General features: G+C 32.0%; 5 protein-coding genes across 5 annotated transcripts; 2 read left to right on the plus strand and 3 right to left on the minus strand.

The window, feature by feature from the left end:
• Window positions 1-2,395: 2,395 nt before the first annotated feature.
• LOC143069109 (uncharacterized) lies at window positions 2,396-18,804 on the minus strand. The gene is made up of 10 exons (XM_076243571.1): window positions 18,647-18,804; window positions 17,922-18,083; window positions 17,335-17,451; window positions 16,487-16,654; window positions 15,484-15,603; window positions 12,814-12,954; window positions 12,122-12,652; window positions 11,519-11,577; window positions 10,629-10,668; window positions 2,396-8,877 (listed from the first exon to the last, which is right to left on the minus strand). Exons 2-10 carry the CDS (start codon window positions 18,025-18,027, stop codon window positions 8,531-8,533), a joined length of 1,629 nt encoding a protein of 542 aa, XP_076099686.1. The 5' UTR covers window positions 18,028-18,083; window positions 18,647-18,804; the 3' UTR covers window positions 2,396-8,530.
• Window positions 18,805-18,964: 160 nt separating this feature from the next.
• On the plus strand, window positions 18,965-56,679 carry LOC143069108 (conserved oligomeric Golgi complex subunit 2-like). The gene is made up of 18 exons (XM_076243570.1): window positions 18,965-19,117; window positions 21,487-21,648; window positions 22,308-22,373; window positions 22,978-23,058; window positions 23,496-23,584; window positions 28,177-28,282; window positions 29,084-29,263; window positions 42,045-42,151; window positions 48,754-48,877; window positions 49,506-49,645; window positions 50,066-50,127; window positions 50,527-50,693; window positions 51,877-52,041; window positions 52,372-52,447; window positions 52,838-52,983; window positions 53,473-53,609; window positions 54,892-55,063; window positions 56,527-56,679. The coding sequence occupies exons 1-18, from the start codon at window positions 18,986-18,988 to the stop codon at window positions 56,623-56,625; spliced, it is 2,211 nt and encodes a 736-aa protein (XP_076099685.1). The 5' UTR covers window positions 18,965-18,985; the 3' UTR covers window positions 56,626-56,679.
• On the minus strand, window positions 33,150-35,710 carry LOC143066594 (complement C1q-like protein 3). Its single transcript, XM_076239467.1, has 3 exons — window positions 35,577-35,710; window positions 34,916-34,969; window positions 33,150-33,584 (listed from the first exon to the last, which is right to left on the minus strand). Exons 1-3 carry the CDS (start codon window positions 35,665-35,667, stop codon window positions 33,166-33,168), a joined length of 564 nt encoding a protein of 187 aa, XP_076095582.1. The 5' UTR covers window positions 35,668-35,710; the 3' UTR covers window positions 33,150-33,165.
• Window positions 37,209-40,843, minus strand: LOC143066595 (complement C1q-like protein 3). The gene is made up of 3 exons (XM_076239468.1): window positions 40,731-40,843; window positions 40,146-40,199; window positions 37,209-37,642 (listed from the first exon to the last, which is right to left on the minus strand). The coding sequence occupies exons 1-3, from the start codon at window positions 40,813-40,815 to the stop codon at window positions 37,224-37,226; spliced, it is 558 nt and encodes a 185-aa protein (XP_076095583.1). The 5' UTR covers window positions 40,816-40,843; the 3' UTR covers window positions 37,209-37,223.
• Window positions 56,680-65,836: 9,157 nt separating the features above from the next.
• LOC143066596 (uncharacterized) lies at window positions 65,837-69,826 on the plus strand. Its single transcript, XM_076239469.1, has 6 exons — window positions 65,837-65,933; window positions 66,508-66,665; window positions 67,158-67,274; window positions 67,723-67,799; window positions 68,077-68,350; window positions 69,310-69,826. The coding sequence occupies exons 2-6, from the start codon at window positions 66,515-66,517 to the stop codon at window positions 69,720-69,722; spliced, it is 1,032 nt and encodes a 343-aa protein (XP_076095584.1). The 5' UTR covers window positions 65,837-65,933; window positions 66,508-66,514; the 3' UTR covers window positions 69,723-69,826.
• The last annotated feature ends 2,263 nt before the right edge of the window (window positions 69,827-72,089 follow it).

The raw sequence follows: 72,089 nt of genomic DNA on the forward strand, positions 1-72,089 counted from the left end.
AGTTTAATTTTGGACCCTTTGGACTTTAGTGTAGACCAATTTGAAAACAGGACCAAAAATGAAGAATCTACATACACAGTTAGATTTGGTATATCAAAGAACCCCATTTATTCAATTTTTGATGAAATCAAACAAAGTTTAATTTTGGACCCCGATTTGGACCAACTTGAAAACAGGGCCAATAATCAAGAATCTAAGTACATTTTTAGATTCAGCATATCAAAGAACCTAACAGATTCATTTTTTGTCAAAATCAAACTAAGTTTAATTTTGGACCCTTTGGACCTTAATGTAGACCAATTTGAAAACGGGACCAAAAGTTAAGAATCTACTTACACAGTCATGACAGTTAGATTCGGCATATCAAAGAACCCCAATTATTCAATTTTGATGAAATCAAACAAAGTTTAATTTTGGACCCTTTGGGCCCCTTATTCTGTTGGGACCAAAACTCCCAAAATCAATACCAACCTTCCTTTTATGGTCATAAACCTTGTGTTTAAATTTCATAGATTTCTATTTACTTATACTAATGTTATGGTGCGAAAACCAAGAAAAATGCTTATTTGGGTCCCTTTTTGGCCCCTAATTCCTAAACTGTTGGGACCTAAACTCCCAAAATCAATACCAACCTTCCTTTTGTAGTCATTAACATTGTGTTTAAATTTCATTGATTTCTATTTACTTAAACTAAAGTTATTGTGCGAAAACCAAGAATAATGCTTATTTGGGCCCTTTTTTGGCCCCTAATTCCTAAACTGTTGAAACCAAAACTCCCAAAATCAATCCCAACCGTTCTTTTGTGGTCATAAACCTTGTGTCAAAATTTCATAAATTTCTATTAACTTAAACTAAAGTTATAGTGCGAAAACCAAGAAAATGCTTATTTGGGCCCTTATTGGCCCCTAATTCCTAAAATGTTGGGACCAAAACTCCCAAAATCAATAGCAACCTTCCTTTTGTGGTCATACACCTTGTGTTAAAATTTCATAGATTTCCACTCACTTTTACTAAAGTTAGAGTGCGAAAACTAAAAGTATTCGGACGACGACGACGACGACGACGCCAACGTGATAGCAATATACGACGAAAATTTTTTCAAATTTTGCGGTTGTATAAAAACTTTTAACATTTACAATGAATCATTAAAATGAGGTCAAGGTCAGGAGAAACCTGCAAGACTGACATGTTCCCATTACAATCATCCCATACACCAATTATAGTTGACCTACTGCTTATAGTATATAAGAAACTGACCTAATCACTTTCTTTTAACCTTGATCGCTGATCCATTAAATCAGGTCGAGGTCAGGTGAACTTTGGCTGACATACATGTAGCCATTGCAAGGAACCCATATACCAAATATAGTTGTCTTATTACTCATAAGTGAAAAATTTACTTTACAATAAACAATTTTTTGTTCAAGTAGTTGCTGAACCATGAAAATGAGGTAAAGATTATTGCACATATGAGTGGCAGAAACTCCATAAACTAATGCATCTGCATACAAGATAGGAAGCATTCAGGTCTTCTAACTTCTATAAATAAAGCTTTATACAAATAGTTTACGCCCCCATCTCAATGACATAGTAATACATATCACAGGTGTTACTAAAATCAGTAGAAAATGGCTTAAATCATCAGATCAATACAAAGCAGAGGAAAATCTAACATAAACACAGACTAGATATTAAAAAAAAAGATCTGGTATGATTGCTAATGAGACAACTCTCACCAAATGTCACGGAAATTTACAACTATAGGTCACTGTACGACCTTCAACAATGAACAAAGCACATACTGCATAGTCTGCTATAAAAGGCCCCAAAAATGACAATGTAAAACAATTCAAACAAGAAAACTAATGACCTAATTTAAGAATGGCAGGGTATTTATACATCCCTCTGATTTGTTTCTGATAAATTTTATCATAATTTTAAAAAGACTAGAGAATTTTATTTGAGCTTCATATATTGTATAAACACCAGTTGTTGTGTGAATCTTATGTATTTGCCATTTGGTAAAAGTAGTACAAATTTCTAGTAAACTTAAAAAGAGCAGTTCCATAAAAATTTGACTGAGACGTATATGAATCTTTTACTTACATGAAAAGTACTGTAAGCCAATTTATTTTCGCGAGGGATTTATTCTCGTGACTTTCTTGGGTAGAAAAATAACGTGAATATAAGTCGTTGCGAATAAATTGTCATGAATATATTAGACTAGGATCTTGCCTTATTAAACTGCAGCAAGTTAATTCAAAAAATCGCAAAATTTAAAAGCCCCGAATTGTTCTTGAAAGGGTAAAACACAAAACAAAGTATCACAATGTTGTTTCAGAAATTTATCCCGGTATTTCTATTGGAGATAGAACATTGATTTTCAACTGCATAATACCTCTCGTTTACTTTTATTCAAATCCATGATTGCATTTTTTCCACATTTTATAAAGCTAAGAACTGATCAGCATATTCAGAGATTGCTGTGACTTCTGACATAACAGGTTTTTTTAAAGAAAACTTTGCGAAAAACAATGCTATAATTCTGTTCAAATATTCTATACCTTTATTCTGTTCGGAACATAAACTGAAATTCTTTTTTTAGTATAAAATATTTTCAGAATATTTCTTTTATTTTAAACAATTAAAATAAAAAACTTCAATTTCAATAGGAGAAAATTTGAGTCGGGAGAATTATGCTCATTGTTCGTGTTAGCCAACTTTTTTCTTCCCTCTGCTGGATTCAAACCCTTGCTTCTTTGACACTGTGGCAACACTGCCTGCAGAGTGCCCAGTGCCCTGGACTACTAGACCAGTTAGGCTACATAAAAATATAGCTTTCGTGGTTGATGTAGTGCCTTTACTCGTGGCTTTAATGAGGGTTGTAAAACAGTACAGGGTGTATACCAGGGTAGTGGCAAATAGATGGTGTATATTTCAGATCAGCTATTTGTCGTAAAAGATGATAATGTGATTTCCATGTCTCCATTTCAAATTTCAAATTTTATTATACACGTCTAAACATGTGACAACTTTATACTATGTTCTTATACATATAATCAATCACCTCAAAGATGATAAATATCAATAACATCAAACAAATCTGAATATAAAAGTAAAAATAATCAATACTATGGATTTCATACATATACATGTATAATATATATTTATATATATAGTTATGCAAAAACTTTATACAATAAAGTTGTTTATACATTTGAGTTCTAGAACTTTTCTTTTAAAAAGAATTCAATGTTTTTAAGCACCAAAAGATTGTATTTCACAAGTAAACTTGTTGTGAGAGGTTTGAAGTAAATCTAATTATAAAACATGAGGTTGCCATTTATAAATGGAAAAGAAATCATCTGTTGAAAATCACTCCAATTCTAAATTAAACCTAATCAATTTATTTAATCATTTTTTTCTAACATGAAATGGATTAATCATATAAATAAAACAAAATGTTGTAAACAAATTGTGATTGAATCCATTCATTTCTGTACACAAATATAATGCCCTTCGTTCATACTTAAAATAATCAAACTCTAAAAAAGTTGTTCCAGAGTAAAATAAGAAATAAAATCATCTCTATGATAGAAGCCTATTGTTCCAACACATAGACAAGGTCTTTTTGTTGTTATGTTACTTTTTTCATATAGTATATCGTTTTCATTATGTTTTTGATTGTAAAGTCTCCTTATTCATTCCTTTCAGCATAATCCTTACCAACATCAGTTTGAAAGCAGAGAAAATGTGTAAGCAGTATGGGCCTTGCTCATTGTTGAAGGCCATACATTGACATATAGATGTAAATTTCTATGTCATTTGGTCTCTTGTGGACAGTAGTCCCATTGGCAATCATACCACATCTTCTTTTTATATATAATGGTAACCTCTAATAAGTTAAAACCTGTCTTCTCAGGTTAAATTCTTAGTGCCCCACTAAGGTGGTACCTAACACTACAGGGAGATAACTCTGTAAAATCAGGTAAACGTTTTAATCACATTGTATTGTTAAGGAAATTTAAGCTACTCAATAATCAAAATTCATGATTGTCAAACTGCTATATATCCAATGCAAATTTTCCGAGAAAGTGTATGGTTCAAAGATTTTGAAATTTTTATATTTTTGTCAAAGGATCAAAGTAAATGTTTGTCAAAATTTTATGAAAATTAAACGAGCCAAACTAATTTTAGGTACCACCTTAAGTTATACTTATGTATAAAAAAGAAGATGTGGTATGATTGCCAATGAGACAACTCTTCAACAGAGACCACATGACACAGAAATTAATATATATATTTCAAGGGTCACCTCTAGCATTAGGTCAGATTTCTATGGTTTTACCATTGACATTTATACACAGATTTCACTGTATTAGTTTTGTATGCAATTTTCTTACCCTTGCTTTTTATTGCAGAAACAAATTGTCAGGAAAGATAATAATTCAAATTAAACTTCAATTTCATATGAAATTTGAGATTTCTACAGGACTTTTTGAAACAGGAATATAACTTGAATGTGCACAAACTATTAGCTGTAACTTCATCTTTTCCATTTAATTATTATGTACAATTTCTATGAACCATCTTATTTTTATGAGAGACTTTATTTACATGACTCTCTCATGAAAAATTAAAATGTTCAAAATATGTCAAACTTGGATTTCCTATAGGGATATACAACAACAAATAGTAAATAGAAAAATAATACAGCTTAATAAAGTCATCTACCACGGGCCTGACAAATACAAATGAGATATAGTTTAAATAAATGAATTGGTTTACAGTGTATGTAATAAGTCAATTCATACAGTTTCATTCACCCAATGCAGTTTTGACAACTCTATATCTGACAGTTTGAAGACAGCAAATTAAGTCATGACAATTTACATGTATTAACTGGTTTGACTTTGTGAACTCTTATATACATATTATATCAGAAGTCAATAACTAAGAGAGTTGTAAAAGTTATGCTTAAAGTTTTAAAAATAACCAAAATCCCCAGTTAAAGCAGATTTTAGATTGTACCTATATTTGGGGTCCGTGTTTTGCTACAAAAATAAAATATTGTATCATGAGAAAATATATCAAAAAAATGGACTTCTGAATGAACTGTTGATTCATTGTTATTCCTGGGGTATCAATTTTTATGGATTTTCTGTAAAAATTGGGGCCCCCTTAGTTGCTCCCCTGGGCAACTAAGGGTTGAGGTAACAGGTGATTGTTAATAAAATACGTTTAATATTAAAAAAAAAAAAAAAAAAAAAAAAAAAAAAAATTGTGGATTTTTTAGGTAAATGTGAACCACAAAATTTAGATTTCAATAAGTACAAATTTCCTATTGGCTTGTATGAACCATGAAATAAACTTTCAAAAAATATAATGCTTCCTCAATCCACATTATTTGATACTCATGAAAATAAATAAATCCACAGTAATGATTTTGGATGTTTGGTTATATGATGAAATTTAACATATATGTGTATAACATGCCATTTATAGACAGTGCTATAAAAATAATAAAAAAAATAATTATAATTAATGAAAAACAAGCACAGACAACAAATAAAAAATATAGAAAGTATCTGCACAGCATAAAAAAAATACTACTTATAAAGGAGTAGGTTCAGTAAGACCCCTTTTTGGCCCCAAAATATAGCAGTTTTACAAAATTGTGAATATTAAGCTATATTTTGGAAAGTAAAATGCTTCTGCTACATAAATATGAGCTGTATTTGACAATACAATGCACACATATCGCGTACTAGCATCATTAAGTCATGCTAAATTACTGAAATCTTCAAAATTTAAGCATTTTGGTTAATTTTTAGACGGTTTCCGTCTGAAATGAAAGTGGCCGCATTCGTGTTCATTTATAATATTGAAATGTAAGTTGTATTTGATGATAATACAAAACATATATAAAGGTTGAGGATGAACACTGATGCGGCCACTTTCATTTTTGACAAAAACCATCTGAAAAGTGACGTTTTTTGGCATATTTGATAGATTTTTCATATTTAAGCTTCAATCAGAGCATTTTTAATGACTAAATCAGTTTAAATCTTTCACATAAACTAATCGAATCAATTGAAATAGACACTTAAGTGTTTAAAAAGTATCCAAAAACTTTCGTTGGATGAACCTGAAATTTGAGGCCAAAATCGGCCCTTACCGGACCTACTCCTTTTCCTTAAAGCAAGAATGCTTTTGAAGCACTAACAACTTTCCTACTTTGAAACAAACTAAGATGTCTTACATTGAAAAAAATTATCACAAGATAAGCTAGGATTATTAAACAAATAAATTTAAAACTTTTGAAAATCTATATGATGAGCTTGTCTTTGACAATCAATGAATGATCATATTTATAATGAAAATCAGGGGTGGATCCAGCCATTTTTAAAAGGAGGGTTCCAACCCAGGATAAAGAGGGTTACAATCATATTTCCCTATTCAAAAGCATTGATTGTCAAAAAAAAGAGGGACAACCCCAGGATCTGACACTGAAAATAATAGTAATACTGTATACGATACATATGTTATATAACAAATCTTCTTTGCATACATCATCACATCACAGACCATAGCTTCCTTTATGTATGATATTTACACATTAAAAATATATATGATGTTATGCACTAAAGATATATATGATATAAAAACAATAACAATGTATATGATATTTACACAATAAAAAGATTTATATGTATAATATTTACACAATAAAAAGATATATATATATATATAATATTTACACAATAAAAAGATACTTATGTATAATATTTACACAATAAAAAGATATATATGATATTTACACATAACAGAAAATAAGATTTTAAACATCTAATATTCATGGCTTGCCAAGTAAATAATGCTATATAGTCCCAGTGAAAAGGAATATTGGATTAAAGAGGTAAAGACTGGTTCCCTTAAGAATAAAACATGCATTTTTACTTTTTCCCCTTTGGAAAATCAAATTTCAATAAACAATGGTAAACTTCCAAGTACCAGTTTTCTTTTATTGCACGCCTTTATAGGAAATATTGAAAACACATGTGTAAAATTCAAAAATTTGCCCTAACTGTCCTTGATAAACAAAAAATTATTTCAATTTCCCTTCAAAAAAATAACCCTAACTATCATAAAAAAAATGAATTCAATTTCAATGAAATTTACATTAAAATGATTAAATAAAATTAATTTCAATTACATTTCATTCATTTACAATTGATATTGAAATATATATTCATATAAGATATTTAGTGTAAATGTTACATGTAACTTAATATCTTATATGAATATAGATTTAAATATCAATAAAATTCTCTTTAATAATAAATTAAATTGAATTGTTTTTAATTTTTTTTAACTTTATATCTTTGATAATAAAATTATTCAATTCAATAAAATTAACATCAAATATCTTAAAAAAATTGATACACATATAAAAATATATTATGTCATGATTGTAATGTATAAAATAAAAATCCTGGGACTAGTATGATAAAGATGATTTGCAAAAGACTGTTTGCTCCCACACAACCTTATCAGAAGGTCAGGAGCATTTTTTTGCAATGAAATAGCCCTATATGTTATAAATGTGCCCTATTAGTAAATACTAAACAAAAATTATGTGTAATTTCTTACAATCACCAATATTCACCTATCCTAATTTTACTACAAACACTTTTGTCAATGAAAAAAAATACCTTTCTTTCTTGGCATGAATGTGCCTTATCTAAACAAAAAAATAAAGTGTTTTATATGTTAACACAGGAGCCCAAAACATGCAGGAGTTTACAATAAATTGAATGAATTTCAAATAGCTATCTTAATACTTTTATAGAATAATTTTAAGAAATCTTTGTGCCAGAATTTATAGGTTGATAACTTTACAGCAGTATTTACAGTCTGACTACAATTATAAAAATATTAATTATAGTCCTCTTGTTTTCAAGGCATGACTGTATAAACATCATGTATATAGATATTTTTACGCAAAGCAGGAAAATATACAAATGAAGGTATATGTATAATGTAATTTTCTATTTACAAAATATAGATGCTGAAAAAACACATTAAGGTTCTTAACCCATTGGCAGTTATTGCTGTGTTTATACCACAAAATTTATTCTGAGTACATACAAACATGTGCAACTGGAAAAGTTTTAAGGCATGGCAGGACCTAGACATATAATATATAAATATAGTTTTTTTTCTGTACTCTGAATAAATAATGTGGTGTAAAACAAGACCTATTTTTCCAAAGAGTTATTATTAACCTCGTAAGGCTTTTTATATCATTTATCTGATTAGGTGAAATATCAAAACAGCTGTATTGGAATTAACCCTGAAAATGCATATCTGGATTTTAAATATCATCAGTACTTTAAAATTCTTCATCGTTACAGTAATTAATCAAAATCTGAAACTTTAAATTCAAAATCTAAAACCTCTTTGCATCTATAGTAAGCAATAAAAGTTTAACCTTGTTAATTGTCTCCCTTGATTTTGCACAAGTAATCTAATTATGGAACAGCATTCCTTTACTTTGAAGTTCCTCTATTTTATGCAGAAGATCTTTTCTCGGTATTTGTTTCAGATCTTCCTTCAGATCAAGTAATGTGTAATGCTGGAATTCTTCTATCAGATGCATGAAAGGACTCTCAATTTTCCGACTCTTCCACTTCTGTTCAAGCTGGTATATTCTACCAAAGGACCATTTGTGGAGGTCTGCAAGTTTCTTCCAGTTGTAATAATCGGAACAATCCAGGGTGTCTCTAATCATTACCATTACTGCTTCCTTTAATTCCAATACACTGATCTTGTCAGGATTCATGTATTCTTTCTCTGTCATACCAGAAGCACCACCTTAATAGATAAATATTAGATACATTTCAGGTGAAATTCACATCTAATTACATCAGCATATATAATTATTCATGTTAGGAGAAATGTGTACATCTTGCAATTTTCTATAAATAAGGTAAGAAACAGAAGCGAAAGAAAATAAAGGGACACCCAAACACACAAGGTCATGTCAAAAAACAAAAAGCAATTGAAAAGACAAACATCACCACATAAATCACATATAATACAGATGATCAATTGCTCATTATAAATGAAGATTCTGAAACTACAACAATTATAGTAGTTAATTTTTGTATATAAATTTAATGCATTTATATAGATTTAATGCAGTGCAGAATTTTAATAACGAAAGTGAGATCAAGGACAAGTGTAATTTACAATATTGTTATTTTGTTTTTGCTTTTTACTGTGATAATTGTATAATTGGTTTAAAGCTGTCACAATTACCTGATTGCTTGGGTGTATTGCATTTCCGCTAATTTTTCAAAGTTCCAATACTAAGTTTCCGCAAATTTAAAGTATACGTTTCCAGAAATTATATTTTTTACTTTTCCGGAAATTTACCTGGTAGTAAATTGTTAATATTTGAATATATATGTGAGATAAATTATTTATTTCCTATTTTTATACAAAAAAGGTTCTGATGTTATATCTACAATATACTAGAAATTAAAAATATGAAAGATGATGATGTCGGAATCGTTATATTTTCATGTTTCACCAACTTGAAATGTCTATGATTGTCTATGTAATGAAATAACTGACATTTTCATAGATGGCACAGTTTATTATTCAATACATGGGTGTAAAATGGCAACTTCATTCCTCTTGTGTTCGTGTTACTTCCACTTTTTATCAAAATGTGGGATCTGCTTATAGATGTATACACAACCCGAAGACTAAATCTCCAGCCCGAGGTAGATCATATTGACTTTCAATGTGCAATGCATACTCAGTGCTGTTAAAAAATTCATGCTACTACAATCAACAGTTGTTGCAGTTTTCATTTAGGACAAAGTTCAAGGTACTCTTTAATTATTTTCTCAAAAAAGAAATAATTTATTTTTTCCGTAATAGTTACTATTTTCGCAGAAAAGTAAGGTATCATTTGTAAATGTAGACTTTTTTTGTGGAAACGTTATCTTTATATCCCGGAAAAGTAATGCCAATTCGCAAAAACGTAAAACGCCGGATTGCTTCAGTTTTCACAAACAAAATATCCTGGTATATTAATATTGGATTTTGAGAGTATAAGATAATTGAAATTTAATCAAACTATCATTAATCTGAAAAGCATTGTATTACATGTATTACTTTTATTTCATAAACATGCAATTTCTATCAGAGTCTGCAAGGTGAATACCAATTGGCATACAAGATGTAAAAGATAAAACAAAATATTTTTTTTTAAATTCCAGGGTTCAAAAATTGAAGTCATGATTTGTCATGACTCTTATTAGCTTTTAAATGGTTGTGTTGTTTTTGTTGCAGTTTGTTGCTGTCTGTATGTCTCAATTTTTCAGGGAGTCAGGTGTTGATCTTAAAGTGAGCTGTTTACTTTGGCATACTTTCCAGCAATCCAAGTTATCCATTTTTATGGCTGTTTTTTTCCATTAAAACATACACTGGACCCTAAGGAGGCAATTTAATATGCAACTATGGGTTTGTGTAAAGTAATGTGAAAATGTAAGTGAAATTTTCCTATTTGGAAGTGCCTTCCCTTGATACAATGTACAAATGACAAAACATACCAGCAGAATGATAAGTCTCACATGAAGGTCCAATATCACTCTGAAAATGCAAAATTTGAAACATTTAAAAAGTACATATACAATAGCATAGTTTTGGAAAAATTAATGGATAAAGACTTGTTATAAATGTATAGAAAATAGATTATATTAAAAAATGAAAAAAACAAGATCTCTTCAAATAAAATCTTAAATAAATCATTATTTTCTGCAAAATAAAACACACAAGAAGAAAAAAATCAAAAAAACTATATGATGCGTCAGGAAAAAATGGGTGTCTCAATTTAAGAAAAATTGTGGCAAACCAATTTCTTGGGCCTTGATTGAAGGTAAAATGTTCATGATTGAGTCTTTCAAATTTGAAGGAGAAACAAAGCCTATATGCAAAAGCCACAGTAAAGATGGGTCTAATAACAATATGTCCTACATCTTTTTTATCTTAATTTTTTTGTAGCTTATCTTATAATAATTACATTAGATGTATGTTTCAATAGAATACGTTTTTCTGATTGGCTACACTGCAATATCATGTTATTCCTTTATCAACTTCATTACACAATAAAATTTATCACTCATGATGACACCAGGTCCCACAATAAAGTGTACTGTATAGGTAAATTAAATTAAAACTTGATAAAAATCGTGTTTTCATGATCCTAGCTTAAAAATGTAATTATAAGTATTGAATGCTTCTTTTTGTAACTTCATAGGGTTTTAAAAGTGTTGACCATGCGCACATTTTAGAATGAAATGTACTTCAGTCAACATTTTTACACCCCAATGAAGTGACAAAAAGAAGCATTCAATTCTTAATTGCAACTCAGTCAGACTTACATGGTTGTAGAAAACAATTGTAACAAAGTGTAATAAATGATTAAGTTATGAATAAGTACCATTTCATGTTTTGGGATAACAGAATGTCCACAATGGTCACAAGATAAGGTCCTGTTATCTGAAATAAGAAACAAAAATATATTTTTTTCTAAATAAGAGGAAGGCACTATTCTTTATGAATTTACAGAGCTAGTTAACTAAGTTATTTGATTACATGTACTTTCTCTGTCCTTCCTTTACAATTCTTTAAAAAAAAAAAAAACATTGACAAAAACACAGTTAATTTGTACAAATTACGTTTGATTCATTACTATTTTTCGTAGGATACCTATTATCTTTCATTCTTAATTTTAAGATTATCTAAACAATTTTGAAAATACATAGGAAAAACTTACAGCATAAGAAATATATCAGAGGGTGAAAAAGTAGTGTGCAAAAATAATGAAAGATCCATAACGATATTTCAATAAAATAATCAAACCTTTTAATCGAGTTGCAAAGCTCACTTGAAGTATATTACACTGATTCAAAAAATGCCATGTCATTGGCTTTAATTTCACTGTACCTATATACTGTTATCAACAATCACAATTTTAATTAATTTTACCCAATTTGAAAGGATTACCCAGAATGCAGTTGTTTTAAAATGCTAATTTGCAAACCTGATCCATCTGTCTGTATATTAGGATTATATGTTGGTGTAAAACCTCTGTTGATGGCAATTATCTCTGGTCTAAAGTTCATGTTATTGGTTGTATCAGGTCTGCCAGTGGAACTGCCTACTATAGATTTTGGCTGTAAGGTATGGAACTGAGGAAAACTTGCAGAGTGTTGATGCAGCGTTGGGCATGAACCACAACGACAACTGTACCCCTGGCCACTCTGACAAGTCAAAGCTTGAGGACCAGATGAATTAAAGCTACATCCATTCAGAGAAGACCAAGGTTGTAATGGTCTATTTAGGTTTGGGGACTGAAATTGACTGTGTGGCTCTAAATGACAATGTGTTGGCAAATTGCCATGTGACTGTGCATTGCCATAAGACATCCCAGCTTCCACATATGATGACATTCCACTCAACCTTGGATATAAATTGTATGTAGCAACACTCTGTAAATCATTTGGTAAACTTTTCCTGTCTCCTTTGTGTTCAATATCATTCTGTTTGTTTTCTGGTAAACTAACTGAGGTACCTGAAAAAAAACAATGAAACTTATAAACTATATGAGGGAAGGGGGGGGGAATCCAGAGGCAAATCAAAATAAAAAAAATGATAATGGGACATAAACATAAACCCTGCTATGTACTCGATTAACACACAATATTAAATAATCAAATTTATGAACGTATTTACCAAGATATTGTACACTTTTTGACTTATGAACACCTCTCTCCACAGAATCAGATTGGCCTTTTAAGTCATTCAAGCCCTGTTTCTCATCATGATTGTCATCACCACTGGAGAATGAGTGTCTACTTTCTACAGCTTCTGGTCCTACAAAAAATAAATGTAAATTCACATGAACACCAAATATTTTAATCTTTGACAGAAAATAACACAACGTTCCCAGGAAGTCAAGGGAGATAATCAGACTTGTAAGAACCACTGTAAACCAAAGAATAAAGGCCAAAAAAATGATGTTGAAGAATGAAAAAAACTTTATAAAAAATTAATTTGAAATGATTTGTATCCTGACATTTTAAGGGTAAGCAAAATCAAACAACCTTGATTTTGTTTTCGGCCTCATGCATGTAACAGTCACAGTGGTAGTCATTTCTGTTTACTTGACCTGTTAACAAATTTTGAGGGATAGTATTTTTCAACATTCACCAGGGACCTCATTGGCTAAATCTAAGTAGTCTAGCTACAGTATTCACTAACATGTCAACACTGAGGTTGAGAGTTTTAAAACTTCTCCTGACAAGTTGTGTTAGCCCCTGATCTTAAATGACAAGGATTGCAAGTTTTCCTGCCAAAGGTAGATGGTTCTCTCAGGTCACTTGCCATGCCAAGTTTTTTTTATTGAAAACTGGCAACTAATATATATAATCTATTGCGCCAAAAGAAGCATTAAATATCAGCAATCAATCAAAATTCACATAGACTGCCATTGACTGTAACTGATAATAACCAGATGCTCTGCAGGGCGCAGCTTTATACGACCGCATAGGTTGAACCCTGAACGGTTGGGGCAAGTATGGACACAACATTCAAGCTGGATTCAGCTCTTAATTTGGATTGTGATTAAATAGTTGACACAGCATAGGTTTTGGACACAGAATGAATGTGGTCTAATGAACTTAAAATATTTTTTTTGTCTTTGAAAATTGTTTGAAGAAATTTTCTTTTTATTTATGAAATCTGAAATGAGAAAAATTAAACCCCCCCACCATTTTTTTTCACATCCCCCTTTCCCTTTTTTCAAAACTGATCTCAATTCAAATTTCTAATGAAGTATGCAACAATAACTACTCATTTAAATACATCATAAAATATTAAAATGTAACAAAAAGTGCTTGTTATCACTGAATGGTAAAGAGTGTTTTAATTTATCAGTTGGTAGTAAAAGTGAATATACATTGTGCATTGTATAAAACAATGATTTAAGTTGATTTAACTACTATTCTGGACAAAGAAAGATAACTCCAATCAATTGAAAATTTCTTGCTATTGCACAATATTGTGCAATTAGATATTTCTTGCTATTGCGCAATACTGTGCAATTGAAAATATTTGCTATTGCACAATACTGTGCAATTGAAGATTTCTTGCTATTGCACAATACTGTGCAATTGAACATTTTTTGCTATTGCACAATACTGTGCAATTGAACATTTCTTGCTATTGCTGAATACTGTGCAATTGAAAATTTCTTGCTATTGCACAATACTTGATATAATAATTTTGGATCCTGATTTGAACCAACTTGAAAACTGGGCCCATAATCAAAAATCTAAGTACATGATTAAATTCAGCATATCAAAAAAGCCAAAAAATTCAATTTTTATTAAAATCAAACTTAGTTTAATTTTGGACCCTTTGGTATTTAATGTAGACCAATTTGAAAACGGGACTAAAAATTAAGAATCTACATACACAGTTAGATTTGGCATATCAAAGAACCCCAATTATTCAATTTTTGATGAAATCAAACAAAGTTTAATTTTGGACCCCGATTTGGACCAACTTGAAAACTGGGCCAATAATAAAAAATCTAAGTACATTTTTAGATTCAGCATATCAAAGAACCCCAAGGATTCAATTTTTGTTAAAATCAAACTAAGTTTAATTTTGGACCCTTTGGACCTTAATGTAGACCAATTGGAAAACAGGACCAAAAATTAAGAATCTACATACACAGTTAGTTCCGGCATATCAAAGAACCCCAATTGTTCAATTTTTGATGAAATCAAACAAAGTTCAATTTTGGACCCTTTGGGCCCCTTATTCCTAAAAACCTGTTGGGACCAAAACTCCCAAAATCAAACCCAACCTTCCTTTTATGGTCATAAACCTTGTGTTTAAATTTCAAAGATTTCTATTTACCTATACTAAAGTTATTGTGCGAAAACCAAGAATAATGCTTATTTGGGCCCCTTTTTGGCCCCTAATTCCTAAACTGTTCAGACCTCAACTCCCAAAATCAATCCCAACCTTCCTTTTGTGGTAATAAACCTTGTGTCAAAATTTCATAGATTTCTATTTACTTAAACTAAAGTTATAGTGCGAAAACCAAGAAAATGCTTATTTGGGCCCCTTTTGGCCCCTAATTCCTAAAATTTTGGGACCAAAACTCCCAAAATCAATCCCAACCTTCCTTTTGTGGTTATAAACCTTGTGTTAAAATTTCATAGATTTCTATTCACTTTTACTAAAGTTAGAGTGCGAAAACTAAAAGTATTCGTACGACGACGACGACGACGCAAGACGACGCAGGACGACGACGCCAACGTGATAGCAATATACGACGAAAAATTAAAATTTTTGCGGTCGTATAATAATGACAAATTTTATGATAAATACTTGTATGAGTGATGTTCGTTGGCAGGTTAACAGCTGGTTCATTGGTGAAAGAAGAATGAGACAAATGCTCTGTACTCTGCAGGGTCAGTGACTGCATTGATTGACATGTATTTGTTGTTTCTGAAATTGTAAAAGAATATAACATATAAAATACTCTGTAATAATACACAGTTTGAAGCAATTAAAAGTAAATGATGCCCCCGCTTGCATATCATATAAAGTTATCAAGGGACATAACTTAAGAACAGTAAAAGTGATGCTAACTAAATTTGTTATTGATCTGATTTTTGTAGTACATGTAATAAGTATTGTGTTTAAGTTAAATTACATTTGGACGAGGCAAGTTTTAGTTAGAGAACGGAAACAAAAAAAATCATCAACTTTTCCATTTGTAAAAGGACATAACTCAAGAACAGTTCAAGTGATGCAACAAAAATTCAAAATTGGTCTGTTTTTTGTGGTGATAAGCATTGTGTATGAGATTCATAACATTCAGTTGAGGAAAACTAAAGTTATAGAAGAAAAACCAACTTTTGTTCACTAAATATTACATAAAGGGAATAAACTTATCCAAACTACATTATGTTTTGTTTTCTGGAACAATTTATCCCACTTTAATTTCAAGAGGTAATACTTGAAGATAAATGATCAATGCATACCAGTAAATCCAATATAGGCATATAAGGCCAAAGACTCTATAGAAGGTTTGTTTTTATTACAATAAGTGTCTTAATATGCATATTTTTTAATGATTTTTTGGGGTTTACATTAGATAAATTGTGCATCCAAATTCTCACAAATACTCAAAACACTTAAATTTTAGGATGAAAAAGCTAAATCACCACACCAGAACTCATATCTTACATTCTTTTTTCTGTTTCCATTCATATTTTTCTCATGTGCTGGTATACAGGTCATAAATTTCTTCATACATTGAAATTAAATCATTTAATGTTTAAAAGAACTGAACGTTTTTTTTCATCAAAATATTTTATGTACCTACCATCAGACTCTGTCGGAGATTTACATATTTTCATTGTATAAATTTTGATCAGTTCCTCCTCAGAGTTAACACATTGTCTCCATTCACATTCGTCAGTTGCAAACATTTCCATCTTTTCATCAGTAACAAGTTTGAAATATATCAACTTGTTAGGCTTGGATGTCATCCCTGAAAAGTATAGATTGTAGGTCAAAATAGACCACAATACGGCGAAATTTCAAATTAATATTGATAGCAATCATCAAAATGAATCAAAGTTAAGAATTGGCAACAATTTCAAATTTCCGATATAGCAAATGAAAGCAGGCTAATAAAAATTACTTTTCAGGACTGGAAAAATCATAGTACATGTACATGCATTGACAGAAAATATATTTTTACTTTATATTTTTTAAAACAAATAACATATAAGTTGTACCCAGGGCCTAAATGTGGTTGGATTCATAAATTTTGTTATCTTGGAAGACTGGAATCTAGATGACTTTTCGTTGGTTTTCCATTGTGTTGTTAGGCTACTCAGTTCTATTGATGATTGGCCATATTCATAAAAAAAGCTCTTTGAAGGGTTTATATGTGCTTTTTCTAATCATTTCTTTTTTAACTCTGTTTTGAAATGATGTAAACACTTTTAAATTTCATTTTCAAGATTTTTTCAGAATTAATTGCAAATTAAGGGAGTTTAAATTAAACACTGTAAATAAAATATGATAGTTAGTGGTCGTTTCTGAAGATCTGATTAAAAGAAAAAGAGAATAACCAATAAACATCCAATAAACTGAAGGATAAAATGATAAGTGCCCTTTCCCATAATTCACCCTTGTTACAAGTCTAAAATCCACCATTCATACTTAGTATTTTGGCAACAAGTTTTGCACAACTTTCTAATAAGTCAACCAATTCATCATCTAGTATGAGCACACAACATTTATTTACATCTACTTCCAACTTTTTAGCATCTTCAATTCCTGAAAAATAAAGTTTGATTTTGCTATTGGTAAAAATACAAATAATCACTCCTATAAATAAAAAATACAAAAAAGTATATGTTTTGTGAGACCAAATAATTCATTACTTATAAAAAAAGGTGACTACTTTTATAAATACAAAATTTTCAGCTCAACATGTATATTGCAAGGACTTTTTGTAATAAGTTTGGTTTAAATTTGACCAGGCAATTTTTATAGAGTTAATCTGTAATTGACAAGATAGCAAACAAAATAGCAATAGAACATATGGCAAAATCATGATCTGCAAAACTATTTCACAATTTCTGTCAAATGATTTTTAAAGAGATGCCAAAAATAAGATTTTTTTCTTACACTCCATTGTTAGAGATTTAGAAAATATGAACAGAAAGAAAGCATGCAAAAGGGGAATAAAAACCTACACATTTGAAATTACAGTTTTGCCACTTAAAAAAGTTAATAATACATACCTCTACACTGCCTAACAGTTACAGATATATCCTTTCCTGTACAAATCTCTTGTATCTGCTTTACTCTTCTACTGGTAGCTTCATGACATGAACAAATTATCTCCATCTTTACTCTTGCAGTGTTTTCATACCCTTTTAACCAGCCTTTTCAAAAATCTTTGGCTGCAAGTATTAAAACAAACATTCATAGTAAGGTAAATAAACAATTATAGTGTGAAATAATTTGGAAGAGATCAGGTGCATGTTTTATGTGTGCACTACTGCACATTGAAGTTTGCTAAGTATATAATTTATTTAATAAATGCAAAAACTTTTAATCAGCAACTTATTTCTATTATATGTACCAGAATGTTGATGAGTTTGATTCCCTGGATTTTCGAATGAAACAATTTTGCAACTAATTCATTTTCTGGCAAAGTTGCCTACCAAAATTTCTATATTGTAGTTATTCTAAACAAATGCAGTGAAAATAGCTTTGCTTGATTACAAAATGATATATTTTGCATTAAAAATATATACCCCATTTAAACTATAATATCCGAAATGGATTATTATGATCCATGCCCATCCCGAAAAAAAGCAATTCGTGTCACATGGGATTAGGGGGAAGAAGTCGCTATGTCTCTGTTTTTAAAGGCAAATTAAGATGTCTATGACAGTGTCATCAAATGCAAACCACATATTTGAATAATCTTCAAAAATGAAAATAACTCTATATATCTTACTTGTGTCCTTGAGCTCAAGTTGGACTCTTGTTTTTATTTTCTGTGACTCACGAGACAAGTGGTTATATTTTTTGGGAATTCCCTACTTTCGTTTTGATTTAAAGAAGAAAAATCCTGAAGAATTCCGAGTAGACTTTCATTTTACTCAAAGAATAAAGTTATAATCATGTGTCACATTGTTTAAATACGAAACATTAGCGGATGAAAGAAGTTTTCAAATATTAAATCATCTGTTTCTCTGAGTATATATATTTTTTTAAGTAAAAAAAAAGGTGTTTGTCTACACTCCATTGAATGAGTTTTGGGTTTTTAGTTTGAGCAACGAATTTACATCCGGTTATGCCAAGAGTTATTCCCCGTCCTGCCAGCAGTGCAAAACAAGTTGGGACCATGACAGGAGACCCAAATAAAGCAGTACCACTTCCTAGTGGTCCTGCGTCTCTGTGCTTTGACAAAGATGTCTTTATGAAGGTAATATTGCTTGCTGTTCATAAATAAACTCTCAGCTCTCAACCTGTATGTCATTTTAAATCTCTAATATTGGTGGCAGAACTTACTCAGTTTTCAGGAAAGGTTGAAAAAGCATAAGACAAAACAGGTTTAAAATGCACCCTATTGTACAAAAGTAACAATGTCTCAATTAGTCCGAGATTACTCTGACGTCCAACGGCTGTTTTGCCAGACAAGCTGGGGCCGTGGGACGTCAGAGCTCGTCCCATATCAAAAAGTGGATATTTGCCCGTCCAAAATAGATGCGCTGCTTCGTCGCTTCTGGTGCCAACGGACGGCCTTGGAATTATATAAATCAGGTATCAATTTGTTCATTTTTCATTTATCTCTTCATTTATGTATGTTTCACCTACCTGCCACCCTTTATTTTCTCATGCTTAGACAGTTTTCACAGTGACCCATCGGTTCAGACATTTTTACTTTTATTTTCAAATGGACGTCATGTTACGAGACCTCGAGACTCAAATATGCAAATATTTATACTTTTTTCACCTCCTTTACAGGAGATCAGTATTAAGCATTTAGTACCAACCACGTTAACATTCGGAAGCTCTCGGATATTGACATTGCTTGTATTGTAAATGAGCGAGGTGTTAGATTATATATTCATATTGACCTATAGCCTGGCACACCGGCCCAATCTAGCTGCGCATCGCAAGGGCCAGGTGGGGAACAAATACCATGTGATCGATTCAGTGCCAGTTGACTCTGAATCTAAAGGGAGGCTGAATAAATATTTGCATAAATTTGATGTTTGATGTAAACCAGCAAAATTGAAATCCAATTCACACCTTGGTTATATGAAATCTTAAACTTTTAACTTTCTCACCAGGCGATTGCTGATAAGAATTAACCCTTTTCTGCTTACTAATTATCATCATACTAATAATTAGATATGATAACACTATACATCAATTCATAAAGAAAAATAATTACAGTCTAATTTTTACTAATTGATGTTAAACAAGAATTGATTGGATACAGATGTTAAACAAACATTGCGCGACAAAATTAGTATTAACCAATCATTAACAGGCAGTTTATTGATACACGCCTTGCTATACTGACAAGATTAGCCAGGACCCCAGGCTAATTGACCTAGGGTCATATGCATACATCATTTCCCATAGTCCATTGTGCCTTACTTCTTTCTCGTGATCACATGACAATCTTTCAAAATGAAAGTCAAAATGCCAGAATCGGTGGGTCACTGCGAAAACTGTCTAAATATGTGATAATAAAGGGTGGCAGGTAGGTGAAACTTACATAAATGAAGAGATAAATGAAAAATGAACAAATTGATACCTGATTTATATAATATCAAGGCCGGCCGTTAGCACCAGAAGGGATGAAGCGACGAAGCAGCGCATCTATTTTGGACGGGCAAATATCCACTTTTTGATATGGGACGAGCTCTGACGTCCCACGGCCCCAGCTTGTCTGGCAAAACAGCTGTTGGACGTCAGAGTAATCTCGGACTATATCTCAATGGGTCCTTTTTCTCTGTATAATATAATAAATTTGAGCCATATTGTGGGTTGTGCCAGTCAGTCTGATTTTCATTATTTATTGAAACATAAATAATTTACACTTGTATGCAGATTAGTGTGCCATTATTTAAAACACTAATTGTTGTCACAAGTTATTGCATCGAAATTTAAAACATATGACAAGATATAAATGTATGTGTAGCTGTGATGATGTCGGAAGGTTATTTAGTTTAAACATATTTATTTATAGTGGATTGGGAAACAAGTTTTGCAACTTATATTAATCCCTTTCCACTTTGCGGGTGCGAGTGCTGCCTTGTAGCGGCATTAGCCCCCTCTTTTTTTCGAAATCTACAAGGGTGTCTTTAACGTGCAAGAGATATGGCTCTCTCTTCACACGGGTCAGCCATTTATCGTCCCCTTCCGACGATCTATCATCGGTTATTTGTGTTATGGGTTATGGATTTCAGTTTGTTCTACTCATCATTATACATTTCGGTAATGCAATATACAAATAATTTATATGCAAAAATTCATATGCTATTGAATGTTGTCTGACAGGTACAGATATGTAGAGAAAATAATTTGTATGCCTCTGCCAATACTACCATAGGAGACAGGGCATTACGTGTACCCTTGACCTTCCATCTTTCTGTCTTTTAGTCCCTTTGTCTTTCAGTCTATATGTCACATTTTTTAAAACATTTATTTCAAGCATGAGCAGGGGCATTTGTATCCTCAGACACATTGTTCTTTCATTTTAAATCTTTTTCAAGCTTTGAGAGAAGGGTTGCAAATTTTATCAGGAGTAATCTGATTTGAGCCACTTTTTATTTACAGGATGGATTTGATGTAGATAGTTTTGTGATGGAATGCAGGAGAAGAGTACCACTAGAGACATTGAGAGATGACCTGAACACCTACTTGAAAATACTCCGCAGTGCCATGATAGAACTTATTAATAAAGACTATGCTGATTTTGTCAATTTATCTACAAATTTGGTAAGGTTGTTGCTAGATATATAGTTGATTTACTAGGCATTTCAAATATGAATTGATTGAATGGTTGGTTCTTTGGTAAGCCAGAGGTTCAAATGTATAAGGAATGGAGATTATATCATCCCTTTTGTGACTACATCAACAAAGTTACAATGATCATAAAGTAAATCAAATCACTTAGAAAAAGATTAATGCAAAAAATGTACCAGTGAAAAATAAGTCGGTTTGCAGTTAAACTTTGAATGTACATTTATGTACATGTACATTACTGTCAAACAATTATAGGCATTCCATCAAAATTTTACAAGGTAAAAAAATTATTAGTAAAAATGTATCATTCAATAGCATTTATTCAAAATGTATCATTTTGATCCTTTACACAGATTTGGAATATCATATCATGTCTTACAAAATATATCTTAAACAACTAAACCTGATGAAAAATGAAAAATCATAGGAAGGAAATTTTAAACCAAACATGTGCACAGTGATAAAAGCTTTGATACAATTTTCTATTGGAATTCTTACATTTGAATTTATTAGTTGAAAAAATGGTATACTTTTTATGTATATTATGCATGTAAACATGGCATTCTCTTTAAAGCAAACATTGAGTCTTTTTTTTACATCACATACATGTACAATCTAGAGCATCTTTTCAGGTTGGAATGGATAAAGCTATCACTAATCTAACAGTGCCATTGGGAGAAATGAAAGACCAAGTTATGGTAAGTACTATGTTCTTCTTCTTTCAGTGTTGATTATGACTGATAAGATGAGAAGAAGTGAAACATTTGAATATTTATTTGAATAATAGCTGCAAAGTAATATTAAATTCAGAGAAAACTCCTAGATACCAGGCAAACAAAATTTTGAAACCAGACTTGTGTTTTGTCTACTAAACAGTCTCATCAGTGACTCTCGTATCTTATCATTCAACAATTTCCTTTTTACCGAACACTTACATCATTTTACACCTGACATCCAAGTTGAAATGTTTTGTCACATATTTCTCAGGAACTACAGTACAAGGATTTCTGAAATTTGGTTTCAGGGTTTATATGACATGTATAAGTCAGCTATACTGTAGCTCACAGTTTCACTTGTTTATTATGTATGTATGACAAGAAGTTGTCTTCTAAACCATGTTAACTATATAACTTACTTAAACATGTTAAACATTGAAGTATGAAATAAAATTTGAAGCACTGCTGACACAATTATTGAAGTGTTGAACCCTTTTCAATAACAGGAACAGAATTTATATATATATGCATTTTTTTAGTTTGTAATTAACATTGGTATATAATTATTGTATATCTTTTCATGTAGACTGTGAAAGTTGCAATGGAAGAAGCTGTACATGCTGTTGAAGAAAAACTTAAACAAAGGGAGCAAATCAGGGAGAAAAAGGTATATAAGTTTAAATAGTAACACAAAATTTGGGGCCATTGTGTAAAAAGTTGTCATCCATTGTGAATTTGTATATGTTTTAAACTACTGGTATATCTTTATCTTTTTCACATATTAGGGTTTTAAAAAAATTTAGAAAAACATCTTGTGAAGTTGTCTAAGGTTAAATACTGATACCTTTTATTAAGAAGCAGTTTCTCACTAGTTGTTGGTTTTAATTTTCCTTACTATTAGATCTTAGAAATAAGTCATGAAAACAAAGTAAAATAACTAATTCCATCTTTTCATTCTGAAAGGTTTGTAAGAAGTCAATTTCATAAAGTTTGTACAAGTATTAGACGTTTTCAGTGTAAAATGAAAGTATGCAAAATGTTGTCTAAAAATAATTTGATCACATAGGTTTGAATGACATGTGCCTACATATTTTTCTGCTTCAGGCATGCTTACAGAGGCTGATGAATATCATAAGCTCAGTGGAGAAAATTGAGAAGCTACTGGGTATCTCAGACAATGAGTCCACTACTGGGTAAGTATTTAAAAAAATCATTTTACAATCAAAAAGCTGCACATTCAAAGTAAAGAAACTCCTGAAAGGAAGGAGTCATTGCAAAAATTGTGTATCCCATGTTGAAAGCCTGTCATGCTTGCAATTACTTTTTATACGACCGCAAAATTTGAAAAATTTTTCGTCGTATATTGCTATCACGTTGGCGTCGTCGTCGTCCGAATACTTTTAGTTTTCGCACTCTAACTTTAGTAAAAGTGAATGGAAATCTATGAAATTTTAACACAAGGTTTATGACCACAAAAGGAAGGTTGGTATTGATTTTGGGAGTTTTGGTCCCAACATTTTAGGAATTAGGGGCCAAAAAGGGCCCAAATAAGCATTTTCTTGGTTTTCGCACTATAACTTTAGTTTAAGTTAATAGAAATCTATGAAATTTTGACACAAGGTTTATGACCACAAAAGAACGGTTGGGATTGATTTTGGGAGTTTTGGTTTCAACAGTTTAGGAATTAGGGGCCAAAAAAGGGCCCAAATAAGCATTATTCTTGGTTTTCGCACAATAACTTTAGTTTAAGTAAATAGAAATCAATGAAATTTAAACACAATGTTAATGACTACAAAAGGAAGGTTGGTATTGATTTTGGGAGTTTAGGTCCCAACAGTTTAGGAATTAGGGGCCAAAAAGGGACCCAAATAAGCATTTTTCTTGGTTTTCGCACCATAACGTTAGTATAAGTAAATAGAAATCTATGAAATTTAAACACAAGGTTAATGACCATAAAAGGAAGGTTGGTATTGATTTTGGGAGTTTTGGTCCCAACATAATAAGGGGCCCAAAGGGTCCAAAATTAAACTTTGTTTGATTTCATCAAAATTGAATAATTGGGGTTCTTTGATATGCCGAATCTAACTGTCATGACTGTGTATGTAGATTCTTAACTTTTGGTCCCGTTTTCAAATTGGTCTACATTAAGGTCCAAAGGGTCCAAAATTAAACTTAGTTTGATTTTGACAAAAAATGAATCAGTTAGGTTCTTTGATATGCTGAATCTAAAAATGTACTTAGATTCTTGATTATTGGCCCAGTTTTCAAGTTGGTCCAAATCGGGGTCCAAAATTAAACTTTGTTTGATTTCATCAAAAATTGAATAAATGGGGTTCTTTGATATACCAAATCTAACTGTGTATGTAGATTCTTCATTTTTGGTCCTGTTTTCAAATTTGTCTACACTAAAGTCCAAAGGGTCCAAAATTAAACTTAGTCTGATTTTAACAAAAATTGAAATCTTGGGGTTCTTTGATATGCTGAATCTAAAAATGTACTTAGATTTTTTATTATGGGCCCAGTTTTCAAGTTGGTCCAAATCAGGATCTAAAATTATTATATTAAGTATTGTGCAATAGCAAGTCTTTTCAATTGCACAGTATTGCGCAATGGCAAGAAATATCTAATTGCACAATATTGTGAAATAGCAAATTTTTTTTTTAATTAGAGTTATCTTTCTTTGTCCAGAATAGTAAGCAAGAAATATCTAATTGCAAAATATTGTGCAATAGCAAGATTTTTTTTTAATTGGAGTTATCTTTCTTTATCCAGAATCAACTTAAATCTTTGTTATATACAATATACAATGTATATTCACTTTTTACTACCAACTGATAAATTAAAATAATCTTTACCATTCAGTGATAACAAGCAGTTTTTTTACATCTTAATATTTTATGATGTATTTAAATGAGTAGTTATTGTTGCAAACTCCATTAGAAATTTTAATTGAGATTAGTTTTGGAATAAGGGAAAGGGGGATGTGATTAAAAAAATTGGGTTCAATTTTTATACGACCGCAAAATTTGAAAAATTTTTCGTCGTATATTGCTATCACGTTGGCGTCGTCGTCGTCGTCGTCGTCGTCCGGCGTCCGAATACTTTTAGTTTTCGCACTCTAACTTTAGTAAAAGTGAATGGAAATCTATGAAATTTTAACACAAGGTTTATGACCACAAAAGGAAGGTTGGTATTGATTTTGGGAGTTTTGGTCCCAACATTTTAGGAATTAGGGGCCAAAAAGGGCCCAAATAAGCATTTTCTTGGTTTTCGCACTATAACTTTAGTTTAAGTGAATAGAAATCTATGAAATTTTGACACAAGGTTTATGACCACAAAAGGAAGGTTGGGATTGATTTTGGGGGTTTTGGTTCCAACAGTTTAGGAATTAAGGGCCAAAAAAGGGCCCAAATAAGCATTATTCTTGGTTTTCGCACAATAACTTTAGTATAAGTAAATAGAAATCAATGAAATTTTAGCACAAGGTTTATGACCACAAAAGGAAGGTTGGGATTGATTTTTGGAGTTGAGGTCACAACAGTTTATGAATTAGGGGCCAAAAAGGGGCCCTATTAAGCATTATTTTTGGTTTTTGCACCATAACTTTAGTATAAGTAAATAGAAATCTATGAAATTTAAACACAAGGTTTATGACCATAAAAGGAAGGTTGGGTTTGATTTTGGGAGTTTTGGTCCTAACAGTTTAGGAATAAGGGGCCCAAAGGGTCCAAAATTGAACTTTGTGTGATTTCATCAAAAATTGAATAATTGGTGTTCTTTGATATGCCGAATCTAACTATGTATGTAGATTCTTAATTTTTGGTCCCGTTTTCAAATTGGTCTACATTAAGGTCCAAAGGGTCCAAAATTAAACTTAGTTTGATTTTAACAAAAATTGAATCCTTGGGGTTCTTTGATATGCTGAATTTAAAAATGTACTTAGATTTTTAATTATTGGCCTAGTTTTCAAGTTGGTCCAAATGGGGGTCCAAAATTAAACTTTGTTTGATTTCTTCAAAAATTGAATAAATGGGTTCTTTGATATGCCAAATCTAACTGTGTATGTAGATTCTTAATTTTTGGTCCAGTTTTCAAATTGGTCTACATTAAGGTCCAAAGGGTCCAAATTAAACTAAGTTTGATTTTAACAAAAATTAAATTCTTGGGCTTATTTGATATGCTTTATCTAAATATGTACTTTGATTTTTGATTATGGGCCCAGTTTTCAAGTTGGTCCAAATCAGGATTCCATATCAAGTATTGTGCAATAGCAAGAAATTTTCAATTGCACAGTATTGCACAATAGCAAGAAATATCTAATTGCACAATATTGTGCAATAGCAATTAATTTTCAATTGGAGTTATCTTTCTTTGTATAGAATAGTAGTTGATAATATATGTTGGAAATTTGCCAGACTTGACTATGATGTCATTTTTTATTTTTATTTGCCAATAACTTTATGTAAATAACTTCATTGGAAATTTGCCAATATAAAATGTTGCTGATGAAGCTTTTTTTCCTTATCTTATCTAAAATGTTTTAGATAATGTATGTTGGAAATTTGCCAGACATGACTATGATGTCATTTTCTATTTTTATTTGCCAATAACTTTATGTAAATAACTTCATTGGAAATTTGCCAGTATAAAATGTTGCTGATGAAGTTTTTTTTTATTGTTTTATACAATAAACAATGTATATTCACTTTTACTACCAACCAATCTTTACCATTCAGTGATAACAAGCACTTTATTTTACATTTTAATATTTTATGATGTATTTAAAAGAGTAGTTATTGTTGCAAACTCCATTAGAAATTTGAATTGATATCAGTTTTGGAAAAAGGGAAACGGGGATGTGAAAAAAGGGGGGGGGGGTAAATTTTTCTCATTTCAGATTTCATAAATAAAAAGAAAATTTCTTCAAACATTTTTTTGAGAGGATTAATATTCAACAGCATAGTCAATTGCTCAAAGGCAAAAAAAAACTTTTAAGTTCATTAGACCACATTCATTCTGTGTCAGAAACCTATGCTGTGTCAACTATCTAATTTTAGATTTAAATAAGAAGAAATCTTTAATTGATTTGTAAAATCTTGACATTTGTTTTGTGTAAAAAAAAACATGTAATGTCAAAAATTTGATCACAATCCAAATTCAGAGCTGTATCACGCTTGAATGTTTTGTCCATACTTGCCCCAACTGTTCAGGGTTCGACCTCTGCGGTCGTATAAAGCTGCGCCCTGCGGAGCACCTGGTTCTCATTTGAAATTTCATAAATAAAAAAGAAAATTTCTTCAAACATTTTTTTGAGAGGATTAATATTCAACAGCATAGTGAATTGCTCTAAGAGAAAACAAAAATTTTAAGTTCATTAGAACACATTCATTCTGTGTCAGAAACCTATGCTGTGTCAACTATTTAATCACAATCCAAATTTAGAGCTGAATCCAGCTTGAATGTTGTGTCCATACTTGCCCCAACCGTTCAGGGTTCAACCTCTGCGGTCGTATAAAGCTACGCCCTGCGGAGCATCTGGTTGAAAGTTCTGTTAATGACCTCTTGTCTTCCAGTTGCAGTCCTAATTTCCTATTTTCATCTCTGTTAACTTACTTACTTACTCAATTGTATAGCATAACCTATTACCCCTTGGTGTTTAGCAAACAGAGGTCAATCAATCTGTATCTATTCAAAAAGGAAACTTTAGAAGAATTTTGCTTGTAATATTTTTTTTGTTGTTGTAATCTTGATTTTAAGTTTTATAAATGATTCAACTTCTTTGCAGAACACTGACTGGGCAGTTGATTGAAAGAGTAGCCAATGAATTCAACAAGCTACAGTTTAATGTTACAAAAAGCAAGGGACATGCGTTAGTAGACAAAATTAGACCAGTAAGTTATCTTTCCTTGAAATAATAAGAAAATATTAAGACTTAAGTTATCAACTTTTAACACTATCTTTCTCATGTTTCTAACTAACCATCTGAAGAACTGTACATTTTTATATAGTGTCAAAATGCACTGTATATTGTATCCTGTTTCACCAAAGTTTTCTTTACTGTTAATTACCTTTGGTCATGAATTTTATTGTCTTTAGTGAGAAGAAATTTCTTAAGTAATTCAGCATTTTAAAGCTGTTTATTGTTTGTTAATATGAAAGACAATAATGTGTAGCCACTGATGGTTCCGTTCTTTTTATTTAAAACATACAATACTAAGAAAACTTGAAGTGTTCATGCATACAAGATCAGCCACTTGGGTTGTTAATGTGGTTATCTCCCGTGTTTCCGGAAAAGTTCTGGCTCCAGTCCCAATTTTTTGTGTTGTAATTTTGACACAAGTATTTGTAGATACATTCTATACATAGATTGTTTAGAAATTCTATTATTCACTGTAATGAGAACACATTATTGCATTGCAATCTCTGTAAATTTAGACTTGATATCCATGATTATTGAAATCAATGGAGGAAGAAGATATTAGGTAAATATAATATCCTTGAATATAAAGGAGGAGGACTGGGAATCAGTCTTATGATGATTTTGATTGATCATGTTGATTAAATAGTTCATATCATACCCAAAGTTTTCAATAGAAGTTGCTCTTGAATTATATCAAATGTCCAGAGTTGTTTAAATATTTTAAATCTTCTCCCTTTTATACATATGGAAATGATGTTATTTTCTATTTCAGAGAATAACAACAATCACAACAACACTGCAATACAGTTTAGAAGGACATTTTGTTGAGGGTCTAGAAAATGGGAATGTTGAAATCTTGCAACAATGTCTTAGGACATATGCCCTGATAGACAAGATAAAAGATGCTGAAAATTTGTTTAGAATCAATGTTGTACGACCATATATGGAAAAGGTAATTTTGATATTTACTTTGCACTACTTATGAGATCTCAAATTAAAAAACTTGAAGTTCAGAGGCTATGATTTACTTTAAAATGACAGATCACTATAAAAAGTCACAAGAATATAATTTCATTTATTATGCTATGAGATACCCAGAAAATGAGCTATACAAGTTAGAACTATCACTGTGAATAGTAAAACTGCCATGTGACTTTACTGCAACTTGGTCGCCTTTCTTCAGGTTTAATATGATATTGTTTGTTCCTGTTTCATGACTAGCACCATTTAGCCATATTCTTTGTTGTTTGATATTGTTATGAGAAAGGTAGACTGACAGATGTTTTCCAATCTCACTCATAACGGTATTAGAAAACTGATAAACTCCAGCAACAGGTGCAGTAAAAATACCAGTTGATGGGTTATAACTATTTCCTATATTGGTAACAATTTTGTCAAACTTTATGACATCATTGAGGGCAAGGGATTGTTTTTTAGTCAGCAACGATGAAAAAGCTGTGGTTTTGGTTCTACTGGGACACTGACAGGTTCTATCTAAAAGAAATGTAAGAGAAAATGAAAATGACAGTTATGTATCAAACTTCAACTATCAAAATCACTCAATTTGTAAACTGTTTAGAAAGAATAATGTTTATATTGCACATTTTTTCGTTGTGTTTTTCTATGTGTCAAGTCAATAGAAAAATGATTGCAAATGTAAGAAAATTAATAACCAGAGACAACTGGGGAGCAGGTAGGGACATCTTGTTTTCTTTTGTGTCCTTTGGCTACTGTCTCATTGACATAAACCTTATGTCACCTTTTCTATTACTACAAAATGTATAATTAAATCCAACTACATTTTTCCTTGTTTGTTTTGTTTTGGTTTGTTTTGATTTTGTGTTTACTAGTTTTAAAAGTAAAAAAGAAATAAAATATCTTGAATAACTATACAGTTGTCTTAAGATACAAATGCTGAGAAATAAAAGTTGAGGCATTATTTTATATTTTCATCCTGTTTCAAGCCAAGTAGGATTAAAATTTATGTTTTAAGAAAATTGTATGATTTTTTCCTTTTAAAAGTGTTACAAATTAAATAATAATGATTTTTTTGGTGAAAACTGTTACAAATAAAATAATAATGATTTTTGTTGTTGTGAGAGTTTAAATTACTGCAGACCTGTATACTTTTACTTGATCATTTATTCTAGCAGCAAATTACCCTGTAACATGTAAATTAAGGACAAGAACATGTTGATATGAATATTAACCCTGCTTTGTACTAGATTGACATTCTGGAGCAGATTTTTAACATGCAAGTACACTAGGTAACTGTCCCTGGAAGTCACCTTACCCAGACACCTTATTCTTATTCCAAGCAGACCAATCTTTGCTGTTACTCCTTAATGCAGCTTGTTTAGCAGACACGCATCAAATACAAATTTTAAATCTTTGGTTTGACCTAGTGGAGGTTTGAACCTCCCAGATTGGAAGCAGATCACCAAGAAGTGAACAATCTGAAATTAAATGTGGTATTATGAAATATTTTATCAAAGTTTTTTTAATGAACTTCTTTTTGTAATATCAAATATCAATGCTACATGTACATGCCTTTTCTGATTTCTGATAGAGAACTCACTTGAAGAATTTTTCAGGCAAAAGAGTTTACTCAAGAGGCTAGTTCCTTGAAATAATTTTTATGCCCCACCTACGATAGTAGAGGGGCATTATGTTTTCTGGTCTGTGCCTCCGTTCGTCTATGCGTCCGTCCGTCCGTTCGTCCCACTTCAGGTCAAAGTTTTTGGTCAAGGTAGTTTTTGATGAAGCTGAAGTCCAATCAACTTGAAACTTAGTACACATGTTCCTTATGATATGATCTTTCTTATTTTAAAACAAAATTAGACTTTTGACACCATTTTCATGGTCCACTGAACATAGAAATTAAAAGTATGAGTTTCAGATTAAAGTTTTTGGTCAAGGTAGTTTTTGATGAAGCTGAAGTCCAATCAATTTGAAACTAAGTACACATGTTTCTTATGATATGATCTTTCATATTTTTAAACCAAATTAGACTTTTGACCCTATTTTCATGGTCCACTGAACATAGAAATTAAAAGTGTGAGTTTCAGGTTAAAGTTTTAGGTCAAGGTAGTTTTTGATGAAGTTAAAGTCCAATCAACTTGAAACTTAGTACACATGTTCCTTATTAGTTGATCTTTTTACTTTTAAGGCCAAATTAGATTTTTTACCCAATTTCACGGTCCATTGAACATGGAAAATGATAATGCGAGTGGGGCATCCATGTACTTTGGACACATTCTTGTTTTTTATTTGTTTAATTGTAAACTTAGATATTATTTACCTAATTTTCTGTTTGACTCACATGTTCCCATAACCATCTCTGCAATTAACATTAGTGTCAATATGAAAGTGTAGTAGTTAGTCAGTTTCATCTTGATAGTGACTTCTAAACAAGTTAATAGTTTCTGTGATGTGACATTTTTATACTGATGGAATTGCCTGACTTTATGAAAACACGCCACCAATTAAAATGAAATGGATGTATTTAATGAGCTTTTGTCATGCACTTTGACATGACAGCAATATTCAGTGTTTAGATTAAATTTTCCTTCCATTGATAAGTTTTTAATATGATCTTGTAACATATTTTGAATTTGTTGACAGTTGTGTCTTAGTGTTGTTTTTCCCACCACATTGTCAATGTTTGTTAAGTTTTCTGCTTTAGTTAGTTTGATAGGAGCTATTTGTGATAGATCAATGACATTTTCTATAAAGTTGCATTACTATCAGTTCATTTGATTTTGGAGACTATTTTTAGGTCCTCCCCTCTAGGTCATAATATGTTGACTTTGAATTAATTAATAATTTTGCTGTTAAGTTTTAGTTCTTGAAATTCAGTTTGATAGGAACTACTTATGATATTTTTTGATAAAGTTGCTTTACTATCAGTACATATTATTCTGGAGACTATTTCAAGGTTCTCCTCTTTAGGTCATGGTCCAGTGAAAATTACCATTTTTCAATTTTATTGGTTTCATTTGGTTAACCATAATTTTTTTTCTTACCCATATTTTGATTGCATGACTATCATTTTGTCTACATATGACCCTGACCCCTAGGACATGACCAAGTGAATTTTAATTTTTTTAACAATGTTGGTGTTTTTAACTTTAGTTTGCCTTAACCAAATGTTATGAAACTTATTCACAATGCTTATTACCACGAAACACACATCAAATTTGAATTTTTGTGGCGTCACTTTTACCGTTCTAGAGTAATGCCCCTTTACAAATGGAAAAATTACTAAATTTTTTTGTTTCCCTTCTCTAACTTAGTTTGCCAAAACCAAATGTTATGAAACTTATACACAATGCTTTTTACGACAAAACTCAGATCAAGTTTGAACTTTGGTGTTGTCACTTTTACCATTCTAGAGTTATGCCCCTTTACAACTTTATATGCAAAGGAGGGCATCATCTGTGACCCATGGACACATTATCCATTTATTTCATTTTATCTTGAAAACTCAAATATATGAACAGAAAGAAAAATCTATAAATCAGCATTACAGAAGCAGGTTGACTCATTATTGTCCCAAGTGATGATTTTTACTGGTTTATATCATAAGATAAAAGATAAAAGTATCTGATGACACAAGAAAAATTAGACCTACAAGAAAACAAAGACCATGTAAGCTGTGTATTGCAGACACTTATCTTATTTATTTAAACAGATCTGTGTTATGATTAGATTATCTTCTCAAAATATTAAACATAAGTTATAACACAGCTTTTACCTCCAACAGTAACATTGGGGGAAAGAACAGGCACATACTTTCAACTTCCATTGAATCTACATTTTAATTTAATGTAACAAACTAAGAATTTGATTTCTTTATTGTGATATTAGATAACCAGAAAATGAGCTATACATGTTGGCATCACTGTTAACTGTATAACTACCATCTGCTGACTTAACTGCTACTTGGTCTTCTTTCTTCAGATTTAATATAATACTGGTTGTCCCTGTCTCATGTCTAGAACCTAGCAGCCATGTACTGTGTTGTTTGGTATTATTATGAGAAAGGTAGACAACCAGGAATTTGTTATTCATAGACATGACTGTATAAGAAAAATAATAAACACCAGCAACTGGTGCAGTAAAAATACCAGTAGTAGGATTGTAGCCATTTCGTATATTAGTAACAACTTTGTCAAACTTGATAGCTTTATTAGTTCCAGGGGTTTGTGGATTAGTAAGCATTGCTGAAAAGGCTGGGATTTTGATTCTTCTTGGACACTGACAGACTTTATCTAAAATAAATATAAGAATAAGATATAATATAAGAACATAACACATTACAGTTAGTATGAAACTTGAAATTATCAAAATTACTTCATATGGAAACCTTTTTAAAAAGAAGATTTTGTCAATTTGGTCTTTCCAATTATAGGTGTCAATTATTTAGAATACTGTGAATTCAGAAATTATTGCGAGGTTTTTATTATTGCGACAAATGCGACAGAGTTGTGAACGCAATAATTTAAACTCGCATTTTGAAATATTTTATATGAACTTAACAGGATGTTTCTCAAAATCGTAAAAATTAAAATCGCATTTAAGTCTAAAATGACAAAATCGCAATAATAAATGCATGCAATAATTTCTGAATTTACAGTAAATATTTCTTGTGTTTAAAAAATTGAAATAGGCATGGAAGAATGTGATATAAAAAGTTTAACATTAAATTGTATGGAATCACAAGATATTATAAGCAGCCTCAAAATAAGAGAGATTTCATCAATCATAAAGTTGATTTCTGTTTAGTTCTTTAAGCTAGACTTTTTGTATTATTAGAATGGATTGCTGTCTCATTGGAATACATCTCCTTTAAGAAGTTAAGGTGTAATACCACCAAATCATGGTAGGTCACATCCGGTTGTATACGAAAATAGGTTGAAAAATAATATTCCCTTGAATTTGACAGTTGTAGGTAATTAATCATCTACATTTTATTGCAATAAAACATTTCTGTGTCATAAACATATGTCTTGGGTATTTCAAAGCACCATTATTTTTTTATTTGGGATTTCTAAAGAATATTTTTTAATCTTGAGGTTACATGGTGACTAAACCTTGTACACAGATAAGATAAGGGGAGAAATTAGATTGGTTAAATGGTTATTTTCTTATATGCAATGAAATGTTATGTGAATTTTTTTCTATAGTACTGGACAGGATAAAACTTTACTCATGCCAAGTATTTCTTTATTTGAAACAAAGATAAATTCTGCACATTTTTTTGAAAAGTGCAAATTTAACAAAGACTAATAGGGGAAAAGCAATGGTGGTATTACACCTTAACTGTAATTATCAAGTTCAACTAACAATGTCTGTGAAAACTGATACAAATGAAATTTTTAAGACAAAATATGAACTTAATGTGGAAGACGTCAAATTTCTGCTAACCTATATACTTTCACTTGGTCATTTATAAAATTCTAAGGAAAAATATTGTCTAAACCACTGACAAGATTTATTAGATCAATGACTGTAAAATGCTTTAGTTGATGCATTTGCAGCATTTAGATTCAACAAATAACGATGTACTATAAATTCTGATTAAATAAGGTATGAAACTTACCTGGACTTTTATGTTTCATTGCCATTTCTAGCAGATCACCAAGAAGTGAACAATCTGAAATTGAATGTTGTATTATGAAATATTTTATTTTAATTTTTTTAATGAACTTCTTTTTGTCACTTGTATGCTTATTGTTTTCCCTGGTTTCTGATAGGGAACTCACTTGAAGAATAAGTTCCTTTTGATAAATTAGGAAAACATATTGATGTCAAAAAAGAAAGACAAAATATTATTTGTCAGACAATAGCCTTTACCAAAGAGACTAGTGTAAACAAATTTATTTATGATGGATTAGGAAACATGTTTTGCAACTTATATTAATCCTTTTCCAATTTGCAGGTGCAAGTGCTGTCTTGTATCAACATAAGCCTGCTCTTTTTTGAAATCTACATGGGTGTCTTTAACGTGCTCTCTTTCTCTTAACACGAGTCAGCCATTTATCCTCCCCTTCCGACAAACTATCATCGTGTTTTCAAGACCATACTCGCAAATGATGTCAAGGGAGAGCCGAAATATTCAGTCCCTGAAATTTTCATCCCGAAACAGGAATCGAACCACGAACCTTTGTGTTAGTAGCCCGATGCACTAACAACGGCTCTCATTAGTTCCTTAAAATTAATTTTTTTAATTGTAAGCTTAAATATGATATAATATTATTTACCTAATTTTCTGTCAGATTTGCATGTTCCCATAACCATCTCTGTAATTAACAGTAGTGTCAATATGGAAGTGTAGTAGGTAGTCAGTTTCATCTTGATAGTAACCTCAAAACAAACTAGAATGAAAGTTTTTGTGCTATGACATTCTTATACTGATGGAATTGCCTGACTTTATGAATATGAAAACAAGCCATCAATTAAAATGAAATGGATATTGTTAATGAGCTTTTGTCACACACTTTGACATGACAGCAATATTCAGTGTTTAAATTAGACATAGTATTTTTATTTCTTGAACAGTGTCAGTATTTGTTAAGTTTTACACTTGAATCAGAATGATAGGAACTACTGGTGGTATACCAATATTATTTTTTTTATAGAGTTACATTACTATAAGTGTATATCAGTTTGAAGACTATTTCAAGGTCCTTCCCTCTAGGTCACGATCAAGTGAGTTTGAATTAACTAGAGATTTCATTGATAAGTTTTTTTTGCAAAAGTCAGTTTGATAGGAACTCCATGTGACAGATCAATGATGTTTTCTGTAAATTTGTATTACTATCAGGACATATCAGTTGGACACATATTTTGAGGCCATGCCTTCTTAGATCATGCTCCACTGACAATTAATTACCAATTACCAATTTTATTAGTTTCATTGTTTGCAAATAAGTTTTCTGCTTACCAGTATGTTAGTTGGATAGGAACTTTTTATGTTGGACAATGTTATTTTCTATAAACTTGCATGACTATCAGTACATCTCAGTAAGTCAACCATTTCTAGGACATGACTCCTAGCTTGTAACTTGAGAACGACTTATCTAAATTTCATGAAACTTAATATAGTTGTCTTTTATGATGGTCAAATGATCTGTATACTTTTTGGTGAAAATAAGATTTAAACTTTTTGAGTTACGGCACTTTGTAACTAAAACAGGGGTGTGTTTTTTTTCACATGTCGCACCGTATCACAAAAACGATTCTTGATTATTGCTTAAAACTTTACACACTTCTTAGTTATATTAATCTTAATATCTGTATACTTTTTGGTGATGATTCAAAATTTCATTTTTGAGTTATTGAGTATTTTGTAAAAAAGGGGGAGTTCTCATGTCCCGCCGTGTCTCAAAAACAATAAATGTTTATTGCTTAAAACTTTCTCAGGAACTATTTATGATTATTGCATAAAACTTCCACACAAGATGTCGGGCGTATCATGCGCTCATGGCGCAGCTGTTTATTTTTAATCAGATAGACATGAAGACTAAAGACCATCTGAGACTTCAATTTCTCTTTGCTGAAGAAAAAAAAAAAGAAAATGCCTACCTACCTACCAACAGTCTCTACCTTTGGGTAGGGTTTGGGCAAACCAAAATAATTTTAAGTGTGACCCAAATTTTATACGAATCAAAAGTATTGTGTATGTTAATGTGAGCAGTTACTGACAACTAGTTCAAATCCAATAACAACTTACAAAAAACTCATGTATCTAAGTCTGAAGTATCAATCAACACACATCCAACAAAGCATAAATTTGACTTTGATTCAGAGTCTGCATTTTGTGGAAAGAATTAAAAAGACACACACTGTCAACTGGTATTATATCTACATTTTTAACCTAATGAAATCAACCAACAGTTTTATTTCTTTTATTGTGCTATGAGAAAGCCAGAAAATGAGCTGAACAAGTTTCTTCTATCACTGTTAACAGTATTACTGCCATGGACCTTAACTGCAACTTGGTCTCCTTTCTTCAGAATTAATATTATATCGGCTGTTCCTGTCTCATATTCAGAACCTTTCATCCATGTAGTTTGTTGTTTGCTATTATTATGAGAAAGGTAGACATGCAGATATTTTCCAGCTAGACTCACGACTGTATAAGAAAACAGATAAACTCCAGCAACAGGTGGAGTAAAAACACCAGTGGTTGGATTGTAGCCATTTTGTATATTGGTTACAATTTTGTCAAACTTGATAACACCATTTCGTCCAGGGGTTTGCGGATGAGTCAGTTTTGCTGAAAAGGCTGGGATTTTAGTTCTTATCGGACACTGACAGTCTTTATCTAAAAATGAATATAAGAATTTAAGATGTGATTTTCATAGAATAACTTATCGAAGAATTCATAGAGAAAAATATTTAATGAGTGACTGAACAATACATAACACACGATTGTGTTCAGTTCATGAGTTAATTATCAGTGTTGTTCTGTCATAAGTTGAATATTTTTCGATATATAAATTCTTTGCTTTGATACTATTTATGCACTTGAATTTTTACTTGATAACATTTTTGTTCGCTTTGGAGATTCCGTATATCGTCAAGTTATTGGAATTCCAATGGGGACTAACTGTGCACCACTTATTGCGGACCTGTTTTTGTATTGTTATGAGTTACAATTTATGACTAAAATTAGCAAAGACCCATCAAAACAACATTTGATACAAAAATTTAACAATACTTTTAGATATTTGGATGATATATTGGCTCTAAATAATGACGACTTCAGTATGTATACTAAAGAAATTTATCCTGTAGAACTTACTTTAAATAAAGCTAATGATAACAATGACCACTGCCCTTTCCTCGATCTTGATATCTATATCATAAACGGGAAGCTTAATACAAAAATTTATGATAAAAGAGATGATTTTTCATTTCCTATTGTTAATTATCCATTTTTAGATGGTGACGTTCCCTTGTCACCATCTTATGGTGTTTATATATCTCAACTTGTACGATTCGCTCGTGTATGTAACAATGTATTAGATTTTAGCGAGAGAAATTTATGTATTACTGAAAAATTATTACACCAGGGTTTTCGATATCACAAACTGGTCAAAACATTTACTAAATTTTATCACCGGTATAAGGAAATAATTCGTAAATATAACTCAACATGCAGACATCTTATACGTTCAGGTATTTCACATCCAAAATTTTATGGAAATATTCTTTATAAAGCACAAAAATGTCAGTATTCTCCTCAGAAACTAACAAAACCTTTAAATAGACTTATTAAAAGGGGATATAGTTACGATACTGTTGTCAGGTCATTAAAGATTGCATATTTTGGCTTTAACATTGATTCACTGATAGGGTCTTTGCATCGGAACTAAACACATTTATTCAAAAACCAGTTGTTGGCATGACACGGGTTATGTTCTTCTCATATATTTTATGATAGTATGATACTAAACCCCTAACGGGAGGGATTGTACCTGATATTCATATGATGAAGACATAATCTTTCAATCAGTTTAATTGAGGTCTGGAGCTGGCATGTCAGTTAACTGCTAGTAGTCTGTTGTTATTTATGTATTATTGTCATTTTATTTATTTTCTTTTGTTACATCTTTTGACATCAGACTCGGACTTCTCTTGAACTGAATTTTAATGTGCGTATTGTTATTGTTTTACTTTTCTACATTGGCTAGAGGTATAGGGGGAGGGTTGAGATCTCATAAACATGTTTAACCCCGCCGCAATTTTGCGCCTGTCCCAAGTCAGGAGCCTCTGGCCTTTGTTAGTCTTGTATGATTTTAAATTTTAGTTTCTTGTGTATAATTCGGAGTTTAGTATGACGTCCATTATCACTGTACTATTATGCATATTTTAGGGGCCAGCTGAAGGACACCTACGGGTGCGGGAATTCTCGCTACATTGAAGACCCATTGGTTGCCTTCGGCTGTTGTTTGCTCTATGGTCGGGTGGTTGTCGCTTTGACATATTCACCATTTCCTTTCTCAATTTTATTTGATTAGTTATTCGTTTTATTACATTGGCAAATGGTTTTTTTTAATGAAATTAAAGTTGATAATCTAAGGAACAATATCTTTTTCTTCGCATTCAAAATGTGTTTTGATCCGACGTTATTGACGTCTGGAAGCCGCCTATTGATGTATGATGTCAGAGGAGTGAAATAACCACGTTTCTTTCACATGTGAAATTTTACAGTTTTTATTTCACTGGGAAATCAATGTGATTCATTGCAACCAATGTAATAAAAGAAAATAACAGTTAGGTATGAAACTTGAAAACTAACAAAATTGGTTTAATTTGTAAACCTTTTTAAAAAGATTAATGTTGTTGTCATTTTAGTCTATTTCTTGATGTTATAATGATTTCTAGTGTAAAAATAGAAATATGCATGGAAGAGCTTGAAATAAATAAAGTAATGAAATAATCAATATTTTATTTTATGCAATCAAATGTTATGACATATGTTGATATCCTTAAAATAAGAGAAATTTGATCAATCATAAATTATTTATATTTTTCAATTTTTTCTGTCATAGGGTTGCTCTCTCATTGAAACTTCCAATGCCTTTCCCTTAATCCATAACTATAATTATCAAATATTTATAATTATTTATGGTTTGTTATGATGAACAGTTCTTATTAGATTTTTGAAAAACTAGTTAAAACAGTTAAAAAATCAAACAAACACATCTTCCAATATCTATTTATACATGCAGTCATTAACTAGAGAGAAAAAAAATGTTTATACATTTACAGCATTTTGACTGCACAAAGAAAATATAAAAGAAAGTAGGTATGAAACTTACCTGAACATTTTTTTTTCATTGCCATTTCTAGCAGATCACCAAGTTGCGAACACTCTGAAAAATAATAAATATAAGAAACAACAGCTAACAACCAGTATATAAGTTCCTTAAAATAATTCTATAATTTTGTTATCTTATAAGCTAATCAAAGTACTTGTAATTGTAAGCACTGAATGGTTAGGATTGCTTCAATTTATCAGAGGGAGTAAATATTGCATTTTATAAAGCATTGGTTGTAGTTTATTTAACAGTCTGGACAAAGGAAGATAACTCCAATTTTTAAAGATGAGTTTAACAATGACATCATTTATATCTTTAGAACAGATATTATATTCCTGCATCTTACAAATGTTATTTAATTTTTTGACAAGTGTAACATCATTTTGTGCCTTGAATATCTGAGCACATATTGCATCGATAAATTTCTGAAATGTTTGTTGGTAGGATGTATAGAATGTTATGTTCAATGCACTATATTTTTTTGTATCGAAAAGGTAGTGATCAGCCTTGGAAGATTTGAATATCAAGTCAGTCCCATAAAGTAAATTGCAATCATTACCTAAAAAACAGTACTATTTTATTTACCTAGTTTTGTGTAACATGTTCCCATGACCATTCCTGCTAACAACAACAGCATCATTACAGTGGTGTAGTAACTCATCTTGGTCATGATGAAGACTTAGGACAAGATAACTGTTTCTGTGCTTTCTCATTTTTATACACTGGTAGAAATGATGGAATCGCAAGCCATCAATTAAAATGAAATAGATATAGATAATGAGTGTTTATCATGCACTATAACATGATAGGAGTATCAAGTTTATATTGAATTACTTTCTGCTGATAAGTTGTTAAAAAAGTTAAGGAACTTACTTTGGAAATTATTGATAGTTTTTTCTTTGAATACATACATTTTTATTACATTGGTTGCAATGAATTACCATGATTTCACAGTGAAATACAATTCGAAAATTTTGCATATCAAATTTACTCAGTTATTTCACTGCTCTGAAGTCATACGACAATAGGCTTTGTCAAGACATTGTCCATGATGTGGCATTAAAGCAATTGTGAATGCAAAGACAAAGATAGAGTTCTTGACATTTTCTACTAAAAAACCCATTGTCAATGTAATAAAAGGAATGACTAATCACAGTATTCAAATATCGAAAAATGTTCAACTCGTGACCAAACTTAACTGATAAATAACTCATGTGCTGCGCTCATTCATGAATAAACCTGTTGTTCAAATCCGCATTGAATATTTTTATGCCCCATTTATGGGCATCATGTTTCTGGTCTGTGGGTCCGTTCATTTGTTCGTCTATCCGTCCCGCTTCAGGTTAATCAAGTCCAATCAACTTGAAACTTAGTGCAAATGTTCTTTATGATATGATCTTTCTAATTTTAGAATTACAGATTTTACCCCATTTTCACAGTCCACTGAACATAGAAAATGATAGTGTGGATTGGGCATCCGTGTACTGGGGACACATTCTTGTTCTCTATTTGAATTCTTCAATTTGTTCAATTATATAAATATTTCAGAACTATCATAATATTCCCTTTGGAGCGAATATCATTAAATGATTTTTTATAAGTAAACATATTTGATGATCCAAGTGCCATCTGTCACTGTGACAATTACTGAAAATGGAAAATTAGATAAAAAAAACTGAAAATAGAATTTATTTATAGAAGTCCAATTGCTACTGAATTGTAGTTGATATTCATAACTACCAATAAAAAGGGTGTTTACTTTATGAGAAAAAAAATTAGCAATAAAATTCAGTAATGTTATTCCCACTATGATATTATTAATGATCCTCTAAGTTTGGATGATTACCATTACTAACTTTTTTTTCTTGACCTTTTAGCAATTATGGTTTTATTTTCTAGGTAATCACAGAACAGTTTTTGAAATCTAACAACCTTCAAGGAATGTATGCAAAAATACTGGAGTTTGTGCCACTACATTGTAAAATTCTCAGGGATGTCACCACTGGGTAATTATTTCATTAGCAGTATTTTTATGCCCCACCTACGATAGTAGAGGGGCATTATGTTTTCTGGTCTGTGCGTCCGTTCGTTCGTTCGTCCGTCCGTCTGTTCGTTCGTTCGTTCGTCTGTTCGTTCGTCCGTCTGTCCCGCTTCAGGTTAAAGTTTTTGGTCAAGGTAGTTTTTGATGAAGTTGAAGTCCAATCAACTTGAAACTTAGTACACATGTTCCTTATGATATGATCTTTCTAATTTTAAAGCCAAATTAAACTTTTGACCCCAATTTCACGGTCCACTGAACATAGAAAATGAAAGTGCATGTTTCAGGTTAAAGTTTTTGGTCAAGGTAGTTTTTGATGAAGTTGAAGTCCAATCAACTTGTTACTTACATACAGTACTGGTGGAATTACTGCAAACACCGCCAATGTCCTCAGCCGAGGCCATCCGTCATCATGTGTTTCGACCCCTAGCTCGGTACACTCTCAGGATGGGGGGTCCACAGTGGTGATCAATCACTGCGCATTGGTGGTGGGTTTCCAGCTACTACTTTCTCTCTTCATCCATATCCAGCAAGATGCTTTCTCTGCTGCTTGGCCCAGTTTCTTGATTGCTGCTCTTCTATTCTGGCCAGTCACTCCAACTGCAGAAAACATTCTCCACACTGACTGTGCAGGGAATCCTCTGCAGCCAACCTCAACAGGAAAGTTCCATGTCTGCCATCCTCTATCTCTGCACTCTGCCAACAGTCCATCATATTTTGCCCTCTTTCTTTCATTTGCTTCGCCACATCTCTCCTCCCAGGGAACTGTCAACTCTATGATTGCTACCTTTTTACTGCTTGTAGACCAAAGTACCATGTCTGGTCTTAGGTTAGTTGGTACAATATCAGGAAATTGCATCTTCTTTCCTAGATCAACTTCTAATTGCCAATCCTTCGCCTGGTTAAGCATTCCTGATATGTTCTTTTTACTTTTCTGGCCTACTTCACCCTCCTTCACAAACTGGATCTTGATAGGTTTGTCTCTAATGTGTTTTGCATCTTTCCTCTGTTTCTCTATCACTTCAGCAAGTTCCCGGAGTACTTGGTTGTGTCGCCATGTATATCTCCCCTGTGTAAGAGCGATATTGCACCCTGAAAGAACATGTTGTAGAGTTCCTCTGTTTCCGCACAAGGGACAGTCTGGTGTTTCTGAAAGTTTCCACCTGTGCAGATTTGAAGGTGTTGGTAACACATCATACACTGATCTCAGAAGGAACTGCAGTTGGTATTGCGGATATCGCCATATATCTGACCATGTAAGGGATCGTTGTTCCAAATCCCATCTCGACCAAGCACCTTGGCTCCCTAATTCTACTGTCTTTGCTTGTCTGTTTTCTTCTTCTCTAGATTTTATCTCTCTTTGGACAAGACTTCGTCTTTCTTGGGTGTTAGCGTTCTTCCAGTAGCAACTTTTCGATGTACCAAGGCCCTGTCGTCCTACTGCCACTGTTCCAACAATATCTTTATGCCTCAATCTACTTTCTGCCTCTGAAACTGCTTTTGATGCTGACCATTTTCGTCCTGTTCTTACTTGGACACCTGCTGTTCTTACTTTATCATCTCTAGATTCTTTCAGTGTCATCACAAGGCGACTTTTGCTAACTTTGAATTCTTCCACTAGAGATGTAAATGGTAGCTGCAACTTTGCGGTCCTGCTGTACAGTCCTACAGTTGTAAAACTTGGAGGGACACCTAACCATTTCCTAAGATGTCTGTTGATGGTTCTTTCAAGCTTCTCAACTGTTGTCAATGTTATTTCATACAGCATAAGTGGCCATGATATCCTTGGCAGGAGTCCATGTTGGTATATCCATGCCTTTAATTTCCCTGGTAGACCTGTCTTGTCGATGTTCCTCATTCCCTCTGAAACCTGTTGTTCAATTCTCTTGATATTGTTTTTGTCACTTAGAGAGTCATCATACCATTTTCCTAAGCACTTGATGGGATTGTCTATTATTGATGGAATGACTTCTCCTTGCACCTTCAGTTCGACTTGGTGTGTTCTCTTCCCTTTCCTTATAATTAGAGCTCTAGACTTCTTTGGCTTGAAAGACATCCTTGCCCATGTTACTGTCTCTTCCAAGGCCTTTAATACCCATCTAGCCTGGACATGGGTATCTGTAGTGATGGTTAAATCGTCCATGAACCCTCTATTTGGTGGTTGCCTGATGTCAGTAGATGTTTTCGGGCCTCTAGTTTCTCTTTCTCCAGATTTAATAATCATATTCATTCCCATGACAAACAAGATAACTGAGATGGTACATCCAGTAACTATTCCTTTTTGTAGTTTCTGCCATGTTGTTGTAAATGTGCTTGTTGTAAATCGCAGCTCAATCCCACTGAGATAACTTCTTATCACTTTCTTAAAGTGGTCGGGAATATGGTAGTGATCTAGTGATTGTTGTATCAGCATGTGAGGAACAGTACCATAGGCATTGGCCAAATCTAGCCATACTACTGTAAGATCTTTCTTGTTCACTTTGGCCTCTTGAATAAGTTGTGAAATGATGCTTGTATGTTCAATACATCCTGAGAATCCTGGTATTCCGCCCTTCTGTACTGAAGTGTCTACATAGTTGTTATCTGTCATATATGATGTCATCCTTCTAGCCATAATAGAGAAGAAGATCTTTCCTTCTACATTTAGGAGGGAAATTGTCCGAAATTGTGTGATGTCCTCCGATTTTTCTTCTTTTGGAATAAAACACCCCTCTGCTTTCTGCCAACATGATGGTATCTTCCCTTTCCTCCAAACTACTTTCAGTAGCCTCCACAGGTGTTTCAAAATTTTTGGGCAATTCTTATATACCTTGTACGGGATGCCATTTGGTCCTGGTGATGATGCAGACCTGGCTTTCTTCACTACATCTGACACTTCTTTCCATGATGGTTCCTTAGTGTTCATTGGTATTTCTGGTTCTGGTACATTTTCTATCCTATCGCAGTTACCTAGATGTTCCCACTGCCTTTCGTCGCTGTGTGTCTCGGATAGATGTTTTTCCACTTCCTCTTTCGTGCTTTTTACTGAACCCGCCTTTGTTCCGTCCAGTGTTGCTTTAGTAAACTTGTATGGGTTGGCAACAAACATTGCTCTCTTCTTCCCTCTTTCTCTCCTTGCTTTTCTGATTCTTTCTGCTCTTTGTAGATTGTTTCTTCTTTCCCTAAGTATTGATCTTAACTCATTCAATCCTTCTTTTTCCTCCTCATTTGCTTTTCTATACTGTTTTGTGACATCATTTATTTCGGTTCTGAGTGTTTGTATTTCTTGTTGACGTCTGTTATGTTTCATGTTACCCTGAGTGCCTTCTCTGGTTTTGGTGTTACTAACTCCAAATCTATCTTGTCCTACTGCATATACAATAGTTGACAATGCTGATATCTTTCTTTGTACGTCTCCAGTAAGTGTGTTATCCAAGATCTTGTCTAGGTCTTCATCAAAGATCTCCCATCTCCTATCATCTGTTGGTGGCCATTGTATCTTTTCTTTCCTGCTGTCTGCTGAAGGTGTCGATGTTCTCTGCTGGTTTTGATTCCCTTGCTCCTCCTCAATGTTGATCTGAGTAGCTTCATTAGGTAAGAGGTCCTCAGCACTGTGGTGTGCTTCCTGGCTGTGGTCCTCCGTCGTCTCATCAGTGTTAACTGTGCGTTCCCTTTGCTGCTTCCCAGATCCACACTTAGTTCTTGCCTGGTGTATCTTCAAACCTTTTAAGTTCTTGCAAACCTTCCCACAATGACACTTGGTTTCTGCCGTTGTTCCAGTCAAAGTCCGTTGGATTAGCCGAGTTGTTACCGTTTTGTCCTGCTCAATGGGTCTCTCATCCTCCCCCCCTCTCGGAAGACCCTGGGGGTATTGCTCTTTATTCTGTTCTGTAGCTTGGTATGGTGTTCCTTCACAGGAACAGTGTGTTGGGATGCCAACCCTTCACACCCTGGTTTCAGTCTTCCCTGAATGCCATCTGTCTCTCCAGACGTCACCATTCTATTCTTGAAACTTAGTACAAATGTTCCCTATGATATTATCTTTCTAATTTTAATGCCTAATTATATTTTTTATCCAATTTCACGGTCCATTGAACATGGAAAATGATAGTGGGAGTGGGGCATCCGTGTACTTTGGACACATTCTTGTTAATTGTTATTTTTGAAATCATTGTTTGGGAAAAAAATGGTACACGGTAAAAGTCACACTTATAACATTTAAAAAAATTCTATGATATTTTAATGAAATTTGTCTACAGTCACTTGTCTAGGATAATTATGCAGCTTTTTGCATTGCAATAAATATTGCAATTTAGCTATTTGACCGACTGCTGTTGGTAGAAATGCTGACGGAAATGGCATTGAGTACCAAAGTAACATTTCATAAGGGAAGAACAGAAAATGACAAAAGTTTAGGATTCATTTCAATTCCATGAAATACATTCATAATTATTACCAGTTGAGTTGATATTTTAATTTATATTTTGCAAAACAATAACTAGAAGGAAACAGTTCTATTTAAGATATTCCACTTATAAAATGCTTTTTATGCCCCACCTACGATAGTAGAGGGGCATTATGTTTTCGGCATTATGTTTTCTGGTCTGTGCGTCCGTTCGTCCGTCCGTTCGTCCGTCCATTCGTTGTTCGTCCGTCCGTTCGTTCGTTCGTCCGTCTGTCCCGCTTCAGGTTAAAGTTTTTGGTCGAGGTAGTTTTTGATGAAGTTGAAGTCCAATCGACTTCAAACTTGGTACACTTGTTCCCTATGATATGATCTTTCTAATTTTAATGCCAAATTAGAGATTTTACCCCAATTTCACGGTCCACTGAACATAGAAAATGATAGTGCGAGTGGGGCATTCGTGTACTGAGGACACATTCTTGTTTGTAATATTTTATTTTTTTAATTTTATCGGAAAAAAGAGATGACAGGTACAGTATATATGCATTGTGGGAAAACACCCTATAGATTAGTATAGTAGTAACTAATTATCATTGAAGTTTATTGACGAATCAGCATTTTTTTATTATTACACTTCTCTTTCAGCATATCAGATTTCAAATAGTGAAACTTTGCACTTTTATATGTTTTATTTTTTCTTCAGAATAAGTTCATTGTATTTGACACATGCTTTGTGTATTTCAAATGTTGAATTTGAAATAAATTTTATTTAGTTTTTACTCTCTTGTGACCCCGTATTATAAATGAACACAGTATGTACTACATTTGATAAAACTTTGAAAGTTTTGGTGAGCATTTGAATATCGTAAGACTTGCCGTCCTTCTTATTAATATTGAGCTTTTTCAAATTTTTGTCTTTGAAGTTGTAGCATCATTAGGAACTGTTTAAATTGAGGATTGCCGGAAATTTATCATTATTCACAAAATTTATGGTTACTGCTTTGCTATGATATCCTTTTCTAAATATTCATAAAAAATGTAAATCTTATATATATGCAAATAAAATTGACTCTTCCATTTCCAATGAGGGATTTATGTATGTTATATGGTGATGATACTATTTAAAAATCACAACAAAAATCATTTTAGTGATCCATTATTTTCTTGTATTAAAATTTAGAAATTTATATATTTGATTGGACAAAAGCTATTTGATTCAGTTGATTTTTTAGGTAAAATCAACTGAATCAAATAGCTTTATCAAAGTTTGACCAAAGAAATGGTTTTTTAAAAGCTTTTCTTTTATTAAATTAGAAATGTTGATAATTGAATACTGTGCACGAAATATGTAAATACATGAATAGTTTTTGGTGTGATCACATGACTGTTTCTGATACGTTTCAACTTTCAATATTACTGTTTTTATATACGGTACCAGTGTAGAAAATCCTGTTATATTTTAATCTTTGTATAAAGTTATGTGATACTGATATGGTTTTAAATATTATAGGCTAATTTTGTGCTTCCAATGTTCTTGCATACACATTTTGGGAGGAGTTACATAAGCCTACATTGTTGTTCATATTCTTACATCTTTTTTATTATATCATTAAGCATGATAAATATTATGAATGCATTATACCATAGACCTCAGTACCATTTAAGAATTGAATGCTCTTTTTTGTAAATTTATTGGGGTGTAGCTTCCGCGCTTCATACAAAATGTACTTCGGTCAACGCTTTTACAACCCTATAAAGTTACAAAAAAAAGCATTCAATACTTATAATTACATTTTTACCTATAGGATCATGAAAACACGCCTTTAATCAAGTTTTTATTTCATTTACCTGTGCACTTTATTGTGGAACCTCGTGTCATCATGAATGAAAAGTTGCATTGTGTAATGCAATTGATTAAGGAATATCACGAGATTGCTAGTTAGCCAATCAGAATAGCGTATTATAATGAAACATACATCTAATGTAATTATTTATGAATATAGTACTGTGGATTCATTATTATAATTATTTTTGGGATACCAATTTTTGTGGATAAAGTTGAACTACAAATTTAAATTGGTATAGATTTAAGTGACCAAATTTATTAGAAATACTTTCACTTTGTGAATATGATGAGTGCTAGTGAAATGATAGCACATGTAATAGCAATGTACATACTTCTATTTTAGCTCATCTGATACAGTGAGAGGTTATGACTTTTTAGTAAATGCAGTATGGCCTGAGGTTGTCAGTGATATAGAAGCAGGAACTTCATCAATATTTGCACCAGGAAATCCAGCAGCTTTTCATCAGGTAAATCTATTTATCTACAAGCAACACAGGAAACTGTAAACTCATTGCATGATACATGAAGTGGGTCTCATTGGGGTCTAAGCGTGACGCAGGATTGCCGATTTTTTGTAAGCGTGACACATGAAAGTCAAATTATTGTGGCGTGAAAACGGGAAATGAGGTCTTGCGGGACCCGGGAAATGACAAAAAAATGATAATTCCTTACGTACATAGTGTAAGCGGGATACGGGAATCTGACAAAACAGTAGGCGGGATCTGGGATCGGAAGTTTCGGAACCCCCCAATGAGACCCCCCCATGAAGATTGAAGAGATGACAGGAATTACCCAAATAACAGACCAAAACAACCAACACTGGACTCTTTAAAAAAAAATGTACAAACCAAAAAAGCAATGATAAATAACTTATTGTGCAGATATCATTTCTTTATTTTACTGTTTACAATATAGGTGTATGTGGAGTAAATTATTCAAGTTTGACTCCCCTCTCACTAAAGTTAGAATTCTTAATTTCTTTGATTGGAATATATTTTTTTTTTAATTGAAGCAATATAATATTCTCAAGTCAGTAAATGAGAACCAACTTTTAGAATTTCAAAAAATATAGTAATTGATGCAATTTATTTACAGAAATACAACACCAGTATGGATTTTCTGTGTAAATTTGAGAAACTTTGTGGATCTAAAGCTAGTGTTAAAAGATTAAGAGAACATCCAAGTTACCATACATTTATGAATAAATGGAGTTTACCAGTATATTTCCAGATTAGGTAATTCTATATTTTTTTATTCAAATTGAAGGTATAAGAATCAGTGGAAGATATCAAAGGGACATTCAAAACTCTGAAGTTCAGAGAAAGTGACAACGCCATGAAAAATGTCAAAAAACAAATAATAATGAAAGACAAGTAAATAGAACACTACATAGAAAACTGAACACTGGCAATCACATACCCCAAAAAAACTAAACTAAAGCCAAAACTAAGAATATTTTTAATTTATGTGAATTAAAGAAAACAACAAATAACAGAACCAAATGAAGATCTATAGGGTTTTAAATCTTACAAAAAAGCTTTGTTTGCATTATGTATAATTATCATAAATTCATGTAATTTTTCATTCTGTTGTTTATTTTGCTCTATGCAGATTGCTAGGACCTAATATCATGAATCTTTTTTGTTTATTTTCAGGTTTCAAGATATAGCTGGACAGTTAGAGACAGCTCTATGTACTGGTTTAAATACAGTGGCAGGTTAGTATCAGTCACTCAGTGACTATTGGAATGACATCAAAAGTTTATTTTAAAAACTCAAGAAAAACTAACGAAGACATAAAAATTCAAGGATCTTTATGGTGTATGAGAAGGAGATGTAATTTGATTGCCATTAGTCAATTATCTACCGAAGGACCAAAAAAGAAATAAAAGCACACTTCTGTATGCCACCTAACAGCTTCAACAATCGGTACTTTAAAAATCTTAATGGTCAAGGTCCATGGTAGAATTAGTTCTTATTACATTCCAAAATTCACAGTAGTCTTTCCAAATGGAAATCTATATCATTGATAGGGATTAGAAGTGCTCCCTTGTTAATAATTTTTGTTTCTCTATTATTGTTTTTTTTTAATTATTTAACATGTCTTAATTTTTCAGGTAACAAACATTTCCATCTCCATTCAACCGTAACATTAGAGGAATGTGTGCGGAGATGTTGGGAGGAGGATATATACCTACAGCCTCTATGTCAGAAATTCTGGAGGCTCACATTACAGATGTTTAGTAGATATGCCACATGGATTCATGATTTATATCAAGATGAGGTAGGAATTTATCCGACAACCACCCTTTTTAGGGAGTTGGATATTTACATTTTTTTGGTAAAGGCAAACTGAAGTACCACATAGGGATCAATTTTGTTTGATCATTATAGTATCCATGGCAATTGTTATATGTGCATTTAAATCTTTTTCACTGGTTTGAAATATTTTACAACTTTTTTTATCAAGGGACATAGATTTATAAATTTTACTTATAATGCAAGACACTTATTCATCATTGTTCAATTTTGAAGGTCATATACTATGTATTCATATGTTTTTGTGGATTGAGAAAAAAACTGCATTTACATGAATATTTGATTTCCTGGTTTTGACAAAGTCTGCAAGCAAGTCTATGTAAATATTGTACCACATTTGACAATTAAATTTTCACCTTGAAAACAAAATTAGTCTCCCTGGATTGAAATATACAATTTTCAAAACAGGTAAAAGTTACAAATTCATATATGACATATATAGTATTGGCATCAACAATATCATAAGTTTGAGTAAGTGTGTGAAAATTATTATGCATATAAAAAGTGCACAGCTTCTTAATGTTCCAACAAGTAATTTTTTAAATCTTTTTTGAATGAGCTTGTACTTGAGGTTGATTTTTTCAGGGATATTGGTAAGGTATTCCATAACATAGATCCTGAATATATAAAAGATTTCTTATAAAGCTCTGTTTTGGCTTTTGGAACTTGTAAATTTTTGCAAGAGGCATTTCTCAAACAATATTGGTTTACTTCTGGCATTTCTTTAAATTTTTCAGTGAGATATACAGGGGCTTCATTCTTAAGGCATTTCTGCATCAAAACTGATTTGTGATATGAGATTCTGTTCTCTACTGTCATCCATCCAAGCTGTTTAAACAGTGAAGCTGATGATGAAAGTGGATCAGCATTTAAAATAAGTCTTGCAGCCCTTTTCTGCAATTTTATCATTCTGACTAGCTCATTTTTAGAACAACCACTCCAAATAATACGACAATAATCTATCAGTGGGAGAATATAACCATTATAAAATAATTTTCTTAGATCAATATTTAGAAATTTCTTGATTTTAGAGAGTAAAAAAAGTCTAGATGAAATTGATTAACATAGGTAATTAACATGGCCTGTCCTGTTGTGATGCTGTCTATCTTTTTGTTATGCTGAAAAAAGTTTTGTTCTTACATTTACAGGTTGTAAACAAGAAAAGTCCAGAGGTTAAACCCAATCCAGTAAATGAAGACAATCCTCCAGAGGGCCAACAACAGAATGATGGACCAACAGTACCAGTGCAACCTCCAATAACTAATGGACAAATACTTTGTCTTATATCTGATGTAGAAAGTCTGTCACAGCAGGTACTAATATTTATGTTCACTGTCTCAGGCTTATTAAGATAGACTTTGTAAATGATTTGATAAAAAAATTAAGGAATTATTTTCTTATGGATTAAGTAATTTTCTCTCAGGGCATAGACTTTCCTTTAGATTTTGATATAATCTACAAATTTTATTTACTATTCTTCATCCAAGTATCTGGCATTTATATACATCTTTTATGGGGATTTTAGAGCTGTAATTTCTTTTCAAGAATTGGTTTGAGATTTTGTGTTTCAATTTCAGACACCAATCAAAACCCAATATTAATACCTGTATGATTTTGTTTATAGCAATCACTTCTATTTTTAGGTATCAATAATTTTTGCAGACATATTGAAACCAAGATTGTGTGCCTTGGGAGTTGATAATGTAGATTCTTTATTAGGTAAGTCTCAAAGGTATTTTAAAATAAGTTGGTAACATTAAGATTGACAACTTTGTTCCTTTGCAATTTACACAAAAAAATATTTAAAAAAAAGTGAATTCTCATTCTATATTTAAGTCAGTGTTATCCATATACATTTTAAAGAAGTTTCAAATAAAATTGTCTACACTTTGGGTTTCAAATTATTATAAAACTATGATTAAAAGGGTTTTAGAAGACACTATGTCTTATACATTTCTATGTTCGAAAGCTTTATTCACTATTTTGACATCTCAAAGTAAATATAAATGGCTTACACAATGATTTTAGAATTTATTTTCTCTATACATTTATCTGCATTTTCATAAAAAAAAATCAATGTAGTTGTCACAAAAAAAAATTGAATTACAGATAATATCAGAGAGAGCAGTGACCAGATTAAATCTGAGCTCCCACAATTCCAGAGTTATATTGTACAGGATGTGTGTAGTCAGTGTGCTGTACATCTTAAACAAGTCAATGACATTCCAAGGTTATACAGGAGAACCAATCGAGAGGTATGGTATTACAAAATATCAGAGTAGTACTCCATAGAACTTTGAATCATTAAAATCACATTAAAATTCTAAGAAATGCATTTCAATGAAGAAGAAATTTATATATCAAAAATTAATATAAAAAATGAAGAAAAGATTTCTTAATTTTTTGTTATTTTCTTTAATCAATATTTCAGGCAATAAAACTAATGAATATTTACAACCTTGTATGCACTTTAAGCCAAACCTTTCAAAACCAAACTCTGCACAAACTGGAATTCTTTCGGCAATGAAAAAAAATATTGAGACAAAGAATATTTTTCGCTAAATATGCAACTCAAACAACTGTTTGGAATGACATTGAACTTTTAGTGAGGTGTAAGCTTTTGATTTTAACTTTAAAATTTGTCAGTACTTCAAAAGTACAATGTAAAGCTAGTGACCTTGAAGAAACCTTTTGATTTGGTTTTACTTATGGTGATACTTTTTCATTTTGATTAACCATTTCAGGTACCTAGTAAGCCCTCCCAGTATATACAAAATGTTTGTAAACCACTCACAAATCTACTGGAGGACAGTGGCAGTGTTCTTAGTGAAAGTGTCAAGAATGGTCTCTTACAGGATATATTTTCTTCACTTGCTGAACAGTATGTATTCTCTGATTATATTTTTTAGTAGAATAATCTCAAAACAAAGCAATAAATATTACAACAAAATAAAAACCACTAAAAAGAAAAGTTGTTGGTAGAGTAAGCAAACAGTAATCATATAAAAATTTGATTACCACCTGACTAAGTTTGGGGATCAATGGTATTTTTGATTATACACATTTTGTGGACAACTACACATAATTTTCTATTGAAAACAGTTAGATGGGAAAAAAAATTTAAAACAAAAACACAGTTAGATTTGTCTGATTAGAGTTTTATATGCATGTATTGGGTTTTGTCTAAGACACATTCTGACCACCAACCTATATTATCTTACCTCCTATACATTTCCAGGAATATGATTGGTTAAAAGCGTCCGCGTGCAAACCGTGTATATTTGATATTAGGTTAGTAGGGAGGCGGGGCTTATATCATACACGGTTAGTAGTGGAGTTACGTCCCTTTATATTCCTTATTAGGTAAGAAGGGGGCGGGGATTATTTCATACACGGTTAGTAATGGTGTTATGTCCCTTTATAAAAAAACAAAACGGTACTGAGAAAAAAAATCTTAAAAGTTCCAACAAAAGAAGAAATTGATGATTAAGATTGAAACAAATTCATAAAACACATTTAAACCTTAAAAGTTATTGTTGGCATCTGTTTTTGTAGGATCAATTGAAGTATTTTCTTAGTGCTTACAGTATTGCAGACTTGCTCATTTTGAGAACCACTAGTCTTAATTTCACACGTTAAGATAGTCGGTAAGATAAATTCGTTACATAGTGTGCTAGTGACGTAATACGGTATATATGGGGTCAGTAAATTCCATATGGGGATTCGAGCTTCGCTCTCACCCCATATGGAATTTACTGACCCCATATATACCGTATTAGGTCACTAGCACACTATGTAACTAATATTATTTCCCCCAGTTATTGGCAAATACTTTTAAATAACAGACAAATGTTCACGCCTTTGTTAGTCTTGTATTATTTAAATTTTAGTTTCTTGTGTACAATTTGGAAATTAGTATGGCGTTCATTATCACTGAACTAGTATATATTTGTTTAGGGGCCAGCTGAAGGACGCCTCCGGGTGCGGGAATTTCTCGCTACATTGAAGACCTGTTGGTGACCTTCTGCTGTTGTGTTTTTTTATTTTGGTCGGGTTGTTGTCTCTTTGACACATTCCCCATTTCCATTCTCAATTTTACTTATATATTAAAATAAAAACAGAATTTCCACTTTCACATTAATACTTATATTGTTGATGTTTAGATATTATTCTTCAACCTCTGATGTTCTGACTTCTGTAAAGAAAATGGAGGAGAGTTTAAAAAGACTGAAGAAGGGAAGAGGGACAGATAAGAGTTCAGGATCTCAAGGGTTTACAGATGATGATAAGATACGACAGCAAGTTATGATAGATATAGAAAACTATGGGCAGCAGGTATGTAAATAACTTGACCATTGTCATTCAAAAACCATTTTAATTGCCTAGTATTGTTGTTTATTTTAAGAAGAAATAGTTTAATTGTCTAATGTTTACATGCTAAATAACAATAGCTACCAGATGTGCATTTTTACAATAAATGTCTCTTCAGTGATGCTCAATGCCTAATTATTTGAAAATCCAAAAACTAATAAAAACATATTTCAATCTAATAATACTTATATGCTTTGCATATTAAGGAATATGTTGAAATGATTGGTCGAGAGGACTTCCGGTAGTTGATCTTGACTTGGCAAATACGTAATAACAGAGGTTATTTTTCAAAAGACGATGTTGACCAAACTTCTTTTCGTAACAAATGTAAACAGGATGGCAGTGATAATAACGCCCACATTAACAAAATTTATTTTCACTGCACGTTACTCGTTAAATTAAAAATACAAAAAAACATTTGTTTACATGATAATAAGAGTTTTTGCAGTTTTTATCAGATAGCAAATTTCATTGGGTACATATTTTTGTGTTAACCAGCAAATATATTCATGCGCCAGGCCTATTCAATGAGATAAATATACAATTTACGTGTGATAGAGGTAACCAGTTTTGAAAAATATATTTTTAAAGAATTATAAGGATTAAATGCCAATTTAAAGGAATTTATTGGTGTATAAACTTGACCAAATCATTTGTGAGTGAATTGGTTGAGTTTATACACCAATAAATTCCGTTAAAAAAGGCGTTTAATCCTATAATATTATCCGTATTTTCAAACCAGTACCAAAGTAAAAATGATAATGTTATCAGTAACAGAACTTTGAACTTTTTGATAAAAGCCAATTCAAGATATTCACAGATTTAAAACACGGAAGCATATACATATCCTTAAATTTTCAAAAAAAAAATCAAATCTATCAGAATACCAGAAAAAATCAACCAAAAAATAACAAAAACAAAAGAACCAAAAACAGTAGATATTATTTGAAGACAATACAAGCAATAAACAAGGAGACAGGATATATATAATTAAGGTGGTACCTAACACTACAGGGAGATAACTCTGTAATATCAGCTAAACGTTTTAATTACGTTTCATTGTGAAGGCAATGTAAAGCTTCTCAATGATCAAAATTAGTGTTTGTCAAACTGCTTTATAACCAGTGTAATTTTTCTGATTAAACGGTTGGTTCAATTTTTTTGATTTTTTTATATTTTTGTCAAAGGGTCAAAGTAAATACTTTGTCAAAATTTTAAGAAAATTAAACGAGCCAAATTAATTTTAGGGAAAGTGTTGGGTACCACCTTAAACTTATTTATGATTTTATTATAATAAAGTATGAAAATGAAATAGTATGAAATTTAAGCAGTATAAGTCATTTGTAAGTGAGTGACACTAAAAAATAGATGAAATATGATAATCTATTGCAACTTTTAATGATAAATATTTTTTTGGTATTTTGTAGATAACAAATTATGGTGTGGACCCAGCAGTGCTAGAACATTATCAGAAATTACTTCAGTTGTCAAGTGAAGCCAAATCTGCTATGACTACCAGTAACTAACTGTGATAATTTTTATACAGAGGGATAATATATTAAATTAATATGGGATCATCATTTGTGTTATTTATATTCCGTTTTTAATGTGATGTCCAGATTGTGGTATATGCCCAAATAAAATATTAGCAAAGCCATGATCAACCAAACAGATAACTGTCAAATACACTTTGTGCACATAACATTGGTGGTTAATCATACCACAGAAATGCATATCAATTTTAATACCTTTCCTTTTATAGATGAACTGCATCTGTAGTCTCGTGGTAGTGTACTTACCTGGAATGAGAGGTGTTTGAAAATTTGCATTTGTGCTACTTTGCTTAGCATGCAGCATTTATGAGTAAGAGCAAAAACTTGTCAGCTCAGAGTCAGAATAATGTGTCCAGACAGCGTTACATGTATATATGCAGACTGTTAAAAAGCAGAGTTTATATTCCTATCTCATTATAATTTTCTCATCCAGAATAGTGTAAATTCAGAAATTGGTGCCTTCATTTATTTTTTGGATTTTTCCAAAATGAAATAGAATACAAGTTTAATTATTGTGATTTCCGAAAAATATACATACAGACATGTTTTAGTTATCAGAATGAGAGTTCTTATTATTGAGATACTCATGTTGTCACATTTATGAAAACCTCAAAATAATTTCTGAAATTACAGTATGCATTTATTTTGCCATTGGAAGTTAAACAGCCATCCTTTATATCAAATTGAAATATCTTTTGGTATCCCAATGGTTGTGTATAGACTTTGAACTTTGACAATGTCCTATCATTAATTTAAAAGGCAATTTGAGAATATACCTCGATGTCCAGAAGCAATATCTTGTGAAACATACACCCTGTTTGGCTTAAGATATATTATCACTATAAGTATAGCTAAAATTTTCCCTCAAACATTGTTTTCAACCAGCAAGGAAAACTTGTCATATTTAGAGGAAAAATTGTGACAAATTTGACTGGCTGTCATATTCTTACATTTTGTTCTTTAACTGCTTCTTAAATTATGACAGATAGTTAATATAAAAAAAAAAGATGTGGTATGATTGCCAATGAGACACAAGAGACCAAAATGACACAGAAATTAACAAAAATAGGTTACTGTATGCCTTAAACAATGAGTAAAGCCCATACTGCATGGTCAGCTATAAAAGGCCCTGAAATGAAACCTGGAATTAGAAAACTAATGGCCTTATCTATGAACAAAAAATTAAAGAAAATCAAATATGTAACTCACAAACAAACAACATCCAGTTAACATTATCTCAGGAGAATCCCTGCAGAAATGTGGGAAATTTTTGGTGTCTAATACCTGACAAGTAAGGCAATTGAAAACAGAACCTTGGCATCACTTATAGCAAAGTTTCCAAGATGACAAGTGAGAAAATCAAGACTTGCGTAAATCAAATACATTTTGTATGACCTACATTACTTGGTTCAATGATCACAACTGGTGTTGTTGAAGTTTAAATAAAATATGCTTTCAATATCCGCTAGGATCAACAACTCGCCCAATTTTTGTTGCAGAAAGCTCGACATAGGGATAGTAATTTGGCGGCAGAGGCGGTGTTTGCTAAGTTCTTAAAGCTTATATTTTAGAAGGTGGAAGACCTGGATGATTTATACTTTGTATATAGATGCCTCATGTTAAGAAGTTTCCATTAGTCACATTTCCAATGTTCTTAACCTCATTTTCATTGTTCAGTGACTACTTGAAAAAAAAGTTAAGATTTTCATGGTTCAGAGGTCAAAGTTAAGTTTTTGAGTTTTGGTCTTTTTTCTAATACTATATGCAATAAGTAAACTATATTAAGTGTATGGAAATATTTTATGATCTATATGTCAGTCGTGCAGGTTTTATTTGACCTTGATGTCATTTTCACAGTTCAATATTGCTCAGTGTAAAGTTTTTGTGTTTTGGTCTGCTTTTCTTAAACTATAAGCAACAGGTCAACTATATTAGTTACAGGGTAAATGGAAGAATTGTTAGCTGTACATGTCTGCCTGGCATGGTTCATCTGACTTTGACCTCATTTTCATGGTTCATTGGTCAATGTTTAGTTAAGTTTATGTGACAGTTGTAATAAAGATTTATATTTAGGACTATCAACATAATATCCATGATTAGTAAAGAAAGAGAGACATTTCAGTGTGTGCACTCTTGTTTTGCCATGATATTGTCAGTTTGTCTTTGACTAATAAGTATGAAAATCTCTTTTGTATCTACCAGCTCCGTTCTTACATTTGGCATAGAATAGAAAGGCTCTTTACAGACAAAGAAGTTAAAAGTAAGGTTAGGAATTAACCAATGGATCACTCAAGGATAGTATAAACAAGAATGTGTCCTCAGTACACGAATGCCCCACTCGCACTTTCATTTTCTATGTTCAGTGGACCGTGACATTGGGATAAAAACTCTAATTTGGCATTAAAATTAGAAAGATCATATCATAGGGAACATGTGTACTAAGTTTGAAGTTGATTGGACTTCAACTTCATCAAAAACTACCTTGACCAAAAACTTTACTCTGAAGCGGGACAGACGGACGAACGGACGCACAGACCAGAAAACATAATATAAAAATCTTGAATGAGACAACAATCAGCACATACGATAGTCTAAAATAACATTGACAAATGAATAACTCATCCCAGACATACCATTTTGATGTTTCCATGTAAGTGTTGGGTAAAAAAATTTGTTTAAAATATTCCAATTCATACTTCAGCTGGATCATTTAATAACCATATTAACTGCCTTCACCAATCTTTTTTCAAATGTTTTATCAGCAAGGCACACACTGCAGTAAAATGGACAAAACTTCCAAGCTGAAAAAAATTTATGTGTAGGAAAATTAAACCATTTATGCATTTGCTTGTATAGAAACAAGCTCTTTCAAGCCAAAAAGGAACAGTCGTCAACATTTGATATATTATTTTATTTTGATAATAATAAATCCAACAATAAAAGCAATTGCTCAACCAAATGACAAAATTGGCATTAAAACAAAAATACACAATTTATACATACAACAATGTATATAAATATTTTACATTTAGTTCTGTCTGCACAATGAAACAAAAAATACATGACATTTCATTTGTTTATTTTCATAAAACTATGCAAAAAAACAATGATATATAATATTATATGGGAGATAACTATTTGCTTCTAACTAGGATTTTGTTAAATTTTTTTTTAGTTCTCTCCCTTCCATCAAAAATGAAAATAATGATAAAGAAATTGAGATTAGGGTAAATGACTGACAAATTGATGGCTTAATGTCCAGTGGTAAATATTTGATGCATAACCCTAACAAGTGCAAAAAATATATATATCATTTACCAGGATCTGAAAATGGGTCAGGGGAAAAAAGAAAAAAACAACTTCATGGATGAAATACAGATATTTACTGATACTAGATATACATGTAGAAAGATAGATTTACTTGGGAAGTGATAATTTCAAAATGATCAACATTCTAAACTGCACAAAATGCAAGTGCCATTCAACAAAAAGAGCCACCACCCCTCAGATAGTTGTAATATATGACTTTGTTGTTAATAATGATTGAGGTTACACAAAACTTTTTACACATTGATTGGGTGTCTTACTGTATTACATGCAGTGGCGGATCCAGCCATTTTAAAAAGGGGGGGGGGGGGTCCCAACCCAGAGTAAAGGGGGGGTTTCAACTATATGCTCCCATTCAAATGCATTGATCGGCCAAAAAAAAGGGGGGTTCCAACCCCCGGAACCCCCCCTCCCCCCTGGATCCGCCACTGACATGTACCATATATATTATCACCTCCACAATGTACAGGTATGCAAGATGGTAAATGTTTATTATGAAATAACAGATCATTATATCCATAGTCCATACACACATCTCTAAACCATGGTAACAATAAAAGTTTACTTATTTATTTGATTTGATTCAGATCTACTAAAGTTAATTTGTATTGAGAGATTCAGTGTACAGTTATGCAAATAAGATATTCAGTTCTACCAACTTTTCATGAAGTAAATGCTTGAGATTGGGCAAAAATTAAAAAGATCAAAAACAAAAAAACAAAAATCAAAGGAAAATGCTGTCAAAAAAGGATGAATGCGTGAGACTTGGCAGCCCTGGATCATATTTTTCATTTAGTGTTAAGATTTTAAAATCTCAACTCAACATATGGAGACAAACAATGATATTCCATACTGTCAGTACTTAGCTACTGAGACTACTATAGCTGCTGTGGGTTCATTTATTTCCATTGGTACTAATTTTAGATTTTTAGTGGATTTAGAAAACATGGAAAACTTTTCTTGGATATTAAATTTCATTGTTTTGACAAAATCTGCACATATTCCAAAAGAAAATTCATAAATTGATGTATATTTAAATTTGTGATTCCCCTGTACACATGATTTCCATTGAAATTGAAATGCAACAAATAATAACAAATTTGCAGTATGTATTATAGTGGCCTCAGTTTGCCAAAATATATAAAACATTCTCAAAAAAATAACAAAAACAATATCATAAAAAACTTACACAAGATCATGGGACAGTACAACTTTTAAAAATTCCAATATGACGAAAATTATATGGATTATTACAGTTGTATGGCAATGCAGATGGCAACCTTACGCCAAAAATATGAGGGACATCATTCTAAAAATATACATTTTCTTATGGTTATAAAATATGAAAGTCAGTGTCTCATAGTAAGTCACTAATCCAACATTTTCATGGTCAATAGTTAAGTAAAAGGAGTCAATTTTAACATGATTTTTATTTATATTAGCTTGACTGAAAACACTTAAATACAGTGTTGCTAAGTAAATTTCAAAGCAAGATCATTTGCTCTCCCAACTGTAGAAGTCCCATATTTTAAAATTGAAAGAAGAGATTACAAGTGTGGGTACTTATTTGGAGGTTGACAGAATGTATGTGTTTCATCATATCTTGAAAAAAAAAGTACCAATACAGAAAGAAATAAAATAATGAGATTGATCATATCTTTTTGACAACCTGTCTATTTTTACAGCACTTTCCATTCAACTGTTACCAAAGATCTCTATATATATTTACTTATAATTTTAAAACTGATTGTTCATGTTGTTTTAGAGGAGTTATAATTACAAACAAAATTGTTCTAGTACTGTAGAATTAAAGAAAGGTCACTTGAATCAAGCCTTTTCAGGCAAATTCAGCCACATGTAAGCATAATACATTTGTACATTACTTATTTTACTACCTTTTAATACTATTTTTCTTAAAGTTTTTGAATAAATTTTAAGTCATTGCTAAATGTAAAATTGCTAAACAACATGTACGAAGCAATAGTTTATGCTGTAAGACAAGAATCAATATTTAACTACATGTAGGAAAATAGATCATTCCAATGTAATTAATGTTTCAGATCACATTAAAATATGGGCCTTAAAATATTGATCACAATTTTATAGAATTGAGAATGGAAATAAAACTACTTTCATTTGTGAGGTACAATTATCCCCACAAAATTAAATAAATTATTGAAATATTACAAAATTATCTTCATTACATCATGTAAATTAATATCAATGAACAGATCCTGGTCCAAATCGTAGTTCTTTTTCTAGTTGTTCTGCAGTAAATGTTCCATCAATTCTCTCACAATTTTTATTAAACACAGAATAAGCACTTAAATGATTTGGATCTCTCTCTGTCCTCATACTAAAGTACATTATAATTAGCACCGATATGGCAAAATAAACTGCACCAAATTGTAACTGTATAAAATAATACCAAAGTCCTATCCACACTGACAATAACACTGATAGCTGTATGTATCTTGGAATGTGGTCCAAGAGCTTCTGAATTATCGATTTGGGTTTTGGTTGCAGAACATATTGGTTTGGATAATCATTAGTGGCAACTGTTTTTGTTTTTTCCTCTTTCTTGAACTGCAATAAAAGACAATTAAACAGTTAAAAAATTTCATGATTTTATTAAAAAGTAAAATGATTTCGTGCATGCCTTTTAAAAATAGCTGAATTTGAATATTAAAGGAAAGTTATACTATGAAATATAGTTGAATTTGAACCAAACAGACTTCCAAGGATGTATGGCCAAATTTATTTCAATCTGATGTAAATTTGACTTAAACGAAACAAATTTTATCTGATGATGTAATTTTTTAATTGAAATTGGCTAGTTATGATAAATCAGTTGATTGCAGTTATAAATTTACTCTTGAATTTATAAATTATGATAAATCAGTTGATTGCAGTTTTAAATTTACTCTTGAATTTATAAACAATTTTAATCTTTTCTGTCCCTTTGGAAAACTAAAACTATAACCAGATTATCTGATTACAAGAACCAAGGATTTGTATTACTATACAAATCCTTGCAAGAACGAATCTATATTTGTAACATTGCAGTTTTGAAGAAATCAGGTAATGCATTATATCAGAGGCTGTGTGGACACCAGGGACTCCACTGTACATCAAGGTGCTGTCAGCTTTAAAACTTGTAATAAACATGACTATTTTTGATAAAGTGTGATATAAACAGATAAACCTCATGCAGTCTTTTAACTACTTTCCAACATTGGAGGGTGAAAGAGAAATCAATGCCTGAAAAGGCAGATCATCCAAAAGCTTTGTCCTAAATTAGAAGAGAATGAACCTGTGTAAATAATAAGCGATAGTTGCAATAAAGAATTGTAGTCTACTTTCAGTTTCACTTTAAATTATTGAACGCCACGTCATCGCGAAAAGAATAGTAAATGGTGGTTAATTAACATATACTTATAATTACATATGGAAGTTGAATCCAACTGCAAAATCTAAAAAGCCTCTCGGACAAAGTTTGAGTCTTGTAATACTGTTTTTGCTTTGCTGCTCTGTATTGGGCCAATTTTTCTTCCATGTTTACAATTGAGGAGATATTAATTTCAGAGTGTTTTCCGGAGTAGGATCGACGTGGTTCATCTTGTTCCCCAGCTACTGAATTATTGACACGACGCACAACAACTGAGAGCAATACGCTGTTAGCAATTTCAAATATCCGAACTTTCTTGTTTTTGTTTCTTAATGTTCAATTAACTTTTTAATGAATAATTAAAAACATAAAAAAAAAATGGTATGATTGCATATGAGACAACTCCAACCAGAGACTAACATGTCATAGAAGTTTATTAGCAATGATCACTGATGATAGGTCACTGTATGACTGGCCATCAACAATGAAAAACGACTTAATTGAATGAAACTACGTATTGCTCAAAATTGTACTCAGATGAGTAAAATCGAAGACCACGAAAATACATGAACAGTGCAACAGTAGTTTCAGGCTTATGAATTTGGATCTTTTATGTCGTTTTTAGCACTGTATTTTCATTTTTTTTTCTTTTGTATCTGGGACTCGTACAAAAGTCACAGTTTGTATACAACATACTTATGGATGGTAATATAAAAAAAATAGTATTGAATTTGATCACAGTAAATTTACCCTGAACACAGAAAGACACGTGCTATTGGAAACATTCAGTTCTGAACTGTCATAGATTCGATCGAAAATACCAATAAAATCAATGAATACAGTAGGAAAACACTGAGGCTACCAAAGAACTGTTCAACTTATCGCGAAGACCACAAGCCATGATTGATTGTTGTTTGCTTTATGTGACGTCCAGTGGCAAATATTTCACATTATAATATCAGAACAAAACAATGATTAATTTGAAAAGAAGGCTGTGCAAAGTGGTCTGTCTGATCGAAAGGCAAATATTTTTTTAAAGGTGGAATATATCTACTATATCAAATACATTCCACATAGCTGCTTTACTAAGATGAGTGACGCGGAGCTTAACCTATATAATGATGATGGATTGATATTTAACGTTCAATGGCAATTTAAAATACATATCATGACGAGAATATCAGTATGTACCCTCATTTGTACAAGACCGACACGCAGAGTCGAATTTTATATTGACCCGTGGCTTGGTGATCTTCGACCGTTGTTTTTGAAGGTATGTCTCAAAGGAAATTATACAACTAATAATTTTCACACAATCTACAAGGCAACAGTCTGAAATCTTCATGCGACAATTATTTGCCCTTACTCCTGAATGCCGCATGCTTAGCTTAAAAGCAAAGCATCCTTGGGTTTGGCTCGATCGCGGATCTGTTTCACAACCTCCTGCACTCGAGCCGATCATGCTACCATGATCGAGACCACAGAGGCGATTATACTAAGTAAGGCGAATGATACCAATGGAACATTCAAGCTCATTTTTTGGGCCTTTTATTTTCATAGTTTTCTGTTCGGTGTGATCCAAGTCTTCGTGTTGAAGAACGTACTCAAAAGCGGACTCAGTCATCTTCCAAAAGGGGGGTTCCAAGATAAAAAGAGGATTCCAGGCATATGTCCCCATTCAAATGCATTGATCGTCCAAAAAAAGTGGTGATTTCAAACCCCTGGAAACCTCCCCCTGAATCTGCTATGGTGTACTGCCTAGTAATCATTGATTGCTGATTTGATGAAATGTCTAATAATAATGTCGGGTGATGTTTTCTATATTTCTGTCGATTGTTGTTGTGTTGTTGGCGCTGTTATGCCTTGTATTTCTGTTGTCTGGTGTTGGTATTGTCTGTACAATTGTTAAGATTACTGTCCAATTCCATGTTTTGTTCCGTTGATGACTTCCACTTTCCCTGCATAGTTTTGTAGATGACGGTCATATTCCTTGTACATTGGTCTATGGCCTTCGTATTCACTGTATAGTTCTATATTGATAATATTCTTGTAATAACTTATTAACTAACACACTATTATCAAAAACTGGTAACAACTTATTAAATAACACAATAAATTAGAAAACACGGATAACAACTTATTAACTAACACAGTGAATCAACAAAAACGAGTAACAGCTTTCTAACTAACACAAAAAACTAACAAGCCTGGGTTACAACTGATAAACTAACAGAATAAATCAATAAACACAGATAACAACTTATCAACTAACACAATAAGCTAACAAACACGGGAGAACAACTTATTAACTAAAACAATAAACTAACAAAAAACACGGATAACTACAGTTACTTATTGGTCGTCAGCACACAGAAAAGAAGATAACAGAGAATCGGACAAAACTATCCCGCAGCTGCGCTGTTACAATACTTCGTCATAAATGTATCCAATGCCGACGTTATTGTCGATATATCGCCAATACGTTGTAGCAGGGTAGAATTTTATAAGACATAAAATTAATTCTGTTCAGCATTTTAGACATTAGACAATTAGAAAGAATAGTCTGGTGAGTAATGTTATTTCACTTTTTTCAATTCACGTGGTTTTTTTTATCCATTTATTTATTAGAAACCCCCTTTAAACTCAACATCTGCATTTAAGAAATAGCAGTATGATCTCAAATCGAGTCAAGACATTATATTTTTTTTTATTGCTGAAGGCATAAACATCTCAGGTTCAGTGGACATTTCTGTTAAATTCATTCTTTACAATTATCGGGACCTCTTAAAAATGTTAAATACACAAAAAAAGATTCCAGAAAAAAACATTCTTACTTTAGACTAGTCCTATAACATATGACTTTGCATTCTTATTCAATTTTTAACGTTTTTTTTTGTTTTTAATGCGATAGTATTTTTTTTTTATCAGAAATGCAAAATAGAAATAGTAAATAACGCCCTGAGGTCATATGTCATAGAACTAACTTTAGACAAACATTTTGGAAATATAACATTAAACAGTAGCCAAAACCGGGAAGACCATAAATATAAAACAAACGGGGAAAGGGGGGGGGGGGGGGTTGCCGGGTAAAAGGATTTCGTGATAAATTTTAATCATTATAGTTATTCAACAATTTATAGGTTAAGAATGTCCACAAGTGAAGAAGAAAATGAGCGTTTTGCATTGTCTGGCTTCTGTGAGGCAAGCTTGAGTACGGCTGAATTTGAATGTTCGCTTGAAAACACACTTGACAAAAAGGACGCAGAAGCAAAGGGGCCAGTTTGGAAAATGGAATTAAGTAAGTCAGTAATAATAATAATGTAAGAGAGAGGTTTTTTTTTCTCAGAGCATCCGATTAAATTCAGGCTTATTGTTGGATAAAAAGATCAAGTATTGTCCAAAAAATTGTCAGTTCCGATTCTGTCACTGTATATTTATAAGCCATCAGTTCACAGTTTTGTAAGATGTTTTCTGTATTATCATTAAATTTGATTACGTATGATAGTTTTCTCTTTCGATTCAAGATTAAGTTGCGGGGAGACATCTACGGCCAAGCATAATATACAATATGTCTCGCTAAAATTCGTGAATAACTTAAGCTTACAGCCATCGAACAAGGGCGCTAAATTTAAACTGTTTAACCAATTATGCTGTTACAGTTTATAAAGAATAATTTCATGTACCTTCTTCATCCTTCCGTTTGTAATTTTGTATTTGATAACCAGTATTCAAAATGTGTAAACTGGCTGATTTTCCTATAATTTGAATATTTATTTAATTATTTTAACAGAAAGTATTAACAATGATGAGAAGAGACCAGAAAAAGCTGAGGATATTTCAAAAGAAAGAAAAAATATAGAAGAGTTACCAGAAAATATTGAGGATATGTCAACAAAGCAAAGAATGGGTAATTGAAATGTTTCTTTCATAATTTTGTTGAATTATTACTATAACCGTTTGCTAGTTCTGAATCTGTTACGAATATTTATCAAATTTCTTCACTGATAATGACATATCTGATTAACTAATATAAGGAGACGTGGTATGATTGCTAATAAAGTTGATGTAAGCACAACATGTGACTGGACAGCCTTTAGCCACCCAAAGAATGTGTCGGGCTAAAATGTGTTTGAGAACACTCAATTTATTCCTGTATAGATATAAGAAGACGTGGTGAGAGCGCAAATGAGACAACTATCCATCCAAGTCACAATATATTAAAGTAAACCATCATTTTAATAGGTCAACATGGAAAATAGTGCAACAGAATAACATGATAAAACAGAATGTTACTACTAACTATGTTGGCCCAGGAAACGTTAGTTATTAAAATATTAACTTTTTTTTATTTCTAGAATTTGCAATTAAAATGATAACCAAGTATAGAAATGCACAGAATCCACCAAAGAATGACATCGGCCAGACCAATAAGGTACAATAGATAAAGAAGGGGTAATAAATATTGTGCAGATGTAAATTGTGATGACATTCCCATGTTAAACTATTAATGGAAAAGTGTCTTAATTGCTGTTCTGCATATGCGTACAATAAGTTGAAAGATTTTAGCAATGAAACAAACAACAAGAGAAAGAGAGAGAGAGATTAATCATTAAAACTGGTAACTGCCAAATTCGTAGAGAGAGAGAAAGAGAGATGGGTAAAGACGCCACCCACGGAGGTATTATATGTTAAATTTAATATTATTGTAGGATCCAGTTCAGAATTCTGAACAAAATGGAACAGTGAATGACAAAGAAACGAAAAATGACGAAAAAAGGAAGAGTAGAGAAATGACAAAAGAAGAAAAATTACAGTTGAAAAAGTCTAAAGAAGAGAAAAAGAATATTCAAGCACAATGCAAAGCTATCGAAAAGAATATGAAGGAATACACCAAGTATGTCAATTCATTAGGAAAGAAGGAAGAAAAGAGAAGAAAAAAGATGAAAAAGATGGGAGAAAAAGCACAAAAGATGTTGGAAAAGGGTATTTATTTAATTGTCATTTCAACTTACTTAGATTTCTCCTAATTAAACGAGTTCAGGTGCACGCCGGTGACACGGCGAATAGTCTTTTTTTTCCTTTCTTCCACACGTGTCAATGAAAGGAAAAACACAATGAGAGAAATGTATCAATTTTGAATGCTATCATCATATTTCACATTTCAAAATTTCAAAATGTAATCATGCATATGAAAACAAAATGTCACATGTTTGTGGAGCGTTAAAAATAAAAACTATCTAGTAAGAAGCACTTAAAAAAAGAGGGGCGAAAGATTCCAGAGGGACAGTCAAACACATATATCGAATAAAAACTGACAATGCCATGGCTGAAAATGGGACAGACAAACAGACAAATAATAGTACTCAACGAGTCAAGACACATCATAGAAAACTTAAGACTCAGCAACACGAACCCCAACAATAACTGGGGGTGATCTCATGTGCTGCGGAAGGGTAAGCAGATGTTGCAAAATTGTATGTATAAATCATATATCTTGCATTTTTCCTTTTCACCCTAATAAAACTTAACTTAGTCTAATAACTGTACAATCTCTTGGCTAGTTAGAATTTCCACTATTATACTGGCACTAACGCTTTCTAAGATATAATTCATAGAAATTAAACGTTCAGGGTTCTACTACAGAAGCACATTTGTGACCTTCCAAAAATGTAGCTTGAATTCGAAATCACGATCAGACACATAAAATTAATGAACAATTTGACTTATTTGCAGTTAGTTTGAAATAACTTGTTTAGAGAAAAGAGAGACAAAATGTGTACATACGCAAATTTCGGATGAGGACATCCCCCGCCCCCATAAAAAAACCCAACAAAACCCCAAACAAAACAAACAAACAAACACCATTATGCATCTAAGTTTAAAAACTTGATAAAAAAATACTCTTTGGAATTAAATTTTAACGTTTACGTTTATGTTTCCAGAAATGAAGAAGATCGAGAAACAAAGAGTCAAGGATGAAAAGAAAAAACAAGTCAAAGCGATTGATGTTGTTCAGGAAAAACAAAATGATTTAAAAACAGTGAAAACAAATAAAGAGACAGAGAATGACGAAGACAAAATGGAGAAAAAGGATAAAACTATCGATGTTGATGGGGAGACACAAAATGATGTCACGAAAAACAAAACAGAGAAAGAGGAAGAGAGAATCGAAGAGCAGACAATCAGCTGTGATAGTATTGAAGAGAATGAAGGAAAAGAAAATCCCGAAAAAGATGCAAAAGATGTTGAAATGAGTCACAACAATATCGAAAAGAAACCCACATTTGCTGCAAGAATCAGTGGATTCTTCCGATCCTTATTATGTATCAAAGGACAAATGAAAAGCAAAGATTAGTGTGTTGTTTTTATTAATGTTATATATCTTATTTTATTTTTTTAATTTTTTTTCTATTGTTTTTTAATGGCAAACCAAAATAAATGACATTTAGTTTTGGAAACCGTAGTTTATTTATTATTTATTAGTTATAATTAAGTGAGCTTTGAGCTAACATAAGTAATTGTAAGTATATTCGTATTATTACGTTACATCATGTCTTTTGTCTTTTCTTTGTGTGTGTGTGAGTAATTCTTGCCGATCTGATCAGTTTTTTTCAGTACTTCTTATTGTGCTGTAAAACAATTATCCCATATGGAATAAGGACAGATAAACGCTCACATAAATGTTTAACTCTAAAACATTTTTGTTTGTCTGTTCCAAGTTGGGAACCTATTGTTCTGTGGTTGAAGTAGGTTGCTGTCTGTTGTTATATTTTTCGTTTATTGTTTAGCATTAAAAAGGCTGTTGATTTTCTGGTTCAAAATGTTCATGTCGATGCCTTATTACAGCATCCTATTCAGTATGAGTTATTCTCATTGTTGGAGGCCAAAATGTTGCCTTATCTACCTCCTTTGAATTGAGTAAGGATTGAATAGTGTCCTATTGCATATGATGGACGTCAAGTTGGTTACTTATTCCCTATTCCCTATTCGTTACCTATTCCCTATTCCCTATTCGTTACCTATTCGTTACCTATTCCCTATTCCCTATTCGTTACCTATTCCCTATTCGTTACCTATTCGTTACCTATTCCCTATTCCCTATTCGTTACCTATTCGTTACCTATTCCCTGTTCCCTATTCGTTACCTATTCGTTACCTATTCGTTACCTATTCCCTGTTCCCTATTCGTTACCTATTCGTTACCTATTCCCTATTCCCTATTCGTTACCTATTCGTTACTTATTCCCTATTCCCTATCGTTACCTATTCGTTACTTATTCCCTATTCCTTATTCGTTACTTATTCGATTTTTAATATCCTTCTCCCTTTTTAATTGTTTATACTCTTATATCTGGTAATAGTTCTAAATTTGTTGAGGTAAAATGATCTTTTTATGACCTATTTATATGTGTTTGTGCTCAACCGATCCTTTTACTTTATGTTCGATACTCATTTGTTCCTTATTTGATTTTTATACGTTCTACCTTTTAACTGCTTTATGTCCGTATGTTTGAAGATGGATCTTGGTTCGAAGCGATGAAATCACCGTGTTAGCGCTTGTATAAAAAAAGAAGATGTGGTATGATTGCCAATGAGACAACACCCCACAATAGACCAAAATGACACAGAAATTATCAACTATAGGTCACTGTACATCCTTCAACAATGAGCATAGCCCAAACCGTGTAGTCACCTATAAAAGGTCCAGACATGACAATCTCAAACAATTCAAACAACAAAACTAACGGCCGTATTTCATATACAAAAAAAATAAACGGAAAACAAATATGTAACACAAAAACAAACGATAACTACTTAATTTCAGGCTCTTGTCTAGGGACAGGTACATACTAACATAATGTGGTGGGGTTAAACATTTTAGCAGGGTGTACATCGTTTCGGAGCATGCTATTACCTTGTTTAATTCGTTCCATCACTCGTTTATAATTCGCTTATAATACGTGTATCATACGTTGTACCTTTTAAAACATGATTTTCAATTGTTTTGTTGTCTCTGGTGGTAGGTTTGAGTTCTTAGAGGTGATATAACTCTATAAGCGCATATGTACCCGTTCCAGCGCTCGGATAATACCCTGTTAAATATTCGTTACTTATTCGCTTTTAATACGTTTGTTGTACGTTGCACCTTTTAGAAAAGGATTTTCAATTGCGTTCATATCTCTGTTGGTAATTATATGTTCTTATAGATGAAATACCCCTACTATCGCGTATGTACCCGTTCCAGCGCTCGGATAATACCCTGTTACTTATTCGTTCCTTATTCGCTTTAAATGCGCGGGGTATACGTTGCACCTTGAAATAAATCGTTTTTTAATTGTGCTCATGTCTCTGGTGGTAACAATGTGTTCTTAGAGATGAAATGACCCTATTAGCGCGCATGTACCCGTTCCAGCGCTCGGTTGATACCCTGTTACCTATTCGTTACCTATTCGTTACCTATTCACTTATAATACGTTTGTTGTACGTTGCACCTTTTAGAAAAGGATTTTCAATAGTGTCCATGTCTCTGGTGGTAACAATGTGTTCTTAAAGATGAAATGACCCTATTAGCGCGCATGTACCCGTTCCAGCGCTCGGTTAATACCCTGTTACCTATTCGTTACCTATTCGTTACCTATTCACTTATAATACGGTTGTTGTACGTTGTACCTTTTAGAAAAGGATTTTGAATTGTGTTAATGTGTCTGGTGGTAACAATGTG

The sequence above is a fragment of the Mytilus galloprovincialis genome, chromosome 3 (genome assembly GCF_965363235.1).
Source record: "Mytilus galloprovincialis chromosome 3, xbMytGall1.hap1.1, whole genome shotgun sequence".
NCBI lineage: Eukaryota > Metazoa > Mollusca > Bivalvia > Mytilida > Mytilidae > Mytilus > Mytilus galloprovincialis.

Coding starts and splice junctions, on each gene's coding strand:
- LOC143066594 (XM_076239467.1), bottom strand. CDS start 35,667: ATGAAACTGACTACCTACTACACTTCCATATTGACACTACTGTTAATT. Junction 34,970..35,576: donor CAAATCTGACAGAAAATTAG/GTAAATAATATT, acceptor ATTCAATTTCAG/ATTGTTCACTTCTTGGTGAT. Junction 33,585..34,915: donor AATGAAACATAAAAGTCCAG/GTAAGTTTCATA, acceptor TATTTATTTTAG/ATAAAGTCTGTCAGTGTCCA.
- LOC143066596 (XM_076239469.1), top strand. CDS start 66,515: ATGTCCACAAGTGAAGAAGAAAATGAGCGTTTTGCATTGTCTGGCTTC. Junction 67,275..67,722: donor GTCAACAAAGCAAAGAATGG/GTAATTGAAATG, acceptor TTTTATTTCTAG/AATTTGCAATTAAAATGATA. Junction 68,351..69,309: donor ACAAAAGATGTTGGAAAAGG/GTATTTATTTAA, acceptor TTATGTTTCCAG/AAATGAAGAAGATCGAGAAA.
- LOC143069108 (XM_076243570.1), top strand. CDS start 18,986: ATGCCAAGAGTTATTCCCCGTCCTGCCAGCAGTGCAAAACAAGTTGGG. Junction 50,694..51,876: donor ATGATTTATATCAAGATGAG/GTAGGAATTTAT, acceptor TTACATTTACAG/GTTGTAAACAAGAAAAGTCC. Junction 53,610..54,891: donor TTTTCTTCACTTGCTGAACA/GTATGTATTCTC, acceptor GTTGATGTTTAG/ATATTATTCTTCAACCTCTG.
- LOC143066595 (XM_076239468.1), bottom strand. CDS start 40,815: ATGACCAAGATGAGTTACTACACCACTGTAATGATGCTGTTGTTGTTA. Junction 40,200..40,730: donor AACATGTTACACAAAACTAG/GTAAATAAAATA, acceptor ATTATTTTTCAG/AGTGTTCGCAACTTGGTGAT. Junction 37,643..40,145: donor AATGAAAAAAAAATGTTCAG/GTAAGTTTCATA, acceptor ATTCATTTTTAG/ATAAAGACTGTCAGTGTCCG.
- LOC143069109 (XM_076243571.1), bottom strand. CDS start 18,027: ATGGAGATAATTTGTTCATGTCATGAAGCTACCAGTAGAAGAGTAAAG. Junction 12,653..12,813: donor AAAAAGTGTACAATATCTTG/GTAAATACGTTC, acceptor GTTTTTTTTCAG/GTACCTCAGTTAGTTTACCA. Junction 11,578..12,121: donor TATACAGACAGATGGATCAG/GTTTGCAAATTA, acceptor TTCTTATTTCAG/ATAACAGGACCTTATCTTGT.